General features: G+C 36.9%; 1 long non-coding RNA gene across 1 annotated transcript; it reads right to left on the bottom strand.

The window, feature by feature from the left end:
• Positions 1–26,930: 26,930 nt before the first annotated feature.
• On the bottom strand, positions 26,931–45,251 carry LOC107202266. Its single transcript, XR_004496489.1, has 3 exons — positions 43,828–45,251; positions 30,000–30,138; positions 26,931–29,387 (listed from the first exon to the last, which is right to left on the bottom strand). It is a non-coding gene; the product is annotated as an uncharacterized LOC107202266 (long non-coding RNA).
• Between the last annotated feature and the right edge of the window lie 26,838 nt (positions 45,252–72,089).

Genomic DNA, 72,089 nt, shown 5'->3' with positions numbered 1-72,089 from the left:
AACCCACTACACCTTAAAACCTCAAATACTAAATTCCTTATATGCAGTACTGGAGAAACTTAAAACAAATAGGAGGTAGCACTACAGACCATTAGAAAAATTTGTATTAGATACCTGAATCCTGCTGGAAAGACATTTGAAATACTAGGCTTGGAATAGGTGGAAAAAGAATATTCCTCCCTATCCATTGTGGAAGTGGAATATGCTTTTCTCTCTTAAGAATCTGAAAGATGGGATTTGGAAGAATAAAACCGTTCATAACTGTGATTAAAAACACTTCTCATATGCTGCACTAGAATTATACAGCATATAACTGATAGCACATTTCTTACACAGAGGTAAAAGCACTGAAGGTTATATAGGACGCCTTTTAATAGATGAATGGGAGAATTTAAACGCTACAAACATGTTATTAAATACTATTGACTGCTCCAATCTTTGAGTCTTTCATACTACAAGCTACAGAACAAGCCAAACCATATTTGTGTCCCTTGCTTGTCCCATCTGGATCCTAGAGAAATCATTCAAAGATGCAAAAAGGAAAACACATCTGTCTGGCCAAGAAATTGAGTGCCCTGAACAGAGGCACAATGTGCTTCCCAAAACGTAACAATTTTAAGGTTTCTAAGATTTTAAGATTTTCTGTACACTAGTTTGCATTTCATAAAGCAAACTAATGTACAGAGAAAATTCTGCAAAGTTTCAGCCTCCAGATGTATTTTCAACCACACTGAATCAATCTCTGCTGGCACCACTTTAATGAATCCTAACTAAGCAATGCTCTGGGGCTTTGTTTCACAGCTGAAGATACTGGTGCTTTGTTCACCTCATCTGTGTGAGGTTTCAGTTGAGTACAGCACACTGCAAACAAAACGTTTGGATAAATCTTTGAGGAGACTAATTTTTTTATGATTTTCATCATAGACCTGTCATTTAGGTTTTTTTTCACAATCTTTCTCACAGATTGCAAAAGATAAATAGAAGAAATCGGCTAAATGTTTATTTATAGAACTAGAGTGGGATTATTTTTATCTCAGTAAGCGCATCATAAGCTCAGAAGAAAAGCATCCACTTTTAAATTGGATAGTACTGAGGAAATAAGTTTCAGGAAGCATGAAGATACCAAAGAACAAAGATTTTTTTTAAAGGTTGATTTTTTTAATTTTTAAAAAGAGTAGCAAGTGGGAGGGAAAAAATAAAAATCACAGAAGCAAACTTTATAAATAGTAGTTTCACTGAGTCAGTTTTCATATAGAAAAATGCAGATTTTTTTTGTGAAAAAAATAAAATTTAAGTAGAGTGGTAACAAGTAAGGGCCGAGCAGCAATACAGTAAGAGGTAAATTGGTTTACCTGTGATAAGCATAACCCTAAGAAGGAAACAAACACAAGCAATCTTCCATTACCATAACATTTTCCATGCTTGCTCATGTAGTGATGGCTATCCAGAAAAGAGGGTGACATTATACTACAACTGTTCTGCTTTGACATCTAGCTATGGCTAGATGGCTCCAGGCAACTATTGGCCTTTTAATGACCCAAGATTGACAGGTGTTTTCAGTCAGTGTTTATTCATAATTTTAAATTAGATAAATTTATATACATAATCTGTTTCTTGCTGTTGAATATCCAGCATATGAAATTTAAGTCATAATTCTTAGCTGTAACCATCCACAGAAATGAATTTCAAAGGAAAAATGAACATGGTGAGAACTAATTATCACTTACAGTGATTTGAACATGACTGGATATTTTTCTCATTTCATTTGTTTGATTTTCTGTTGTCATCACTAGATAAACTTTAGCCACAGCGCAAGACAAAGCTCATGATCCAAAAATAAATTTCACAAGCTTTGACATGCTTTTCAAAGTGAAATGTACACACCTGATGAAAAATATTCATACTGACAAGTGAATAGTTGACACTGAGGAAAATACATCTAGGTATCTTGAAGGATCATCTTGAAGAAATGCACAAATTTGTTGTGACAGAAAAGAATGTGTCTCAGAATGCTGAACAAATTGAGGGAGATTTAGTGTCTTTTCAAAATACATGCAGATATAGGTGTGTGAGAAACTTGCCCAATGTTTGCTGCTGTGGTAGACAGCACAGTTTTAGCCAGTTTTGTCAGATACTTCCAGTCACAGTGAAAAAGGGAAAAGCAAAAATAAGACAAATTTAATGAAACAGCTCTACACATAAAGCACAACAAAATCTCAGAGGAGGCAAGGTTGAAGATAATGTTTAAAAAGCAGAAAATTATTCAATCTCTTGTGGCAGAAAAGGAAGAAGTTCAAAGAAATGAAACAGTGGAACTGAAAAGGTGATATCAATGAGTAAGATGCCAGGAGTGCATAAACAACGTAAGTGATTATGGGACAAAGTTTATTATATGAGATCAGAAAAAATGATCATGATTCTGGAAAGATATTATATACTCTTTCTTGAGAGGTTAGAAATTATAAGATAAAAATTGTCAGCACTGATGCAGGCTTTAAATGATCAATCATCTAGACTTGGCAACCTGGATTTGCTGAAATTTCTTAAAAAGTGTTTTTCAGAAAAAGTTACATTGATACATTCAGGAAGGAGGTCTAGAGTGGGGGATGCTATTGCACTGGAAATATAGTGCCTGAGAAAAATGTACTCAAATACCTTCAAAATTAAAGCAGAGGAATGGGAAATATATGCTAGATAATGATCTAAACTCCAAGGGTGCACTGAAACTACTCATTATTGTCTACAAGCTAAAGTAGTCTGTGCTTTTACAGACAGAGACAAGGTTAGTGCAGCTGGAGGGAAAAAGAAAGTAGTGTCAGTGAGCAGCAGTAATGAATGAAGGAATAGAAGAGACAGTTTGACACCATAAATATTACTTTGCAACAACATTGGCTGTTAGAAACACTATTAGAAAGGAAAAGTAAATGCAACATGTTTTTTTCAAAGACATGTCACTGCAGTTTTGACCTTCAAGCTGTGTTGTTTGTCACTTGGCGCAATTTCTCTTTAAAAATAAATTGAAGGACTGGCCATTGTATAATTCAATATTTCCGTAATTTAGCAGCTCTTGTCTCCAAAGTAATATTATTTTCTCATAATATGCACACAAACACACATATAAAAGCAAAAACACATACAGATGACATGTAATTTTGTGATAATCTTTGTATCACAACAGCCATTGTCAAGACTCATTAGCACAGGTTACTATAATTACTTGATTATCCTGTTAAATTTTTGAAGAATTTTTGACACTTTTTTATGAGTGTTCCAAGCCATTAACTATTTCTGTTTTCAGCACAGAAGTCTTAACTCTTCATTCATCTGTACTGCTTGTAATATTTGTTAATTCTTTTTTTTGTGGCTAAAAATCAGAATGTACAACTAAAAAAAAGAAGGTGAACAAGAGATGAATGCATTGAAATAAGTATTTTGAGATGAATGTATAACCTGAGTCAATCATAAACATTTCTTCACAGAAGTGTGATTCTAGTATTGAAACACAATGTATTAATTTCAACAGAAGTGGAATTAGGGAAAGTTACATTGTAGAGTTGCAAAAAGAATTTCTGAACAAAACTAGATTAGAAAGGTTAAAATAGCCAGTAGTATGACAAAGCATTGAGGATTAAGAAGTTATCTGATGAAGTACAGGGAAACAAAAGGGAACAGCTAAATCCATTTTTGGCTTAATGTGGACAAAGAACAGGAATTTGAACCTTATATGTCCAAAATTATTATTCCAGGAACTGGATATATTGTGTTATGGTTAGGTTTCCCCCACAGAAATAAAAGCACTACAATTAATTCAAGAAGGAAAAAAGTATTTCATTCCAGGGCATACAAAATATTTTGCACCATTTGTCAGATCACACAGCTTGTTTACTACAGTTTTGTGGTTGTTGTTGACTGAAGTCTACCCACCTTATTGGCATTTTCCCTTGTCTCAAATGAAAGGTATGTGGTCCATTTGTATTAGCTTACATTTGGTCTTCCAAACAAACAAAGCAAAACAGTCCATGAAACCATTTTATTATAAATTCAAATAAAATTAAACTTTGCCACCACATATCAAGCAAGGATGTTGATAAGGACTCTAGGCTGTCATCCTGATGTTCAAATTCCAAAAGCTGTACTTCTTAGGAAACTCCTGTTGCTCTTGTAATTTTCTTGGTTTCTCAAATGCTTATTTGTTTGGATAAACACACAATCAGATGCTCAGCTTCTATCAAAAGATGAAAAGTCATCCATGCCTCCAAAATAATTTAAGTTTAATATTATTCAGGAGTTCCATTTTTTTTTTTCATTTTAGCAGAAGAACTAGGAGTTAGAATTTGTCTCTGACATACTTTTAGAAATATTCATTGTGAGGCAGAAAATGGAATCAGGGGTTTTGGTCCACAGATGCTACACCTACACCAGCAGGGTGTGCAGCCTGCCAAAAGTGACTTTGAATGTATTCAGGTTTTGTGTTGCACAGGCTTTGAAATTATGAATTATGAATGCCCAAAGATGTAAAGCACATCATCATTTTATGACACTAAAATCACTAGAATTTCTAGTTGTGACAATATGTTAATACTTCTAAAAATCTTGAATAGTGTTCATGCTTATTCTTTTTTTTCAAGGATGCTCTTTAAGTATGTAGGTGTATATATAGTGTGGCATAGACATACCATCAAAATGCATCTATAAATGTATAACAATGGTAAGAGAAATGCCTCAAATGCTCTTCTTATTTAGTCTGGGGAAGAAAAGCTTTAAGATGTGAATCTTGCCTTATGGAGGGGAACAGCTGCTGTGAAAGTTTCCCTACAGATTGTACCACTTAACTAAAGAAATCACAGTAAAAGATGGGGTTAGTTATACAGCATGGAAATAACACAATGATAAAAAATCACAACACATACACACACACAAGCATATTGTGTTTAAGTATTGAGAACTCTACAGCTCTTTCTTTCTGCAGATTAATAGAATGGGAAAAAAAAGTGGTGTGGTCTTTATTCCTTTTTGAGACATTTTTTTTTTGATTTAGCACAGCTCCAAAAATATTGGAAAAATGGATTAATCTGGAAGTAGGTGATATTTAAAGTCCAGCCTAAACCATTCTGTGATTGGGAAAACTTAAATATTCCAGTATGCCATACCAATATGTCAGTTATGTTTTTTCCAGTGACAAACCATATACACGAGGTATAATGCAACTTTTCAAAGTACTGTGAACACGACTAGGTATGATATGCTTGTGTTTAAACTGGGAATCATCAAATTTTGGTTATATTCCTATGCCACTAGCTTCCTGCTAGACCTAGGAGAACTCTATTAACCTTTAATTGACTCTGTCACACAGTCTGAGAAATCAGTACAATATATTTGGCTCTCTTTATAATGCACTTTGACATCAGTAAAAGAAAAAAAGCTGGGCAGGTGCAAGACTGCTCTGTGTCACAGAAGTATCACAAATGCACACAGCTCCAGGGACACACAAGGGAAGATACGTGCCTGCTCTGTTTACTTCAGCTAAGCATTTTTCAAAACATTTGCCAATTTCTAATTATGTACTCAGATGAAATATGGCTGGGAGGAACCTCATAGGGTTATTCAGTCAAACTGTTCTGCTCCAAGTCAGGATCAGCTGACATTTTAGTTTGTGGCTTTCTGTCTTTATTTTTTTTTTTTTCCCCAGTAGACACAGAGAATTTATTACCTTTCAATTTTTTGGCAGAATGATCAAAAAAGGAACCAGCACCAAACAACTTTTTGTTAATGATCTTTTGTAATTATTAAAATTATTATGTTGCTGAAAAAGATGACAGGTCATTTTTCTCATGTGTCTTGCATCAACTGTTTCATGTCTTGTAAACTTCTTCAGAAAGATGTTTAATTTACATAAATAATGAAATAGTCCTGATATAGGTAAAATGTTCTTTCCTGTTGCTTCAAATTATCTTCAAACTTAATTTTTTTCTGTTAACAATAGGCAATGTTACCGTGAACTCATACAGTAAATGTAAATTAGTTTCTTTAATTAATTCTTAATTAATTTATTTATCTCATTGTCTCTTTTTTTTTTCTAATTTTGTATATATTGGTTTATTATAAAAAAACAAAGCATTATATCTTGGCATATTTTTTCAAGTACTTAGATGTGTTATGGTGTTGTCTCATTCCTTTAGACTACTTAGCTTTTCTACTGTCCTTTGTACAAAAAAACACCAATATTTTTATGCACAGAACAACAATGGTATTTATTTAAGATTAGTTAAGTGTTTCTAAACTCAGTGATTAATCAAGCACTATATATTAAAAAGATGAATCTGTCCTGAACTTTCATAGTCTGATTTACTATTTATTTGACATCCTGTTCTTTCTGTGACTTGATGCTGAATGGTTTTCCTGGAGAAAGGGGTGAAAATAAGAGTGAACAGTCACTTTATTACATACTCTGACTTTTTAAATTACTTTTAGTAATTTATATTATGACTAAATATTAAATTATAATGTCTAGGAAATCAAACTGAAATTTTATTAATCAGTTCTCTGCAGTCTGCTGTTTCTAGAGAACATTAAATGAAGGTGTCTGCTAAGAACAGTAGCACAGGTGAAACATCTGTTGTAGATTAAAGTAACCTTTATGAAATTCATAATAATTTTCAAATATATGCCTATAAAAAAACACAGCTAGGTCAGTATTTGTGTTCTTTTAAGTGAACCAGTACAAATCTCAAACTATTGGAACAGATTTCACAAATACAACAAAAAATAATTTGTCTCATGGAAAAACTAAAGCACTTACTAAACAGTGCACACCATGACATTATCTCAAAGTATTACTTAAAAATTAAATCATTTTGCTGCACACCGACATTGGTTAAATATTAATAAATTTTCATCACATGAAGGAAATCTGAAGGAAATGCTCTAATATGATTCATATGCAGAATTCAGAAATAAAATCAATTATCTCAGGGGATTCCATCTCTAACTGTTAGGCTATCCTCACACTATAAATATTTCTGCTTCATATGCAGAAAAATTATGCAACAATTAACATTCCAAACAAGTATTACAGCTAACTAAAGTAAAGACAAATTACAGGAAAGATTATTCTGTTCTTATAACTGTATATAATGCTATTTCTGTAAAAGTGCAATGCAAAAAAAAAAAAAAATTAAAACCAAAACAAAACCAAAAAAGAACCAAGAAAACTAAACTGGACTGTATTATTATTTCCACTTTAATTAGGCAAAAAAACCCATAATTCCATGAAAGACTACCACAGATAATGACTTTTTTCTAAGCATTTTCAGGGGGTGTCCTGATGTCTTCTCTTAATATTGACTACTTAATGGATACTTTGCATGTTGTAGCAGAAGACTGAATGACCTAATCAGAATTATTTCACTAGATTTCTTTCCATGGATCGGAAAATGTAGAGTTTGGGCAAATTGTTATTACTATGAGCAGACTGTTAACTGGGTAAGTATTGTTTACATAAACAGAAATTTTACAACTGTCTGTTCAACGAGCTGAAAAGAAGCACTAAGCTATTGAAGAAAAGTTATGTGCTGACATTAGTAACTGCAGGAACTTGCTTTTGAAACTTTCCCTCATAATATGTAACCTGAAAGAATCTTGAAGATCTAGGGATTAATTCTGCTGAAGTCCATTACAGCTCTAGCTGTGCAAAATTAATGAACAAGTAAAAGAGTGCCACTAGCATTTTTTTGTTCTTTCATCTCTTTATTGGTCAATTGTTCACATTCAGGAGGAACCCCAAGCATTTCACTCTTTAATTTAGTTAGTATCTCCATCAAATATTCTAGGCTTTGCTGGCAACCTCAGATTTCCTGTGACCACCTGCTCTTTACCGTTCAGGCAAAGTGTTCACCAACAGGAGACATGTCCTAAGATTGTTATGAATGATAGAACCATGTCCCAAATCCAAAAAAATGAAAAATCCCGGCTAGTCATCAGAAACTATTCGATCCAAGAAAGCACTCTGGTCTCTCCAGTCCAGTTACTGACACCTGGGCAGATGCACTCACCAGCCTATGGTCCCATGCCTGTTGCTGGCACTCAGACTCCTTCACACAGGCACCCTTTAAACACATTTCTGCATCCCATAATGTGTCCTATGCTCCAGCATTGATTCACTGTGATGGGTGTCACATGTGGACTCATTGCAATGAGTCAGTGCTGGAGCACCTTTTGGATTGGGTGGGGTGACTGCCTAGGTATATAGAACACTTTATGGATCCAGGAGAAGAGCATTTGGGGATTGCTCATGACTCATAATGGGATGTTTAGGGAAGAACCAAAAGTGTTGAAGTAAATCCTGAGTAGGAACAAGATTGGGAAAACATAAGGATAAGGAGATAAAAAAGGCTAGTTGTATGTAAATATCTAGGTGCTCAAAATAATTTGTCAGGCCATGCCCCTCATTTGCTCAGCACAAATTTTATCCATTTTTCCTGTGGGAGGGATTCCCTCTTCTGTGTACATGTGGAAAAGGGTCTGAATGCCAGCAAGCGTTGTGGGACCACAGGTCAGAGGGTGCATTGGCCTGGGTTCCAGCAAGTTGCCAGGAGAGACCAAACTGAGTGAAACCCAAGTGCCAGTCCTGGTGTGGGACTTGAGCCAGAGGCCCCAGTGTCTGCAGTGCAGCACCTGGACTTACCCTTGGTGTCTACTTGTAGACAAGTAGACCCTTACTTGTCTAGGGTGTGATCCCTAGAAAAAGTTCAGTCAGATGAGCCAGCATCTGGTGACTTCAGGCATCTGGAGGGAAGAGGTGTCTCCACCAGTGAGACCCCAGGAGGAAATGGGACTTTCCCAGACTTTAGGAAACCAGAGGAGTGCCAGCAGTTTCTAGAGAGACCATAGACCTGCTGGTGTGTGTGTCTGTAAGGGTGAGAATCTGGGGAACCTTGACTACAGGGTATCAAGGGAGTCCCAGGCAGCTCTGGGTGTTTGAGTGTTATGTGTGTATTGAGTGAGATGGTCTGCACCAGCAACTGGAGAGGGGGTGTAGTGTCAGGGGCTAGTATGGGGCTAGTATGTCCAGGTGCTAGAAACCAGGGAGACTGAGATCCAGGCACAGCTACTGGACAAACTGAGTGTCCTAGCCCAGCTTCTGAGGAAGGTCCATGTTAGACATACATAGGTACATGTTTATATTAATGTGCATAAATATATTTTCACTAGCAGACCTCCACTCTCCTCAGCTAGAGATGTGGGCAGAATAAGGCTGTTTCTGCTGTGTGTGTTTGTGGGAGTGCTCTGTGTGCCTGTGCTCTGTGTGGACAGCTGTGTGTGTGTGTATGTGGGATATACATGTGCTGTGTGTGTGCCTGCTGGGGCCACAACCTCAGTTTGCTGCTGGATGCATCTACAGCATGGAGCAGTAAATGCCTCAGCAGCCTCTTGGTCTGTTGGACCCAGCATGATGTATTTTTCTGTAACAATAACTTTTTTGAAAATTGATTTTTTCTTTTTTTTGGTATATTCTCCATGGTGTCTTATTCACTATACATTACTCAATGCTACCTTTTAGATCTTGTTTTCTAGAACTCCAATCTGCATCTGGGACTGCTTTAATTTAAAATTCCTCGCTTTAGCTGACATACATTTTGAAGGTGACCTGTCCAGACAGTACTCTACCTGTTGCCCCACTAATGAGTAAACAGGTTTAACACATCTTGCACACTTACATTCTAGTATATATATATATAGTATGTATATATACATACCTTGAATATGATGTTTGTTTTCTTTCATGACAGGATGATTTTACAGATTCAAGTTCAGTTTATGACCCATTCTAATCCCTGAAAAGTCAGGGAATTAATTTCTTCACAACCATTTGTTTATCTTCCCACTTACGCTGTTAATTATATCTGTCTAAATGTAGTTCCTTGCACTTGTCTCTGTTGAACTGCATCTGGTTTTTTTTCCAGACCATTTCTTCAATTTGTCAAGATCATTTTTGATTCTCATCCTATCCTTCAGTATGCCTACAGTCCCTCCCAGCTATGTGTTGCCTGGAAATTTAATCATATGCTCTTGATTCCATCATCCCTGTTGTTAATGAAAAAAAACGAATGAAGCTCCACTCTGTACATCTTTTCATTCTGGCAGTGAACCACAAATAATTCTCTGGGCACAGTTTTCCAAACATTGTTTAAGGCCTCTGTAGAAGAGTCAACAAAAATCGACTTATTTACCTGGATTATTAAAAAAATAAAAAAAAAAAAAAAAAAAAAAAAAAAAAAAAAAAAAAAAAAAAAAAAAAAAAAAAAAAAAAAAAAGAAGGAAAAGAAGAAGTTATCACATATAAAAAAGCATCCTAAATTCCCTGGGCCTCTGATCTCATGATGTAAAAAAATTAGGTGAGTTGGACCAGATTTATTTTTTTTCAAGCTCAGATTAATTAATCAATTATCTTTCAGAATCATGATGTAGTTTATTAACAATTTTTTCTTTGTCAGCATAAATCTATATCTCTCTCCTACACACCCCTCTTCCTCACAAGTTCTATGGCCACTACTGCACTGCTTTTCCTTGCACTTCAGGGCAGAATATATGTCAAATGGACATATATTGCTAAAGGTATAAGGATATAATAGCATAACTTCTTATCTATATAGAAGTTTCCATAAGTTTTGAAGGTGTCTAAGCTCTTAACACAGAGAAAATAGACCCCCCAGTTTGATTTAATTACGCATACAAGTGTCTAATATCATTTGTGGTCAAGCAGTGTCTCCAAGACAGTCACGGGGGATATGATACCAGATCAGTGTGAGCCCCATGTCCTCATTAGCTAGCCTGAAGATCACAAGTGGTACTAGAGGTACCTTTGAGCAACCAAAATGCATTTTGTATTCCATTGACCACAGTGGGAATTTAGGATTAGCAATATATGTTGCAGGGTATTCTTACTCTGATTCAAGTTCCCTGTTTCGATAGGATGTTTGGCATGTGTCCATGAGGGTATTTTAATCCAGTACCTGGCATTCCTTTAAGCACCTATATAACAAAACTGAATTTAAGGGTTCTAATTTCAAATTGATATGCAGTCATAGATCCTTCTTGAGATGACAATGAATTGCCCTGAGATGTTTGCAGAATTGCTGAGTTATGTAAATCATCACTAGTATGAATTTCCTACTGATGCCTAGATTCAGTTCAAACATGTGGTCTTTGCTCAGACTAAACACTGTCCTCTGCTTCTAAGATACTTCTCTGTGTGCTGACTGACCTCCAGTTGCTTCTCCAGAAGGATTTGTGTCATAACTGCTCCATGAAGATATCACAGATATCCTAAAGTTCATCAAAAAACATTACATTCTATATTTCAGTAAGGGAGACAGTTCTCATATTCTCATATTCTGCCTTCATTGGCATTGACCACTCTAATCAGCTCAAGCTAACCTTTTGAGCCAGACAGAATTAAAAAAAAGATGCATTAAACATTTCATCCTCCTTGGTGTCACTTGTTTACAATCCACTCTCCCCAGTGAACAACAGACCAACAATTTCTCACTAATCCCTCTACAAAGTTCACTACAATTTTTGATGACTCAGAGCATTTGCATCTTGTTTTCTGTCTTAGCCTTTCCAACCCACATCTCTTTATGCTTGTGCTACTTTTTTATAAACCTAATGGAAACTTGCAACTTGCTTCTACTTTCTATAAGATTTCTGCTTAGGTTTGAGTTTAGTGAAGAACTCAAGACTTAGTCACATTGCTCTCTTACCTGCTCTTCCTTCCCTTCTTCCATATTCGGATAGTTAGTATTTTGCATACATATTATTATTGTTCCTTAATCCTTTTATCCTTAAAAACTCATTTATCAAGACAATTTTATTTAATGCTTTCTTTTACAGATTTGTAAAACATGGCTTTTTCAAATATCTTTCTTTCTTTAAATCAGGTCAAACTGAATCAACTAATTTGAAGCAGTTTTAACAATTTAATGTATTATTTTAAATACTTCTCACTCACTTCATTCATGCAATGGTACAGACCTTATCCATACTAGAGTGAAAATTGAAATGGTTTTGCTGAGTTGTCTCTCTGTAAGGCAGTACTCCCACATTCTATTCATGAAGTCTGAGGAAGAAAAGGCCTTTGCACATGCATAGGATTATAGTATCATAGAATAACAGAATTGTTAAAGTTGGAAAAGACCTCTAAGATCATCAAGTGAAACCATCAACCTGGCACCACCATGTTCACCACCAAACCATGTCCTCAAGTACCATATCAACATGCTTTTTTGAGCTCTCCAGGGATGGTGACTCTACCACTCTCCTGGGCAAAGAGAAGCAATGTTCATTATGTAGATGTGGGCTGAGACATTAAATACAAACTCTTCTAACAAGTAATACTCTCCAATGATTGAAAGCCAGAACTACTTCAGTAAACAGGAAACAAATATTGTATCGTATGATTGATCTCATGATAATTCAAGAGGGCTTCGTCTGTCTCAGTAAAAAGATGGATACTGTGGGTTATTGAATTGAATCACACTAATCAACAGTTATGTCATCAAAATATTTTAAAAGTGTCTAAGGGGACCTGGCAGATAGCAAACCGTAACTGGCTTCATTGTTTGCAGTCCAAGACTATTTTATTTGCCTAAATTCTACAACAAAATGAATTATCTTTGCATGTTTCTTTTCAGTCATATCTTCCTCTTTCAGGAAGTTAATCTGGGGTTCAATATGGGGTTCTAAACACCCCAGTTATGTTAACATCGACATGCACGCAATCTCCCAGCTCTTACTGCAGCCAGCTGAGATATAGGGCTTAAATTATTCTCTAAAGGCAGGTCTGTTATCTTAGAGATTATCATATCTTAGAGATATGGTGGACTATGCTGCCTGGCATTCATGTGTCATGACAATAAGATCTTTTGTCGATAACCTTTTGTAGGCGTGTTTTCTTAACTGCCAACACACACAGATACTGGCATCCTTTTGGTCATTCCAAGTGGCAATATTTAGCCAACTGAGCTGAGGCCCTACTGGCTGTAACTTGGATAAAGAACAGCTCAAGCAATTATATGAAATAAGTGCAATTTTGATGTCAAAAAAGAGCATTATGATTTTTCCACAAGACAGCTTATTCCCATTTCTATACAAACCAGTTCTTTGAAACCAAACAAGCAGTTTCAAGTTCAAGAGAAAAATTATTAAGTTTATTCTTTCTACATCACTTTTAGAATACCTTAGACTTGATATAAGTTTTACTTAAGAAGCCACAAATTTTCTCTTCCAGATTTTTTAAGCTCTACTGCTTTCCAAGACTTCTCAGATCTGTTGCAACATTGATTTGTTCAACATAGCCCCTTTTCATATACAATATTTTCCTGTTATCTTCTTTTAAAATGAACTACTAAATAACACAGCATCCTACAGCTTCCCATCAAGCAAATGTGTTTCAGTGGCAAGTGGTCAAGCTGAATTAAATGCATCTCTACACTCAATGAATTGCAAGTCTTTTGGGATCACATTTTAAGAGGTTCTGTTATTTGGCAGTTCATAGAAATGCATGAAGTAACTTTATTTGAACACAACTTCAGTACTGGATAATAGAATGCATTTTAGCAGAGTTGCAAATGTGCCCCCATGTATAACAAAACATCTTCTCAATGCATTGGGAAGAATGACAATTTATTTTCTGTATGTGCATGTTTATATTTAGTAATTAGCCAGAAAATGTAAGAAGCCAATAGTTCATTTGCAAGGTTTGTTGTCCGGTTGCTCATAAAATCAAAACATTTTTATTTCTCATTCTTAACACTGAAAAATCTCTGTTGGCTTTTCAGCCAGTATGTCATTTTTGCCTTTTGAGGTTTCATGCTTAGAATGATTGCATAATATGAGATTATATACATTTTAGGTCTTCATGTGCTACATATCCTTCCTGATATTTGTTCTCCCAGTTTTATGCTTCAATACAGGCATAACCTTTCACTAACTGTGTTGGTTTTTTTCTGAATATCTTCTACCAGTTCTTCACTTAGACACAAAGCACAGTCACTGATTTTTCCTTTATAATTTTTGTTGTTTCATCTTCTATTGCAAGAATGTTCCATGAATCCATTTCCATAAGAGAAATATCTCAAACTGCATGGCAACTAGATAATACTGAAATTTTGATGAACAGGCCTGGAAATCTGTAAATTAGTGAGCTTTACTGAAATGACCCACTTTATTTGCTAACCATTCCTATTATTAATAGGAATCCATATGAATGTAGTCTAATTTAGTCTCTGGCTATATTTGTGACTCCCCCCATTCTTAAATCAACTTGGAAGATTTAAAATGCATCTTCATAGCAAAAATGCCTCCCAAATATATCTCATGAATACTTATTTTCAGTTTTGGTGCCAGGCCTGCAATAATCAAGGACATTTGATAGTGATGATGGACATTTTAAAACAATACATATTTAGGAATACTTTAATTCTTATGAATAGATCTGTTTGACTGGTTGATGGAGCCAAGATTCAAAAATTATCATTTGGGGAGAGCTATTGTTTTTCTGACAAAAAATAACAGATTTGTAATCTTAAACCCACAAAATCGTATCTTCCCATTGTTCTCTGTTAAGACAAGGCTTCAGCAACCTCTCCTCATTCCTCCCTTACCTGAGAGCCTTTCTCCATTATCACCTGCTCTCTCACATACCCAAATACTGAAAACTACGATTCTCCCTTTTGTCTCCTGCCTACACTTCCACCAGCAAGAATCACTCTCTCTACTTTGCAGAGTTTACCTATCAGATTCTCTCCAGAAATGCCTCAAGGCAATCACCAATCCCCACTCTCTGAATGCTCCTGATACCTTACTGCAGCACACAGTCAGGTGAAAGAAACTGAAAGGAAGCTGAAAGCACCTGAAGTACAATTCAGGCACCCACATACAAGCTGCAGTCTCTAGGACCCATTCCTAAACCTTTAGGAAGTCTGGGGTATCTGCAAGGGATTTCTGTATATGAGGTGTGACCTGCAGGAGACATCTTCTGAAAAAGACATCTTCTGAAGGCTAGAAAGAATTTTATATTGAAAAAAGTGCTCCTAAAGGTCTATATTTAAGCAATGAAACCTCCTTCTGCTTTACAATATGTTTTTACCTAGGCATCAACTAATCTCAGCCACGCATACCTAAATTCTTATCTACTTCCCTCAGGATATCCTCTGTGACTCCACAGTCCTCTTCCAATCCCCCTCGACAGTTGCTCACATTTTCAGTAGCAAGTAAAGCCTAGAAGAGGTTTTAACTTATTATTACTCATTTTGTTGCCAAACAGAACATTGTAAGTAGATGAAACAGATTATGTAGAAAAGAGAAGTAGGTGGCAAAACAATTATCAATGTTAAGGAAAGAAATGGAAGCTCAAATTTGTCATTTATAGAACCAGCACCAGATAATAGTGATCTCTTGAAATTCCCAACTTGCTACATTTAAAATATATGTAGCTATGTTGTCCATAATGCTACAAAATGCCTGAGATCTCTTAGAACACAGGGAAGTTTTCCTTTGCACAAACATTCAGAGTCTGCCTGATCCTAGAGCAGCTCAGTACACCAAAACATATGGTAATTCTGGATAACATGATTCAGTGTCACACCAACAGTACTTAAGATAAAGCTCCAGGCTAAGTAACCTAGTTCCACACTGAAAGACGGATAATTTTTTTTGTGTGTGTGTTAACCAGTGAGTAGTATGTAATCTCAGGCAGGCAATGCCTCTGTAACAGATACTGTGCTGGTACACTAGAAGTGGCAGAATATGTTCTGTTTATGCTACTGGCCTAGATGTCTCAAATGATTGATTTTTTTTTTAATTTTTTTTTTACTGTAGTACTTGTGTGATTTCCAATAAGTGATCTGCTGATTTTTCTGTCACTGATCTTTATATATAAAATGATGGAGTAGTTATTCATAGCTATAATTATCTCTAATTATAGAAAATGCTTGTCTTCCTTACGCCCTATAACAGTACTTTCTGTATTTCCTACAAATGTATGAAATCTCTAGAACAAATACTGCTTCATTGTTACCTAAGTACAATTCAGGGAAGAATGAGGAGTGCAGACAGAGGGGGATTGTGGCCAATCCATGAACGCTGCTCTCCAATACTTTTGTTGTTCACGATTTTCCCACTCTGCAGTGTGGGGTTCCACAGGCCACAGTCCCTTCAGCAGATACACACATGCTGCAGGGGGTGGGCTGGAGCTGGAAATCATCTGTGTGGGTAAGTACTAAAAGAAATGTGGCCCATGGAGGGACCAAGTTGCAGAGGGGGAAAAGCATAAAAAGAAGCAGTATTGGAGACGACCTGTTGTGGGCTGCCTACAATCCTCTATTTCCTCTCCTTCTGCACTGCTTGGGGTGGAAGGAAGTGGTAGAGTCATCAATGAAATATTGAAGTTGAGCCAGGGAAAAGGCATGGTTAAGGGAGAGTGGTCTACGCTTTTTTCTTACCATCCAGCTCTATTTTAATTGACAATAAATTAGATCAGTTTTCTCAAGCTGAGTTTGTTTTGGCCCATGTTGGTACTTGATAAGTGATGTTCTGTTGTTATCTGAAGTCACAATATACTGCATCCTATTTTTTCTTGCTTACTTATTCTGTCCTGTTGAGAAGGGAAAGTAAGAGTTGGTGGATGGGGATCTGACAGCCAGCCAAAGTCAACTCACTGTAAGAAAAAAAATAAAATTTAAAAAAAACAATTCTCTTGTATAGAAAATTTCTAAGTATTAATAGCAACACATTTAAACTTTTTTACACACACTTCCTGGAGTTTACCTCTCCTGTTGTTTGGGGTTTTCCAAATTACCCTTCACTTCTCTCTGGGGTGGTAATATTGATGCCTTGGGGTAGGGAACAATGAGTCATCAGTGTCCCTTGCCCTTCACCATGGATGACTATGATGCTTGTGGGTTTTTTTCCCCTTTCCAGGATCTTGTTCAATATTTTCTAATCTGCTTTTATACCTCAGTCTTTCCTGATTGGTCAGCAAGTTCCCATTATACTTAAATATGCAAGATATGATGCAAACTATTTCGTATTTGTTCTCTTTGCTGCTCCTCAAACTGTTTTTGTCTAGTTCCAGGTGTGAACTTCTCTGACTGATCATTAGTCAATTTATAAGGATGGGGTTATTTATGACCAGTACCAAGTCTATGAGCCATGTATTAGCATCCCATGCCTGTACTCCCTTATGTTGTACCCTATTTTTCCACTTCTCTGGGCCCCTGCTAAGAGGCATATATTTCTCCACATTACATTACGAAATTACAGTCATAAATTCTTAAATTTATACAGAATAACTGCTTGTTACTGTTATCTCTACAGAAACTATGGTGTGTCACACAGAGATAAGCAAAACTGCTTAGACATAGACTCCTGATCACAAGAGAAGTTGCTGCAACAGCAAAACCAGGTGAAATAAAACCTCTAGACAGGTCAAGACAAGCTCAGAGTGAGCCTCACAAGCCTCAGTCCTGAGGTCCTTAGAGTCAAGATGAAGCACGTGGCTTAACTGCACTCACAATCTCTCTACTATCTGTCCTCCAGCAGTGCAGGGACATGGGGAACAGGGCTTCATGGTGGGTTCATCAGAAATCTCTGCTGCTCCTTCCTTTGCAGGGGGACAACTCATCACACTCTTCTCCTGCTCCAGTGTGAGGACCTTCCTACAGGAGACAGTCTTCCACAACTTCTACAACATGGCTCCTTCCCACAGGCAGCAACTCTTCACAGATTGCTCCGGCATGGGATACAGTATTTCAGGAGCAGGTTGCTCCAGCATGAGTCCCCAGCGGGGTCACAAATCCTGCCAGAAAACGTTCTCCAGCATGGGCTTCCCATGGGGTCGCAGCCTCCTTCAGATATCCACCCGTTCTGGCCTGCAGCCCTCCAGGTTTCTCTCTGCTCCACCATGGTCCTCCACAGGCTGCAGGGACACAGCTGCCTCACCAAGGTCTGCACTACTGCCTGCAGGGGAATCTCAGCACCTGGATTCCTCAACACCTCAACACCTCCTGCCCCTTCTTCTGCACTGACCTTGGGAGAGTTGTTGCTTTTGCATATTGTCACTCTTCTCCTTTGACTTCTGCTGGTGTAGCAGCAGGGTTGTTTCCCCTTCTTGACTACATCATCCCAGAAGTGCTGTCAGCATCGCTGATGGGCTTGGCCTTGGCCAGCAGCAGGTTCATCTTGGAGCTGGCTGGCATTGACTCTGTTGGACATGGGGAAAGCTTCTAGCAGCTTCTCACAGAGCCAGCCCTGTTGCCTCTTCACTATCAAAATCATGTGAAAAAGGGCACAACAAACATATCAGAGCTGCACAACTGAAACTTTTGTCCTTATATCAATGGATCTTTGCCAGATAATGGATATTTATCAGTTTGGTATATGTGATGACTGATTAGTCCAAAAATCCCATGCAACTCTAAAATGGAACATAATTATTTCTCAGAAAATAAACTCTTATTTTTTTGTTCCAGAGAAGCTTTATCTAGGGTTGTTGGCTTTTGATTGATTGTTCAGGTATTTGTACAAACCAATAAAATGACTATGCTTTTTATCTCATTAATGAGAAAGGACACAAGCGGAGAAAATAAAGTTTTTATTACCAAATGAATAGCACAGCAGGGTATGACTTGATAAATAGAACATTTCATTTTACCTCATGGGCCTTACTATCGCAGTCCGCATCTCCTGAGTAATTTAATGAACTCTGATGGTTGAACCAGTGCCAGTTTTAATACTCAACATTTTAATCAGCTAGGAAAATAAGTTATAACTGAAAACCACTTGAATAGCACTTCAGTGTGTAAAGGAATATCTTGCAGAGAATGGTGCTTGTTAGCCTGGATGAATCAGAGAAATTGCTACCTCTGCTGGATGTAACTAGTTGGACATTGGGGGTTACTATTATTTCCCCTCCACCGGGCATTTGAATTTTGTTCTTTATAATCAAATCAGGTGTACTCTTCAGGTGTCATCCTCCATCTGTATTATTTTCCCATTATTTTTACTAAATGTTGACTTTATTGCTGACATCCAGTGTAGGCCTGGAATTGGACATTTCCAGTTCCCACTGTGAACCCAGCTGCTGGATGGAGGCACTATGGAGAAGGTGGGGCAGGACATGTGTGGCTGAGGTTGATAGATCTCTTCCTAATTATGAGAAGTGGAAATAGCTACAGAACTAAGATACTGAAAGTCAGTGGACTTCCAGAAAATTTAACAGTAGATTCTGGCTTTCTGTTCTTGTCCATTCATTCCGCCCAATAATGGAAATTGTCATCAAAGTGGCCTAGAGCCTATTTAATTTCACATAAGCATTTTACAAAGGACTGCCCTACTTTTCCCCTTCCTTGTTTTAGGGAATAATATGAAAGGAAAAAAAAAAGAATAAAAAAAGGAAAAAAAGAATGAACAGTGAAATGTTCTTTTTCTCTTTCCAAGCAGGAAATGAACAGAATCCATTTACACAGCTATTTTGTACTTTATGTCTTAGTCACTGCAAAAAAAGAGGAGGAACGAGTATGAAAAGTGGAAGAGAGTTTTCGTTCAAATGAAGTTAAAGGGATTATGGTAAATGTATCTATATTTGTAATGGGAAATTTGTAGGTCCACATTTGCTATTTAATGATTCCTGTAGCAATTGGGATCAAGTTTTCCCTGACAGAAAGAAAGAATGCTTGTCAGGTATTCATGCACTTGCTGTTAATTTTGACACATCTCACATTTGAATCCTAAATATTTGCATTGAATAAATATTATTCACTCAATAATTGTTGTGATTTGTTTCACAGCTACTTTTTATAATTACTTCTTATGCAGTGCAAAATTGTTGTAATTGCATGTTCAGACACCTTTCTGACACCGGTAATGCCATATTACATGTAATTCCTTTGTAAAAGACTATACAACCTTAGTAACTAATTCTAGAGACGTACTAAAAGAAGTTTAAAATGCATGTCGTATTCACAATAGGTGTTTCAAAACCACCCTTTTTGTGTAACATTGAAACTTCCACACCCATAGTAATTGTACTGTACTATTGTGCTGGCATCATCCATTGTATATCTGTTCTGAATTTTCTCCTCCAGTGCTTCCTCCTACCCTATTATTTGTCACTTTATTTAATTTCTATGTTTGATACAGTGTCTATTGTTCTAATGGAAGGTTTCTAATAGCCTTCAGTGGGTGTTGGATTGCACTTTGGGCCTTTGTGTCTGAACAAAAATATATATGACAAGTTCATCTGTAAATCAGTTATTTAAGAGAAAAATATTTTAAAACCTAAAATTAAAATACTTGTATTAGATGCATTAATGATCTTACACTCCTTATTCAGTAACTAATATATTAGTCAAGAAAATAGTCTATTTTTTGAGTGTTTGTTTTGTAATTTTCAATAAAATTTGAAGTTTATTTATTTATTTGTTTGTTTTTCAGAGCTTTTAGGGATATATTTAGTAGGAATTCTACAGCTGATTTAACTGTACTAAAATGCTTAGCTTAAAAATCAGTCAGTTTCTTCAGTATATTGTGTTATAGAGATGATACCATTTCTCCTCATGGTCTCGTGTTTAATACCCCAGAAACAATTATTAGCTCATGTACATTATAGGTTACCCAATATTCCCAGATTTTCTCTTGAAAATCTCTTGTTTAGCTAAAGTATATGTCTTGGAAAATTCCATTTTGATAGAGAGACAGCCCACCACTTTGAAAAGTTCTCCTTAATTTTAGTCTAAGTTAAAGAAACACCTACATGCTTTTTTGTTGTTTTATGTCTTTCTCAAGGACATGAAAAAAATGTTTGTTTTGCACCTGTATCTTATATTTTTGTAAAGATACTGACCATTGGCATTAACTTTGTCCTGGGTAGGCAGCAGGAATGCATACCAGGAATATATGAAATACTCCAGAATAAGCTTCTTTGTGATCAAACGCAGAAACAAAACCACACATGTGATTGTTTTGTTAATCATTAACAGAATTCCTAAACTTCTTGCTAATATGGTCATTTTTTTAAATTTCACCAAATCTGCTTAACAAAATTTATTTTCTTCAAAACCCTATTGACTCAATTTAGCACAACCCAAATCCCAGTGTAATTTGGTTTGATGTAGTTTATTTATTTGCTTTAAGCTATTATCTAGAATATTAGGCTGTATTTGAGCTGATCATCTGGTTACTCCTTTCTTGGTACTTACTCAATAATTAGGAGCTTTCCAGTACTGTAGATGCATTTTTTTAAGAGGTATTAAAACCTGATCTTGACAGACAGATGTTCCTGTAAATTACCAGGACTTGTCAATGTATAACTGAAATGCCTTTTTTCCCAAGCAAATAGCTGTCTTGAAAGTGCATCATTATGTCTTAGATATTATAAGCAAGCAAACCAATAATACATAATTGCCTTCTTGTGATTCCCCATTCTGCTTTAATTATATCACTCTTGCTGTATTTTTATATTTTATTGTAAACATTTTTTTACTGGAAATAAATTTTATTCATTGAGTGAGTGTCTAACTTAAAGCTTAACTGAAGAACACAAATTTTACCACAATATAAATAATAAATAATTACAAAGCAGGTAAAAAAAAAGTAGAACTCAATTTCAAGAGGTTCTTGTAATATGAATTGTAGGTATCTATGTCCCCAAACATTTAAATGTCTTTTGTGATACTGTTCATGTATCACTCATGGCAGAGATCTGGATATCATTATTTTATTTCTAATACATCTATTAAAGACAATCATTAAAGAAATATGAAGCACTATATAAAAGAATTTTCCAAATATATTCAAAAAAATTTGGTGTGTTTCAAGAAATTATAGTTTCCAAAGGTATCTCTGAGGTAGATATCTCCTGATAGTGTATCTAGTGAGATCACAAAAAAAAAAAAAAATTATGGAGGGAGGGAGGGTAATCTTATTTAAAAAAAAAAATACATGTTTTGCTCCAAAATTTTACAAACCTGGCAGAGAAAAATGCAGGTAAATAAAATTTTCTGAAGTGAAAAATCATTGTGATAAGCACTATAAGGGATTTTTCCTGAGAGGGAAAGCATGGAAGACAAATCAACAGAGAGTATTGTAAAATTCCTTGCCGATTCTTTGTCTGATATAATTTGTAAGTTGTTTACTAAAATATTAAACCTTTTTATCTTTGAAAATTAAAGACAACCAAATTAGATTCTGGCACATAGACTTGTAGAAGAATTAGATAGCTTTGTTATTGTAATGAGGTCAGAAATAATATTTCTTGGGTTTTGTGAATTGCTAATTTAATTCTTGAGAGCAATTTACATTCAAGGACACTCTGCAGTACCATTTTTAGTGAAAACAATCAATATTTTATTACTTTTCTTTAAAATATTGCTTACAAAATATGCAGCTAGTTGGCTTGCAAACAACTCTCACTGAGGTTTCCTACCAGCTGTCAGGCACTGGTGAGGGAAGTTGATCAGTAACCTGAAAACAGGTGAAAACACCATAATGTTCCCGTAAGAATTTATCATTAAGCCTAATATTGAAAGCTTTTTTGTCTATAAAACTGCTAAACAAGTAAAACATCAGCCAGTCATTGAAACATGTTATCTGCATTATTTCTTCTATAATATAAGCAGTGTTCACTTGGCTATCAAGATTTTGAAATTAACGTACATCCACTTGTCTCACCATAACTATAAACAGACATGTGATTGGGAAGGTTTTCAAAGTAATATAGAAATAGGAGATGTCTTCTTCAAATGCATTCAACTGGAAAATTTCTTGGCTGTCTCCTCCCAAAAACCTGAGCTAGTAACCATCATGAAAATATGACCTAAGATACTCAAAATATTCATCCAGAATGACAAAATGAATGCTACCTTTTGCAGCTAAAGTCTAAGTAAGATATTCTAGACTGTGTTTAATGGCACAAAACACTTGAGTTAGACAACTTAATGAGACTTTTCAGACGCTAAATCCTCAGAAATTACTGAGAATGAGAATGATCAATAAACAACCATTATGCTCTCTCTCTCTCATAAATAACTGAAGTCAGAAAAGCCTAATTTGGTGGAAGACAATAGAAAATATGATACCGTAAACACAAAAATACTTCAAGCAAATAAGAGTTGCTTTATAGTAAGGCATGGAGTTTTAACTTTTATGGGTATAGACCAGCTGGTGATCACATTTTTTTTTAATAAAAGGTTTAATGAAATATCAGATCCATGAAACACAAGTGAGAAAGTCACTTTAAGCTCCTTATTTTACTGGCAATAGTCTTAGTCGCTAAATTACGTCTCCCAGGCAGAGACTTAGTTGTGTAAATACCTAGCAACAAGTGCTTAGCAGGCACTGATGCATCTGAAACATTTCAGGTGTTTAGTTCCCAAAGGGAATAGAGGGTGTAAATCAAGTTCTGCAGGAAGATCACTGCTCTGAAGGGGTGGTAGCTGGGAGTCAGGCAGGATAAAGTTAGGGCTTAGACACCTCTGTGTTTTCTCAAATATTTTGCTTGTTCCTATTTAAAAAATTCAGATGATGATTTCCCAGCTTAGATTATCAGCTAATGTAAAACTTCTGCAATTCAGTATGGTTTTACAGTCTCTGTGGTTTTGTTCTTTTCCTATATTCTTACATTTAACTTTTTCAGAATAAGTTTTAACCTGTTGTCTGCTCTAGACTGGAATGTATTCAAAAGACTATAAGCAATTGAAAAGACCTTTCATAACAGCTGAAAGAGCCAAATAAACTCTGGAAAATATAGCTACTCCTTTGCCATATTAACTTCTGCACTTTGTAGGGTGAATTTTTACTTCCTGGTCTAAGCATATTTTCACATTGTTATGTGTCTCTGTGTCACAGCCTCATTCTGGTGAAATGTACTTCAACCTTTTCCTTCAGGCATGCAGGTTGTAATATTCTCTTTGACCTCAGATTTTAGTTAGAGAACAGTGTACATAACGAGGTCAGCTGGGATACTTTCAGTGATTTCACCTTTGTTTCCTCAAAAGACTTTTGGTATGCTGTAGCACAGCTCTTCTTTCTCTTATTTTGTTTTCTTCTGCTGTCTCCCTATAAAGTGAAACTTCATTTAAATCAAAATGTTCAGACAAGTTCTCACACAGATACCCTAAGCAGCATGTGGTATTTATCTAAATTATACAGGACAATGCCTCATTTTTAATGTTTTCTAAATGCTTTTTTTCCATAATGCCACCCCAGTAACTCTACATATATTGCCTAATAAAATGTCTTTAGTGACCACCTTTAACTTATCCAATATGCTATCTTTCTACAGCTATAAGAATTATCTTGAGTTTGTGCATTTTTTTTTTCTGAACCACAAATTGTGTATGAAGAATGGAAGGTATAAATCAAAAGGAAAAAAAAAAAGAAAAACAAAAAAACAACAAACAAAACATGATCTGTGTTGGTTTTGGCTGGGATGGAGCTCATTTTCTTTATATCAGAGTGTAAGGTGCTGCATTCTGGATATGTGCTGGAAACCGTGTTGATAACACAGGGATGTTTTATCTATTGCTGAGCAGTGTTCTCAAAGCATCAAGGCCTTTTCTTGCTACACCCCACCAGTGAGGAGGTTATGTTCTGTTTATAAAGCTGGAGGAAGAAAAGTAAGAGGAGCAAATTCAGAGTGATGGCAAGTAACTGTGCATGTATAATAAAATCCTGCTTTCCTGAAAAATGGCTAAACTCCTGCTTTCCAGTGAGAAGTCTCAATGTAATTTATTTTCTTGTTATGCTTAAGTGCACAGTTTTTGCTTTCCTTCTGAAATTTTCTTCATCTTGATTCATGAGTTTTCTCTTTTTTTCCCCTTCTGAATCCTTCCCCCATCACACTGTGTGGGAGTGAGCAAGTAGCCATGTGGGGCTTAGTTGCCTTCCAAAGTTAACCCACAACATGACTTTCAGAAGATGGAGTGGGGTTCAAGCAATGCCAGTACTTTTGATTTATCTATCAAGAGCTTTTACCAGAGTTTTATAAGGAGTGAGAATAGGGAGTAAACAGTTTCAGAACAACTCTCTGATTGATTTACTTTTACATGTCATAGTGCCAGTGGGTGAGGGAAAAAACACCTTAAAGGGAAAAATCCAGAAGAAATCTGCCCATTTCTGGAAGGGAAAAAAAGCCTCCTTTATTTAATGTTTGAGGAAAAATCCAGAAAGTTTCAGAATCAAAAATTAAATTACAGTTAATCTCCATTGCCCCTTTCACAGAAATACACCATGACTTTCCCCTAAGAAGTTTTATGGAAGCAGTATGAATGATCTCATAAAGTTATCACAGTAATTTCCAGACTGTTGAATACTTCAAGGCTTCAATACTTGAAGGCTTCAAGGACCTTGGAGCCTTGGAGGACCTTCAAGTTCCTGGACCATAGGCCAAATGGCTTATACTGGAGCATTTCTTCTTCTCCTGTAACTTTTTAATTAGGAAAAGAGACTCCCACCTGCCTACAACTTCCCTTCAGGTAACTGTAGAGAACAATACCCCTGACCCTCCTTTTCTCCAGGCTATTTCCCAGTTCTCTCAGCCACATCCCACAGGACTTGCACTCTGAACCCTTTCCCAGCTTTGTTTTTCCCTGGACTTGTTCCAGCACCTCAACATCTTTCTGGAAGTGAGGGGCCCAGAACTGGACAGAAGAGGTGTAAACTCACCAGTGCCAGGCACAGAAGGACAATCACCACCCTGGTCCTGCTGGCTACACTATTGCTGATACAGGCCAGGATGCCATTGGTCTTCTTGGGCACTCTGCTTATGGTAATTTTTGTTCTTATGCTTTTTCAGTTCAAATTGTTTGAAACAGCATGAAAAGTGTGTTCCAGTCCACCAGAGTTATGTTTTTATAGCATAATAAAATGTACATGCTGGATGCTCCAGCAGGTGTTACAGGGGTAGTATAGCAGCACTAGAGGGAAGGAACAAAGGAACAAACTAGCTCAGGCGAGTGCTAGTTTTTCTTTATTTTTTTTTCCCTTTTATCTCTTTTTTATTTTTTTTTTAAGACCAAATTCAGAAATATCACTAGTTCTTGTCTGTCAGAAAGCTAATTGTAATGATTTGTATGACAGCTGGGAGCAAGCTGACAATTAAGCAGGATGGACAGACAAGTGTTCAGTGCCTGAGTTTGCTGCTTGGTGAATGTAACTGTCACTCTAGACATATACCATCTATCTCTAGATGATCTCTATACCAATCTACCTCTATCAAAATCAGCCATGTGGCACCTGCCACCTCAATGGAACATACCTGCAGGGGAAGTATGCAGGCATCATTTCAAAAGTACATTTCCTATATAAATACTTTTTTCATAAATTCTGAAACTTCAAGAATGTTGTAATTTAGTCTATACACACTGTACCTGTCATTCTTCAATAGATTTGTACCTATTGATGTAAGATATGTCCAACTTAATCATCTGGAACTGCTGGTGCCAAGGTGCACTTTGTTGCCATGTGATTTCTGAAATGCAGAAACCTTTCCATATGGCCATCACTTGGCAACTTGCTTTGAAGTCCTTCCCATTAACCCTGAGGACAACAGGGCTGGGAAATGTTTTAGAAGTTTCATCTTTTATTCAGGTGGCTATCAGTGACAGCTTTAAATAGAAAAAATGTTCCCATGAAAGCTTTTTCATTCAAGAGCTCAATATTTTTTGTTCTTCCCTTAACAAAAAATGCACTTTGCAAGCCGTAGGCTATGTTTCTTTATGCTATAGCACCCCTGGGCTACACAGCCAGTGTAGCAAATTTATGCCACATGTGTAAGCAAACACGAGGATCTTCATTCTAACATTGTAAGAAGAATTTTTCACTCAGAATGGCAAGCTTGATTAAAACGTGCACTATGACTGCTTGTCATTGTTAGCTACTCATCTGTCATCAACTTTCATGCAAAAAGATGGAGAATCAGAGAAACAGACTTAAGCAGATTTGATCATAAAGACTTTTAATGAAAGCACATTCATCTGTAGCAAGCTTTAAGTGGTAAGGAAACAGCTCAGTTTCATTAAAGCAAAATTCAAATGCTTCTCTGTGATGGTGAATGTGTAATAAATGAAATTTCCACATGCCAGAAGGACAGAACATATTTTTTAAAATTTGTTAATAATTATTCAACAGTGATCTTTAAAGTATTAAATTAAACAACCCTACAAATGCAGGGTTTCCTCAGGGAAGGTTTTCTCTACTTAGTATAGAAATTTTGTTGTATATTTTTTTGAAATATGGGCATGATCACATGACAATGTGGTTGTATTTCCATGGCTTAACAAACTACTGCCTAGAAACTGAGACAGTAGACCACATTCTTGATCTTAATCAGTGGCAATTACAAGTCATATTTATTGGCCTCCATTGTATTTCATTACATAATGTAAAAGAAGTCTTGAGATTTTAAATGCACATGCAACAAAATGAAGAAAAAGAGAAGGTTTATACTGTGAAAGAGGTATAGGCATTTACTGGGCTAAGATGAATAGCCAGCTGAAAAATCCACATTTTACATCTAACAATAGCTTTTGTTTATTTAACCTGTTAAAAATATTTAATCAACATGTCTTTTGAAAGCTTGACAAATTAGTGTGTTCTATTATTAAGTTTCACATGTGAAAGTGGGTCTATACTTTGAAAAGGATTTATTTTACTTCTATGAGTAGTACATAATATTTTTAATAGGGTTATATATCTTCAGGAATATAGAAGAATTAGAATGGCAAAAAATACAACTCAACAAAACAATATAATATAATGCGTGATAATGGTGAAAAAAATATGTTTCTCATGCTTAAGCTTTAAAAATATTTTGTGGTAACATACACAAAAAACTATGAAAAAAGCATGAAAGCATATCTTGATTTCATTTTTAACTGAAACCAGGGAAAACCCCTGCCTACCAGCTTCGAACATCTACTCAAAGAGATATGATTTTGTCCAGTAAATAGCGAATAATTACCAGAATTTTAAAAGGCAATATCTAAGGCAAATATGTAGTTGTATATATAATTTATGAAAATACTTTATCTGACATTTAGGTATATCTTAGTACAATGATTGCAGAACATGGGAAGTAAGTAATCATTTCTCATGGAGGTTTTTCTATCAGGATCACTAAAACTTTAAACACAATTTCAAATATCTTCACTTTGCAGGAAATATTCTCAACTATTTTAATGAAAAGGGACTTAGCCATAAAGATTTTACAGCACTTACTGGCTTATGATGTCTGTGACTTGCATGGGAATCGTATATTTTATTTTTACTTTAAAATTGCCATTGATCAACAGCATTTTCAACATACTGTGGCACATTCAATCAAAAGTCAGAGACAAGAATAAGGAGAAGCAATAGGGCATATGTATTCTGAAGGAAAAGCTATCTATATAAAAGGAAGCTCTTATCAAACAAGGAGGCTAAGGCCCTACTGTACTTGCACTAGCCCTTTGAGCTTCTGACATACATCTTCAAAACACATTCCTTTCTCTTCAAATGGCGTTAGCATGTAGGCTTCATTTTTCCATCAGTTGCATTAGAATATATCACCCTTTTTTTATCCCTTCAACACAGCTTTTAAATCATTCCTTTAACATGGACTTTTTAATATCATTTTCTAGACAGCTCAGAATTAGCTTCCTTCTGTACCACTGTCTTCTCTTTTTTTAAAGTAATTTTTCTAAAAAGGGCTATCCTGTACCTTCCTTAGTATTTTGATATCATGCTTGTTTTCCAGTCATTCTCTTGAGCTATTTAACAATTTGTCTGCCTGAAATTTTGAAAGTTCCCCTGTGTCAAAAGCAAGTTTTCAAAACATGCTTTGAGAGCAGTTTCTATGGTATGTGCAGGATCTCCACTGTGCTCCATGGTGGACCCTCTGCAGCCGAGTGGTGACTGCTTTTCAGAACTTAAGGAGAATTTGTAAAGTCAGCCTATGCAACCTCATTTCTGTCACTTTGTACTGTATTAGGGACCTGAAAGTGGCAAAATGAAAGCAGTAATTAGTATTATAACTTGCAGCATCTAGATCACTGGGGCTTTGGCAGAACTTTTAGTTTCTTATGAAGCTTATGGAATTCCTGTGGCAAGGTTTTCACCAAAGAAAGGGAGATAGCATCTTATCTGAAACTCAATAGCTTGAAGACCACTCTGTTTTTTTATCAATTGTGGCAACTAGGAATATTACCTGGAAATTACCTGAAATTACCTGGAATTACCTGAAAACCATTTCCAGGTCCATCAAAGACAAGAAAATCTTCAGGAGTGTCAGGACTACACTAAGAGAAAATCATCCTTTATCAACTTGTTGAACTTCCACAATGAAATATGGCCTGGAAGACAAGGGAAGAGTAGTGAATATTGTCTGCCTGGACTTCAGGAAATCCTTTAGCACAATCTCCAATAAGACCCTTATATACAAGATGTTGCTGTATGGACTGGATAAGAGACAGAGAGGTGAGCTATTAACTGCTAGAATAGACAAGCTCAGAGTGTGGTGATCAGTGACAGAAAGTGTCATGGGAGTCCAGTTAATAGCAGTGTACCTCTGGGGTCAATACCAGCTCAATTTTTTTTTCAAAATCTTAATTATCTGTGAGAGGGAGTAGAGTGTACCCTCAGCAGTTCTGAAGATGACACAAAAATGGGAGGGCTGGATGATATGCCAGAGGGTTCTGTTGCCATCCAGAGGAATCTCAACAGGTTGGAGAAATGGGATGACAGGAACCTCATAAATCTCGACAAGAAAAAGCACAAAATCCTGCACCCAGGGTTGAGCAATTTCCTGCCACCCAGTTGGAATTCAGCCTTCCAGAAAAAGACCCAGGGATACTGGCAGACACCAATTTGAATGTGAGCCAGCACTGTGTCCTTGCAGCAAAGAAGGTTATCCTGGTCTGCATGAGGCAAAGCATTGGCAGCAGGTACAGGGAGGTGATTCTTACCCTCTGTTAATTGGTGAGGCCTCTCTTGGAGTGCTGCAACCAGGTCCAGGCTCTTCAGTATGAGACCAAACAAGATGAGACCAAGGCACTGGAGCCTCTCACCTGTGCCAAAAGACTGAGAGAGCTGGCACTGTTCAGCCTAGGGAGAGAAGGTTCAGAGGGATTTTATCAGTGTATATGAACAACTAGAGAGGGTGCAAAGGGGATGGAGCCAGGCTTTTCTCAGTGGTGCCCAGTGGTAGGACCAGAGACAATAGGTACAAACTGGAATACAGGAGCTGATGTCTGAACATGGGGGAATCGCTGTGAGGGTAGCTGAGGAATAGCACAGGTTGCAGGGAGACTGTGCAGTATCTGTCCTTGGAGATATTCAAAAGGCATGGTTCCGGGCAACTAGTCGTGGCCCCACTAGATCAGTCTGGGTAGTTGGACCAGATGACTTCCAGAGGTACTTCCAACCCCAAACCCCAATTTTTAATTTTGTGATAATTCCTTCCTCACTCATTCTACCTATTCATGTAAGGATCTCACACATCTGAGACCCAAGCCTGGACACAAACTTGGATCAAGACAGCTGGTAGAATACTTGGTGGCTTTTCAAATAACTCTTTGTAGATGCTTTTTCACAGAAAAAAAAATAAATCTTTTTCACTAGACATCTGTCATTTAGTAAGTTAAAGAAGCACATACTCTTTCTCAAATGCCTCGCCAGGTCCTAACAATGGACAACCCTTTTGTCTATAAAGATGCTCTTGTCAGGACACATCTGTATCTCCCTGCCAAGTACACAGTAGTCTAGTGGCTCACCTGAGCTTCTCCAAACAATTCCTCTTTAACCTATCTATCAAAAAAGTCAGATTACTCTTAATGGGGGCATAGCCATTTCCTCTTAGGAAAATAATCCATCTTCTCACATTTACTCAAATTATAGCTTCACCATAAATCAGAACAATTAAGACACTTGTTTTCTTTTTTGTTATTTAAAGCAGATGGATTTTTGCTATAATGATTTGCAACACAGATTTTTTGTTTTTATTTTTAATTTCTTTTCTGTTCATTGGTATTCCTGCTGGGTGTTCCTTCATCCCACAGGACTTCTGAAAACAATACAGCAAAAAGGTACCATGTGCAGTCCCACAGGGCACTAGAGATTACAATGAATTCCTGCTTTATACTTCAACATCGGAAGCCAGTTTTATACTAGTAAAAACCCATTAGATGATTTTCCACTTTTGGAATCATGAAGACATTCTCAACAGTCACAATTTGGATCCATCATTAGGATAAAGAAATGTTTACAGCTGGCCATGGCAATGTATTACTGTCATTACATCTAAAATTTCTAGTACCTCTCAGACTGTACCTTTCCTTGCAAATATTCTGGGAGTTGAGCCTCACAACATCCTCATAAATCATGCAAATATCTCATTTGAAAGATGAACAACCTTAGGCACAAAGCTCTCAAATGATTTGCCCAAAGTCAAACAACAAGTTAGTACCAGAGAATAAAACCTAGGAATATTGATTCTCAATTCTGTATTCTAGCCACTAAACTCACTCTTTCATTTTGATGCACCCAAACTCAAACACACTAAGACTGTTGACCTGATTAAATTTGAAAACACTCATGGTAGATTTATGTTCTTCTTTATGCATAACTTTGTTCCTTCTGTTTGCATAGAAAACATTTACTACTTTTCTGTTTATTAGCAATGCATTTATGTCCTACTATGCCACTTTGCAGAACATTAATGTTACATAAAAGTTTTTACCAGTAGGGTCCTGTTGTGAAACATGTTCCATTCAGCATGAGAACACCAGTGTGTTCAATATTTTAAAGCAAATAAATTAGCCACAGATATAGTTTAGTTTTTGAGGGCCATTTTCTCACCACACAGATACCCCCATATTTAATGCTTCTGTTGTTTGCTGTGGGAAGAACCATTCCACACTTGTCTCAGTAGTGGTACCATATCACTGTGAATATTCAGATAGTTATTATTTTGGAGGCATTTATTTTCTTCCTAGACATTGAAAATTATGTTTTTTGTCTTCCAACAATAAAATAGCAAGTTTATTCTTCCCAGTCGTTATTGGTGCTTGAGCCAAGAGGTTTTAGGATCAAAGTCACCAGAGGCAACCTATTGGAGAGCATTAGCAAATTCCAAGTTTATAGACATAGCTAAATAGAGAGACAGTATCACCATTTTTCTACAGCGCTGATGCTTAGGAATAGTTTGAACAAGATTTTTTTGAGACCTTACCTATTTTCCCTTGCTAAGCAGCTAATACACAATCTGGCTGGTCCACAGTATGCATGTCTGAGTTAGCAGTGATCTATTTTCTACAGTGTCTCACCACTAGAAGCAGCTAGGTTTCGCATCAGCTACAGCAGGAGGAATTGGCTGCTCTGAAAAGCAGTAGAGATCATACTAGTAACTAAATCACACATTTTTGGTGATTTTCAAATCAGAGCATGAGTGGCTCAGTCCTGTCTGGTTTCTAACTTCTCACAACAGCTGTTGCATAGTAATAAATTAAATGTGTCACTTTTTCCACACTAAAAATCTTAAGAATTTGCTGGTTATAAAACAATATACTGTGAACTAGAGTAATATGTGTGGCAAGTTTTTCTAAAGTTCTTCATTATATTTCTTTTCATTTTGTTTCCATTTACTCTATTCCCACATGAATGAAAGGCAGGGAATAAGAAAGTAACCAACTGCAAAATGAAAGGCTTTTTTTAGGCAGAATTAATACTTTCTTTAACTTCCTTTTACTGAGTCTTTCATGTAAATGCTAACTAGTTTGCTCTTTCCTTGTTTTTACCATAAAACAGAAGCACACATTTGATACCTCCACAGTAGTTTTAATTGCTTCTCTCCTTCTATCATCTACTTCTTTGTTTCCAGGCATTTTTGACTTATCACTCATGACCTCAGGAGATTATTGTTCTTTCTTAATTTCAAGGATACTTTTATCACAGAAAACATGCTGGTGAGCATGATTCCTGTATTTAGGAAACTGTGGTCTTTAAACTTTTAATTTACCACCCATTTCACAGCTAAACTATCTTCCCCAAACTGCAAAGCTTTTACATTCCTCATTGTTAGAACTCAAGAAGAAAAAATATTTCTTTTTTCCTTTTTTTTAAAAAAATTGACCTGTGATTAACTCTGATTTGGCAGGAGAACCTGTTATGTTTTCATTGGTCCAGTGTGTAAATCTTTCTGCCTTTCAGACAGGCAGCAGGGCCATTGATATGTTTAGGGACAAATCCTGAGGAAGCAGGTGTTACAATCATGTATGTCAGCAGATGCAATCTCTGTTTCATTAACGTTCCCAACTACAGAAGAATTTCACCAAAGGGAACCTGTGGAATTTACAGAGTGGTGCATAATTTTAGTTTGCCACTGATTATTCCTTATGTGTGTAAGCTCATCATATGAAGTCTGGATAAGGGATTGTGAGGTGTGGGCCACAGAAACCAGAACCATTATCCCTTAAGCACTATTGAAAGAGATTCACAGAAATTTTGCAAGATTGGCAAACCTTCAATTGTCTTTAAACTCTCTTCCTAACATAGTTAAGGGAGGGTCTGTAGTTTTGTTTAAGGTTGTTATTTTGTCTATTATTTCTGTAAAATGCTATTTCATTAGGTTAGAAATAAAATATGAAATGTTCTGAGTAAGATGACCTAGTGTAAACTGCTGTTATTGCCCAGTGCACCATAAAAATGTCTGGCATTTTCTCCTTTCTTTGCAGGGTGTGGAGAATATTGAAACCTAAACCTCTGAAACCAAGGAAATAAAACCTGAAGGAAAACACAGAATCAGTTGGGTTGGAAGGGACCTCAGTGGATCATGTGGTCCAACCTCCTTGCTCAAGCAGGGTGACCCTAGGGCACATGGCACAGGATTGTGTCCAGATGAGGAAGGAAACCCCACAATCTCTCTGGGAAATCTGTTTCAGTGCTCCATCACTCCCACAGTAAAGAAGTTCTTCCTCATATTCAGGTTGAACTCCCTGTGCATCAGATTCTGCCCATCACCTTTGGTTCTGTTATTTAGCACCACCAAGAGCCTGGAAATAGCCTTATGACACCCCTTAGATATTTATGCTCTTTAATGAGTTAATGTGAATGGAGAAAGCTGGAATATAAACAGTGTATTTTCTGCAAAACAGCCAGAAGAGATCATTCTCACCCATAAATACATCTTCTTGCTAAACCTCACTAAGATAGGTCAGATTCTCTTGACCCAGGGTTAGCTGCCACCAATGACTGCTGTTTGCAGTGCCTACCCACAAGGGTTTTAAGTCAGATGACAAACAGGCTTAAAGATTCCAGGACTATTTTATGGTGTTGTCAGAGTAAGCAATCACACTAGGCTTTTTTACTGTAACAACTATAAGACTTTTAACTCTTCCTTAACATTTCCCAGAGCAGCTCTCAGTTTTCCTAGCATATCTCCACAGCATAGGGAATGCTATGATCTCCCAGAGGAATACCATAGTCTAATGATCAAAGAAGGGAAAAATCAGAGGAAAATGTTAGAAAACATATGAAGAGTATGAAAATAATTTTAGAAGTATAAAGTATTTAAAAGATTCCACATTACTGTCATTTCTAATTTTTGCTTTGTTGAAAAGCCATATTTCTATAATCTGCCACAGGGAGTCATTAGGACATCACTGGAAGATCTCTGCCTACTCACTTCCTCAGTGATAAATGTAATGGCTCTCTCTCATTGTTCTTCTCTAAAGTTATCTCTACAAGTTTGCTGACATATTCCACAGGAAAAGAACCGATTTCCAAATAATGCTGGAAAAAAACAGTATTACAGGAAGAACGGTGCTAATCAACACATAGACACATACTAAATAAATTTAAAAGTTCCAACCCAATTTATTTTCTTACTGAAGAGATCACAAAAAATTAATGCAACAGAAAAAAATGTCAAAGATTTAATTGTAGAATTGCTATTACATCTGGTATAATTACTACTTTTATCTATGAAACATTCAAATAAGGCTCAAAGCCTAAACTGATTATATTTCCTACATTCTGTGAGACTAAAATGGACTGACTAAAGATTTTAAACTTCTAAGTAACTAACTATTAAAGTCCTATCTCATGCTAACAACAGTAGTTATTTGAAGACTTGACAGAGGCACCTATTTTTGACATTTTACAGAACTGGAAGGTAGAAGAGAATCTATGTGATAGAGTGAATGTAAAATTAAAGTAAGTATCCTAATATAGTATAAATATAATTTTTATTAATGTTTTTCATATATCTGGGGAATAATAAAACCAGATAATTTTCCTGATAGCTTTCCACCTATCTGTTCCATTTCCCTGTTTCTTTATTGGCAGTGGTATTCCTGCACCCTGATCCTCTGATGCTCTCCTTAGCTGGTCAGAGGGTTAGACCTAATTTCTGATTCAGTCATCTGCCAGTTAGGTGCAACCCGAGTTGGAATGGTGTCTGAACTCAAGTATTGGTACCCAGACTTATCTGATGCATGTCCTGTTGGAAGCTGTGCTCTTGGGCAGAATGGAAGGTCCCTGGAACAGAGTTCACAGTGGAGGCATTCTACTCTCCCTGAGGAGCAGCAAAAGTTTTTCACAGTTTTTAAAAGCAAAATCAATCCATTTTACAAGACAAATGCAGAGAAACACACATCCCATGAAAATATTTTTTGTAGAAAACTCTTCATCAATTTACTGTGGGGGTTTTTCTAAGAGAACTTCCATTTTTCCTTGTTATGACTCTATTATAAAAATGCAGACTTTAAAAAAAAAACAACTTTAAAAATATAGGGTTTATGATATTTTATTGGTTACAATGGGCTTATCAAGAAGATTTGTATAAAAAATAAATTATGAAGCTAGAAAGCCTGCATGGAGAATTAAGCCTATTTGAAGCATTCTGGACAATAGCCCTTTGAAAAGCTCATCTTAAAAGGAGTCTGTTGCTAGGATACTATGGCTGCTGTCATCAGTGTAATGTGGTGATATATATATAAATATATTTAAAATACATATATATACACATATATAAATTTCTCTTTCAAATGAGAGATCTTGACTAATGAGCAGTACATACTATAAGCAACATTATCAAACCTACAATGTATATTAAAAATTGAATAGAAAATTGGATTGCATGCTGAAAAGACAAAGTGGAGCTAGTCTTCAAAGTGAAGCCCATCAAAGAATGTCACAAGAAACAGCCACAATGCTTGTTAGCTGCTTGAATAGAAGAACACAGACACATGGCTCAGAAGCGAGCTGAGAACAGAAGCCAGAGAGACTAAAGGAAAAGACTGAACAGATGTTGCTGCTGAGGGGAGTGAAGTGGGTAGACATTTCATTCCACTGGAATCAAAGACAACTAAAACCATAAGGACCAAAAATGACCATAAATGGGTGCTGAATTTGTCTTGTGATTGGGAATGGCTAGTTAGTTGAAATGATCAAAATAGAGGATCAAAGGGGTATATGAAAACTATGCAGATATGAAGTCAAATTAGGTTTATGGGCAAAATTATGACTCTGTTAAGACAGCACAACATCTCCTCAACCAGAAGAGGCCATTAGTCTTCAATATGTTTTCATGTCAAAGTGTCCAAGGCTCTCCAGGCTGTTCAGGTATCTCTGCTACCTATTTCAGTGCAATTTCGCCTCTGAGTGTCTGGGCCTGCAGACAGAGCAGAACAGTTCACAAAGAAAATCAGCTTGCGTGACAAACTTTGTACTCTGCCTGAGGAAGAGTGCAAAGGTATTCTCTCCTAATTAAAATATGAATGCTGTCATCTGATAAATCTTCCTTGTGAGAAATAAAAAGCTCGCTAATTAAATGTGCAATTTCTTGACATTTAAACAGGTCAATTCTCTTTTCCATGTGTCTGATCATTTATTTGAGGTGCTACTTTCAGGCATGTTTATTATAATAACCAAAATTAATAACCAGCATAACAGACCCTTCTAAAACAAAAGGATAAGTAATGTAGTTTTGTCCTCTTGCTTAACTGATTTTAATATAGAAAATATTTATAATTAAATAGAGGATAGAGATTTAATTTTTATTAAGTCCTCATCATCTTTCCGGGCTTCCTGTGTATGTCTTTTTTCATGTCTGTCTTTCATAAGGTTATGTCTTTATTTGGCTTTAATGAATAAAATGTTATTGCATAAAACCCAAAGAACATGTTAAGACAGCCCAGCTTTAATTTAGGGATATAATTTCTGAAAAGCGTGCTATTGTAGATATGTTTCTTGTTCTGGTATGGATAGACTGGAAGACCTGTGGGCACAGACTTTTATTTTTAAGAGCTTATGTGAATTCCACAAGTGTAATAACTGAAAACATATCTTGATTTTTAGTGCAATAGCGAGAATATGATAATCATATTTTAAGTGTAGGTTTCAACAAGTCAGTCTAAAATTAAATTTTCTCTTTCACAGAAAATTCAAATATTCTTGAAATTTCATTTAATCTGAATGGGATAGAAGAGTTTAAGTTTTCCAATATTCTTCAAATCAAAATTTTAAAAGCATTCTCTTTTGAAAAAACCAAACTCATTCCCCGTGAATTTACCAAGCTATTAATCACAAAATCAGAGTATAAGCTGAGTTGGAAGAGACCCACAAAGATCAAGCCCAACACCTGGCTCTGCACAGGACCATCCCCAAGTTACACCATGTGCCTGAGAGCATTGTCCAAACACTTCTTGAATTCAGGCAGATTTGATGCCATGACTATTTTCCTGGGAAGCCTGTTCCAGTGCCCAGCCACCCTCTGGGAAAAGAACTTTTCCTGATATCCAACCCAAACACAACTTCAGGCCATTCCCTCAGGTCCTGTCACTGATAATCACAGAGAAGAGATCAGTGCCAGCCCTTGGTTTTCCCCTCACAAGGAAGCTGTAACTGCAATGAGGTCTCCCCTGTGTCTTAATGAAATATAAACTCCTTATTTCATAAAGTCATTTAGATGTATGAAAAAGTTATATGAGTTACAGATTTAAATGTTTTGAAGTAGGGAATGGCCTTTCTCACCAGATATCTAAAGACAACCTGGCATTTATTACCATCTGCTCTATTCTTCAGCAGTATGAAGTTCATTTATGTCATCCTTCTGATAAAAAAAAAAAAAAAAAAACATTTATGTCATCCTTCTGATAAAAAAAAAAAAAAAAAAATATATATGCCCTTCATTGCTTTGACTTTCATGGCTTGGATATTTATTTTTTTTTTTTTCCCATAAGTGAGATCTCTGCCAGGGGCTGACCTGTTATCTTTATGCTGCAATTCATGAAGAGATTACAATAGTCAGTTGTTTGTTACCCTATTGCAGGGACACAGCGTAGGCAACATTGCTATTATGTACCATTGCAGTTCTCAGACCAGGATGGTAATTGTAATTAGAGACTGTTTGAGTTCATATAGCAGGATATTAACTGAAACAGTAAGAAGCAGATATCCTTCCTGCTTAGGACAGAGGGCTAGGGCAATAACCTCATACGCTGCAGCAGTGGGAAATGGCAAAATATGTTACAGCTCTCAGAAATTATAATTTTCTGTGTGTAGCTAAGGTCAACAGTAGACTATAGTATAATGAGGAATGAATTACTCAGAATAAAAGTAGTTTTTTATCTTTTTTTTTTGGGGGGGTCATACTTATTTTAATGTGTGATAGGAGACTGAACACTTTAGCACCTGTGATATATTTTATCTTTTTATCTTTTTTGTCTTAAAACATCCAAACCCTGAGTATTCTGCTTTAAATCCTTGAATTTATCTTAAACTTTTAGGGTTTGGAAAGGTCTTAATTTTATAGGTCTTTCTCCATAAATTGGGGACTCCAGAAAGATTTAGTAACAGCCTAAAGCAGATATTCAAATTGTGCAGAACAAACCCAGTAGGTAAATAAGCCCTGAATTGCACTTTACTCCCTTTTCAACTAGTCTTCAGTGAGAATACAGGCAACTGAATTGACAAATTCAACTGCCAAAACAACACTTAGTGGCATTTATGATTTACTAAATTGTCTGCATACAAATTATATATATGCCACATGACAAAGGTAAAGACCTAATTTAGGTACCATTATTGAATTGAATCCTTCCCCTATTGTTAAATGTTATAAAAATCTATCTTAAAAAGACAAAACAGTTGATGAAACACACTTACTAAAGCCACTTGTGATTTCCTAAGATCTCCAAAATATCTGCATCAGACTGTCATGTGTGCACAGGCCCTACAAAAGACCAACTCAAATTTTGGGCCTGTAGCTGAAAAGCTCAAAAGAAATATCTTGCAAAGAAGTCTTAAAAAAAAACAAACTTAAAGAAGTCTTAAATAATTTTGAACCATCCTAAACCACCTCAGATGATACTGTTTCTATACTACCACATTAAAAAAATACAAATATTGGTAGAAGGAGAAATGGAAACTGTGTGTTTATTACGTTGCAATTATTAAAATATTAAATTTACTCTAATTGGTTTCAAGAAGATGCAAGCCTGGAAGAACTGAAGATTCGGCAAAGAATTATTTCTTCTTGGATACCATGTGTAGTTTCAAATTTCCCATTTTGTTCTATTTATTTTAGAATAAGGATTTATTGAAGTCTCAGCTTTGATAGATTGCAAGTGTTCCCTATGTTATACACTGAAAATCATGACAACGTTTTGTGTATCTTTACATGAAAATTAATCTCTTTAAAAATCCATAAAGGGCAAAATACGTTGCTAATCTTTATATATCAATTAGCTTTCTTTTATCTCTACAAAATATTATTTTGAACAGGGTAAAAAATAATGGTTTATATATATCTCAAAGTTTTATTCTGCATTCTGGGTCACTCATTCCAGTATTTAATTTAATTTGTTAATGATAAATATTGTTATCTGAAACTTCTCATCACTGAAGAAGAATTACTGGGAAAGGAAGAGGCCTAGAACCTGGCTGAAACACGTGGGTTATTATTAACTAAGAAGAAATTGACCTAAATCTGTTAATATGCTATGGGATGCACAGGAGTGCATTCTTCCTGGACTTGGTTGGCCACACTGCTGCCATGGAGCACAATCAGTTGACAGGTAATAAAGAGAAACGTGGTCTTTAAGATAACTATGATTCAGCACACTGACTATTTGAAAAATAAATTGGATACAGAACTGACATGATTGTAATATGCATTGGTCATTTGTTGGAGTATGAAAAGGAACTGTATTAAAACCTAAGGTAAAAATAAAAATAGTGTGAAAATTAGACCCATTGAATAGTTTGAGTTGGAAGGGGCCTTTTAAAGGTAATCAAGTCTTTTTTTATCACTAAGTTCTCTCTTTTAATCTTGATTTGTAATTGTCAAATGTTTAAGATTGGGAACAATTAATTTTGTAGGATTAATTTTGAGCCAGGCATTGGTAATAAATAATTTGCTTTTGTGAAAATTAAAAATACACAAACTACATAAACAGATCTCCCTAAGTGCATTGTTTTTACTTATAAGTTATGGTCTTTTTTCGCCCTGTCACACTTCTTACTTTCTCTATAGATCAGCCAGGGCATAGTAATAATGAAAGCACATTTCAGTCACGATTTGTAATACAAAACATTGCTGACACCTCTGGACCATGCTACATTGAGTGGAAGAGCACATCCAGAGTCGTATGAAACAGACACACTGCACACAAATACTTCAAGGAAGTTAGCTCAGGCTCTTCAGTGGTGAAGTGACATTCATCTGTGGCACCTCAAAAAAAGGGATTCAAATACCTTATTCCCAGAAAAACAGCTACTGACCCTGTTTATTTCTCATTGAATAAAACAATGAAAAATTAACTGAAAGTAATTTAACAATGTGAACAAGATCACACTACCAGCCATCAGGTAATGCCAGACATTGCTTACTAACCAATGTCCCAATTTAAATGTCACACTCACCAGAATGCTGATATACAAAAAATAATAGTTATTTACAAGCTGGGCTGTTTGTGCACTAGGAAGGAGGACAGGAGTTGAGCCATGTAAATGAAAGTATACACAGCTGCAGTGTTTCCCATCTCCCAGATGAAAAGAAGTCAGGCAGTGCTGTGCCAGGACTATGATTCCACTAACAGATATCTATTTTTTATGAGACTAAACCCCTTTTCCATTTACTGATTTATTATCAGTATTCCAGCACTGCTGACACTCACATGCTCTGCTATACAATAAACAAGATCCTAGAGCAGTGTTTAGAGGGAGCATCCAACATACAAAAAAACACTGTATTTTTGGATAATCCCTGAGCTTTCTAGCTGGAGGGTTGGAAGGTGCTGGGGCAAGGGGATTCCATCCCTCAAAGGAATGCATGGCTGCACAGCACCTCCTCCAGTGGGCTGCAGAGCTCATCTTGGTGCCAGCCTTGCTGCTGCTGCTGCACTGAGAAAAGGGGGAAGCATGACTCAGAGAGGTTTTGCCTAGCTACAAAATTCAGTGGAGGATGGACCCCCCACAGTCAGAGTTGCCCCTCTGTGCACCTGTTCTCTAAGTGTGTGTGCATGAACACACGGATTCATACAGGCTGGGAAACTGTTCAAAACCGTAAAACACCTTTATGAGGGCTGATGCAATATGCAGATTTGCCAGTGGATAAAAGATTTAAAAATAAAACATGTTTGGCAAGTTCAAGTTCCTGCTTGCCAATTTGGAAAGGAGAAGAGTGATCAGGGTAAAATAATTAAACATTTTTAGCCTTCCTTTTAGCCATGTTATTGTCTTCATTTTATTGCTCAGTGTTAAGCTAGCCTAAATATTGCTTCAAAGCATGAGCTCTGAGGTCCTGCCTCCTTGCACTCACACTCAGGGTTCTCAGCCACAGTCTCTAGTCACCAATTGTGAGTAATCACAGACTGGCACAACAACCACTAAACACAACAGAGCACAAATCTGGTTAGCAGAAAAGACTGCACTTTATAGCCTTTAGCTCAGCAATAAGATGTTTTTGAGATTCCTCCTTGTACAGTGCATTGTAATGGGTTGTGTGATTAACAAGCACCACTGCCAATGGAGTCAGACACCAGAGCAAAACATTCCCCTGCTCTTGCCAAGCAACAAATTTAGGGCCCAATTCAGTTTGAGTACAGCCAGTTTCCTTGCTACAGAAGCTGGCCATGATTTTTACTGAAATAAGCCCTTTGCTTTTAGAATGCAGATGAGCATTCAAGACAACCTAATTAAAAACATCAATGATTTTTTTTTCCATTGCTGTTTGCTTCTGCTTGACATGATTTAATGTCAGATAGCTCTGAGCATCAGAGCTTTTCTAGATGTATGTCTACAGCAAAGGATTCTTCATCCATCCCAGAAACAGTGTACCTTCTGCTAGATGACTTTTTTTTTTTTAATTCCAGAAATGTAAATCACTTCTTCCAAGATGATGTTCCTTTCTTATAAAGCTACTACTTTCTCAAATATTCATGCCGGCTTCCCAGCATAGTAATAAAATCACCTCTTAGCCTCTACAAAATACTTTTATAGGCAGTTTGTTTGGGCATCATTAGCCTGGCACAAAAATACTCTGCAAGCAAAATATGGGTAACTCAGAGGTATAAAGCAATTCTTTATTGGCCAGTACACATAAAAGACAGCTGGTATTTTAGTGAACTGTGAGGTTAAGCATGATTGTGCCCACACTCCAGTACAGCAGCTGGACAGCATTCACCAGGCAGGCAGGTGTTGCTGAGGAGTGAGGGCTTGGTGGCCTCAGCTCCCAAGAGCCACCATGGAGCCAAAGCTGCTCCTCCCTCTTCCTCCATCAGCACTGATGGATCAACCCCAACCTGGCAGCTCCTGACTGTCCCTGACTACACCAGCCTCCACCTACCTTCGTTTCTTTTCCTTAAGGTATTAGCATTTCACATAGATGTTTTCTCTGCTGAGTCCTTGGTCTCCTAGCAATCACAAATCAGCAGTCCTACCACTCTCTGTAATTTTTTACTTTTCTTATCCCTGTACAGACGGTCTCACAGCTCTGGCTCAGCAGTCTGAGTCAAGGTTACACAGCTGGAGTGTATCAAAGCTGGACCCCCTACACAAGCAGCTAAAACCCCAGCAGTGGGGGACTAGAGAGAGGGTAACAGTGTGCCATGGCATCATATGTGATTCTTTCTTGAACACTTTTATCCCCCTCATACATCATCCCTGATTACTTCCCTGATTCTTATGACTCCAGCTCCTGTTTTTCTCCCCCAGTATGGAATTCTGGAAGAACAATTATAACTACTAGCTTCCTTTGATTAGTCTTTAGTTTTGTGATACTTGCTATCCAGAGTTGCCACCAACTATTGTGTGTTTGCTGTCCACTATCAATTTACAATCTACTATTCATAGAAACAATGTTGGGCAGAAGTATCTCACAGTAAGGTTACAATACCCTGTCAGTAGGGAAAAGATATAATTCTGGACTTTTCCCCCTATGAATGAGCAGAAGTTTAACCAGGGAAATATGTTTTCTTCTCCTTTAATACCCTTCACAGCAAAACTCAAGAGGAACACCCATAAAGGACACCATATGCTTGAGAATATACCATCATATACTTTGTGAGCCCTGTAGTTGCTTCTGCCCTTTAGCCATTAAAACAGCAGTGTTTCTAGGGAGCCAGATCATGTTTATCACAGTACATAAATCCTGTGTGTCCAAACTGATCATGAAGTGCAGCAGTCATTTCTCTGGGGCTTCCTGAAACTTTCAGCAAGTCATCAAATTCCTCTTTCCTGGGCAGGGAAAAGAAAAAAAAAAATCATTTAAACACAAATGATATATTTACTTACATGATAAATGGGGATCTGTGCTTGAGTCTAGTTGTAGGATAACTTCCAAACCGTGTCGTGTAGTCAGCCAAGATATAACATATATTCAGACAGGGCAATATTGATCTGAAGTGGTTCACTGTGAATCCAGAAAATTATGGCTTACTTCCAGCTTTTCAAACATAGAACTACATAGGAAAAATATAACTTCTATTCAGATGCTTAATTCGAGTCTAAAATTTTTCTGGACAGAAACTATCAAAATCAAACAACGGATTTACTGTTCTTTCTCAATTACACAATATTGTCTCTGTGCAGTCACTTTACAGAATGCAAAAAGAGCAGAAAAGACATATACAATGGAAACATTAAACTGAATTTATGCCAAAAATGAATGCATAGTGCATAAACATCAATCCTGATCTGACTGTTTTGCTCATCTAAGCAGAACAAAGCAGTCAGTAGCACCTTTCAGGAACAATATCCATTGAATAATATAGCACACAGCTATCCCTAGGGTCTAATCTGAAGGTAATCTCCACCTGACTTAAAACACAAAATCCACATTTTTGTATCCATTACTTTGGACCCACCCTAGAGTGATCCACGATCTGCTTTTCAAAGTCCTTTTTAGGACTGAAGCTTCTTTTTCTGTCCCCACTTGCTCCAAACATAAGCAAAACAGAAAGAAATAAAAGTTTGTAGAAGGCTAGAAATGATGGACCAAGAAATTGCAGAATCACCATTTCTGGATTTTCTGTAGCTACAACGTTCAGTATATGGATGAACCTCATATACAGCATGAGGGGCCAATAGACACCACTGTGTTGCATTTGGAAATTACACGTACTGCTGAATTTGGGATACAGCCACCTGCTGGGGACTAGACTAAGGTAGGTTTTTGTACCCAAGATCAGCAATTATAGGCTTAAACGTAAATTTATGATTAAAACTAACATTCAATATAAATGTAACCAGACCCACACAGCTAATACTAGTTATATGAATTCCCTAAATATCAGCTGATTGCTTAGTCATTGATCAGTGCAGAAAGATGAACCACAAGTTCCTCTCTATTCATTAAGTGTGCTCCCAAGAAAACTATTTACCATTGTATGGCATCCTCAGGCACTGAAGTAAAAACTGGTCTTTGAAAAATACCTAAACATTTTTGAGATGGATGGCAAATATTAACCCACAGCCCAGAACTCTGAAAATTCACCTTGAGCTCCAAGCTGCATTAAATAGTTAATTATTTCAGATATGCAGAGGAAGCAAGTTCTTGTTTAGAACTGCTCTTTAAAATTAAGAGATTAAAAAAGTAGTTTTGCGTCACTTGGTTTTGCATATTATTTGTGTGTATTAAAGTCAGTTAGTTCCAACTCTAGATATAATTTCAAATACTGATTTCATCATTTCAAAACAAAACATTAAAAATATTCACACTTAATTTTGTTCTTAAATTAAGAGTTTGACATTTTGTTGTTAGAATTAAACAGAAATAAGAGAATTCTCAGTGGTTTTAAACATTTATTCTGCCAAAATATTCCATACATGTATGTATTCTAGGCTAATATATGACAATGAAATAAATCAAAATTGGAACAGTACTGGTTTATTATTTCACTGCCATGTGAAGAGCTGATGAAATTGAACTGTTGTGTACCGTGACATTTTGCCTACATAATGCAATAACCGCTTTATGGAAAATAAGTTGAAAATCTCATTACTTGACCAAGATTTATGATGGAACTTGTAAATGTATTTGCTTTCAATAAATCTGGCAGAGATTGACCACCATCCTTGTTAACATTTTGATAGACATCCTATTTTAATGGCACCTAATTACAAAACAGCCAGTGCAATACAGTACTAAGATCAAAATTCAGTCTAGAATAGTAATAACTGCCAGATTTAACTCATACATTTCTTTTATGGAGATCAGAAATAGCCCTTCTCTTTTCTGACATGCATATTAGAACAGCTACTCAAAAAAGATCTGAACATTTTCTGAGAAATTATAAAATCCATCTCATCGGTTTTTCTGAACTATTCCTAAAGCGTCTACTTCCATTATGTCAGTGTGAAGAGCTCCCCTGCCTGTCTCCAGAGGAAATCATATGCTTCCTGCTACTGGGTGATGCAGATCTGTGTGGTCTGCAAGGGAGCCATTCCTGGAACAGGCAAAAATAAGCTCCAGTGAAATATTACCTGTAATGTAAGATATTGCACTCATTGTATATTCTGGAGATCAACCTATTTGAGTTCATTTCCTCAAAATCCTTTTCCTCATTTTGTTTCAAAGTACGAAGTTGTTGTTGGAGCATACCCTCATTTCTCTTCGTGGTTATTCTCTCTGTTACTGGGATTGCTGCACAAAGATCAAAGCCACGAAATTGCCTTTAGAATTTAACCATTTTCCTAGAAAATTCTCAGTTTTATCAATACTGAGGATGCAGACATAGGCAAAATTCCAAACTGGTAAACCAGATAATACACATTGCATTACAAATTTATTTTGGCAAGTGTCCAACAAAGCAGTGTTAAGAGAAAGTTAAATATATTTTAGGGTTGTACAAAAGGTTTTTTAAAAAACAGCCTATAAAATGCACTTCAGTGGCACATGTTTAAAATCCCTTATGCATCAGTTCACGGGGGAAACAGATCTCCTCAGTAACTGACAAGTGTTTCTGCAAGGGGAAGTTTAATTCAGATGTTTCAATTTCTTCATTCAAATGCAACAGTCATGCCTACCATGGCTCACATAGACTGAGTGATTCAGGAGTCACACAGGTGAATACAGAAGTAATAATACATGAGAAGTTTTAAAATGCAAAAAATAAAATATAAACACACACAGTCATTTTTGACTGAACAATTTATTTATTATGAAATCTATTAAAAATTAAAAAAAAAAAGCCTACCATATCTTCTACTGTTTAGGGGCAGAAATTCATCTGTGCCCCATCAAGTTCTACTGGACTCTCTTATCTTTTCATCTTAGTTAAACTATCCAATCTCATGAACAGACATTTTTATGCAAGTTTAAATCTCGTTTCACCAGGACAGATTCAGATTGGTAACTGAACCATGATTAATCACTTATCTAATTACACTGCATAACCTAGTGCATAGATGAAGCCTCAGTGTTTTGGGGACTTTGTTCTCATCCTTCACAAGTTACTTTTCTGCCTCCTTACTGACATCTGTTTTCCACAGTCTCAGGTTCAGAAAAAATATTCCTCATTATTTTGTGGTGGGTTGACCTTCGCTAGTTGCCAGGCACCCACCAAGCTACTCTATCACTTTTCCTCCTTAACAGAAGGACAATAAACTACACATGGCCTGAGATAAGGGAGATCACTTACCAATTGCCACAGGAAAAACTGACTGGACTTGGGAAAATAAATTTAATTTATTTCCAAACAGAGTAAATTAATAAGAAATAAGAACAAATTTTTAAAAAAACAAATTCCCCCACCTTTCCTGTCTGCCCAGGCTCAACTTCACTCCCAACTCTTTTATCTCCTGCACCTCAAGTGGTGCAGGGGGATGGGGAAAAGGGTCACTTGCAGTTGGTTACAACACTCCATCTATGCTCTTCCTTCCCCCTCGCACTCTTCCCTTGTTCCATCATAAGGGCTCATCCATTGGAGACAGTCCTCCATGAACTTCTCCAGCATAAGTCCTTTCCACAGGCTGACTGGTCCAGCATGGGTCGTGCTGTGGAGTGCTGTCCTTCCTCCCAGGGCCCCAGGTCTGACAGCAAGCCTGTTCCTGTGGGAGCTCTCTCCATGGGCTACACTTCCCATCAGGAATTCAAGCATAAGCCTTCACAACTCACAGCTGCTTTTGAGGGCTATTCACCTGTGCTGATGTGGGGGTGTCTACAGGCAGCAGGTGGCTATTTGCTCCACCGTGGATATCCATGGGATGCAAGGAAAAACCTGTCACAGCACTCTCTGCGGGCTGTAGGAGAATCTCTGGTTGTATGCCTGGCTATCTCCTCCCCCTCTTTCTGCACTGACCTTGGGGCCTACAGAGTTGTTTCTCTTACATATTCTCACTGCTCTATCCAGGCTTCTGATGGACAGCATTTTTCTCTTAAATAAGCTACCAGAAAGGTGTTCCCACTGCTCCTGATGAGCTCAGCTTTACCTAGGGATGAGCCTGTCTCAGAGCCTGTTGGATCTCTCTCTGACATATGGGCAGCTCCTGAAGTCTCCTCACAAAGGCTGCTCACACAGCCCCCAGCTACCAAAACTTTGCTACATAGATCCAATTTTTTTTTTTCAGTTTGTTTCACCTTACATAATAAGGCTGTAGAATGAAAAAAAACCCAAAAACAAACCAAAACCAAAACAAACCTTTAGAAATGTCCAAAATGCACATATTTATTGATGCCAATACCAGACAGTGCTATTTCTTTCACGCAGGCTGAATACCAGACAGTGCCATTCCTTTCATGCAGCCTGACTACTAGTAAAAATGGTTATTTAATTTCACTCTTTGCTGTGAAAAGTCACACCTAGTTCATTACTTAAAATTGATTTGTTTGCAATTCAAACTAACATTTTTTTCATTAGTCACTGTGCTTAACCATACTGACCTATTCAATGTGACTTCTGACAGCAAAAAAAGTTCACAGATTCCTCTGCAAGCAACTTCCCACCTTGAGGGATCTGAAGCCCTGCTGTAGCTGCCCTCCACACTGTAGGTGAGATTCATCTCACTTAACCTCAGCTGACTAGTCTAGTCCTGGACAGAGAGGAGATTTCAAGCAGGGATTTATCTATCTTAGATGCCATGGGCTTTAGATACCTCTCCTTATCTTATGAAATAGTGTAGGAGAATAAAATTACTGAGATTAAATCTATACTGTGGATGGGGAAAAGCATTCCTCAGTGGTAAGTGAACACTAGCAAATCAGTGGTCCTTACAACAAATGAATTTAAATCTCTCAAAAAATAGAATATTACAAATGTATAGACTTTCATATGTTATCATAACAGACTTCACGTCAATGTCGTACAGTGAAGGCAAAAATATTTTTAGCACATAGGTAAAATTTGCAAGTATCAGTCTACTTACACAGTATTTTAGCAGATACATACAGCACACAGTCTGTGAAATACACAGGGACAGGACTGCCCAGAAGTTACTGTTGACTATAAAAAAATGGGCTTTTTCAGTCAACATTTTTACACTGCAGAAGTTTAAACATAAACCAGTAGGACTGCAGGACTGTAGGATGCTGGATGTCCATTTTGTGTTTTTCAGACATGCTAGACCTAATGTCAGCATGGATATACTGTGTGTTTGATCACTAAAACCCCTTAAGAGTATTAGACATAATTTCACAATTCATCTAATCTGTGCTAGAGTTTAATGTAAAGCCTGTTATGTTCAAAACATCCATCTTTTTGCAGTGCTTTGCACATTAGGATGAATTTTAAAGTTACCACTTCCATCTAACCTGCAGTATAAGAAAGTCATAATGTGAAAGTGCACAGGTCCTTTACAAAGTGTTTATACTAGAATATATTAACTTTTAGGAAAGACAGAAGCCTACTTTTTGACACTTTACCCTTATTATGTCCACAGACACTACAAAGATTTCCTTGGCATTCTGCTTTTACCATTTAGGTTAAAGTTTAAAGACTAAAATCAACAAAACTAATTAGATAGCTGAATGAGCAGAAGTTATGTGCTAAAGGGGTACTCATATTTAAATATCTTGCAGATGAGACTGTGCCCACAAATACAACAGAAAAAAATTTCCCTGGTTCTCTGAAGCTTAGAGTTGTTTTCAAAAATGCAATTTTTATTCTTCCTTTGAGATAATCCACCTGCCTACTGAGAGGGGTACTAACTATCTCAAAACAGTCCCATTCTCCTTAGCCCTCATTATCATTTCCCATCTTCTTCTCTGTAGAATTAAACCAGCTAAAACAACTCACAGAACAAAATACTGTGGAGGCAAACTGCTTCTAATGCTTTTAATGTCGCTCCCCGTGCTTGCCACTTTGCTGTGAAAGCCAGCATGGTAGATGCTCCTGAAGCTGCCTGATGGCATGTCTCTGCAGGGCTTGAACTCTTTCAGTATAGAACCAGTCTCATGTAAGACTCTCACAAGTTATTTATGAAAAAAGTAGACTTTTCAAACATAGAGCATTCTCTTCTTTTCAAGAAAACAACAGAAAACTGAGGACTTTTTAGCTGAGGCACCATCAGTACCCCATGAGAGGCTGTAATGCTGGGTAATTCATCCAGCACTAAGAGTAGGGAAAGGTGTTCTTGAAAGTTTTAGCAAAAAAAAGAGAAAGTGATCAGTGCAGAAATGCTCGTGTCCATTTTTAATGGTTTTCCCAGAATCTTTTTTTTTTTTAAATTTACGTAAAAAAGGAATTTAAATAAACTTATTTTTCATGCAGCTAATCTTCAGTTAAAAAAAATAAAAGTGATCACGACAATTTTGAAAATATTTTGTTTGTAAGTAAGTTAATACTGGAATTCCTCGGTCTATTTAAACTTGTCATCTTCAATTGTTCATAGTGACAGATTTCCTAATGCTCACCAGGCACTCACGCATTTTATGTTTGTTGGAGTGTGCATCTTGTAATGTTCACAGCTTCACTGATTCAATCATTCCTATTTTTGCTGCTGATTCGGAAAGACTCACAGTATGAGGGAGAACAACAGGAGTGAATTGGTGATGCTGATTTCATCCAAGCATTTTTTCAGGATTCATAAATATACAGAAGGCTTAATCTCACCATTTTGTTGAAAGTGATTTAATTTTCATCATTCTCTTGTCTTGTATAAGTTGGTTTTTTTAATTATTATTGTGGAGCTTTGATTCAAAAACAAAGAGAAAAGAAATAAAAAGAATGCATTGTCTAAGCTCTAGATAAGCATCTGCTCAAGCTGTTCAACTTTGTCTAAATAGTTCCATACCTATATTTTGCAGAGACTTCAAAGACACCATTTGCCTCACTCATTCAGTGAATACATAATCCCTTCTATGAAGTGAAACAATCTCATCCAAAAAACACAAGCTTCCAAACAGCATGAGAACTAAGTAACCATTGAGTGACTAACCCAAATTTCTAGTCCAGAGTTTTTCAGTCCTTTCCAGTTTGCTTACCTGCATAAATTTCCCAAAGGAGATGTGGATCCTTTCAGAAATGTCACATGTTTGTAGACCTCTGCAGCATATGGGAAGTTGGCTTTTTATTTGCTGGGTCTTTTTTTTTCTGAAAAACCACAGGGGTCTACAGAGCAAAGGCTGAAAATCACTGTTCTGGTCTAAATCAGGCATAGCAGAGATGTGAGTTTGCACTTTGCCATTTACACTCCAGGGCCTTCCTCATCAAATGTTCACACAGGAGATGGCTTATGAGTACAAGATTGTGAACCAAATGCTGAATGGGCAGGGAGGAAACTGTGGTTTAAACATCAAACAGGAGACAAGCTCCTTGCACTTTTATTTTCCTAAAAGATTTCCAAAGGCTGTAATTTTATATGATTCATGATAGGAAAATTTTAACACATTGATGGAATCCTATTTTTCATTCAGATCTAGTTACAACCTTGTCACACAATTTGATTTGTTGAGAACTTAGAAACTGAGATCTCCAGGGACAAGAAGTATATGGACCACATTGTGGTCACAATGTAATTCAAAATATTTCTGAAATTTCTTAGAACTCTATTTAAAAACTTATTTATTTATTCTACTAACAGAATTTGGGTTTTGGGGAAAGGGACAGAAATACAGATCAGGTCAGGAGCTGCATATAAAAGTGAAGGTGACTTTAAAAAATAATGCAACTAAATAAAGACATCCAAGCCTCATCAGTACATTTTATCAGTGCATTATTGAGGTCCTGACTTTAGATTAAAACTAATTGAGACTTTTGCACTTAAGATGCTTATACGTATCCTTCTTTCAGCTCAAAGCTCAAAGATCATGCAACTTCTTTCTTTATTGCTATACATACACATATGTGCTGTATTTTGGAATGGAGCTATGAAGAAAATATTTTGCTGTTATCAACATGAATCTGAAAGGAGACTATAGTGACAGCTGTGGCTGTATTACCTATCGAGGGGGCTCTCTGAAGTCTTTATTTTTCACCACTGCTCATTTGGTCCTTTCAGAATTCATGTGAAATATAAGATTATAGAGCTGTCTAACATGCACTCTCAAATCATGGAAGGTACTTTTATCTAAGTGCCTAATACAAGAGTAAGTTTCTTTCATACACAAGAAACAGCACTAACATGGCCTACTAATTGTAAAAAATTGATTTCTATTTTCAATAGAAATAAACCTGATCAAGAGGTCATATAGCTGAAAGCCCCAAATATGCTCACAGTACCAGAACAATAAACCAACAAATGGTTAATAAATAATGCTATTAATGTACAATGGAATGTCAAATGATCATAATGCAATACCTGTCACATGCACAATGCAGTGTAAATATACATACTAAATCAATAATTTTAAAATTAAAACCATTAGAATTAGTTCTCTTATTTAAGAAAGTTTAAGTGAAAGGGCAAAAATATATCTTAAATTAAACTAATGTGTTTATAAAGTAAACAGTATTTCCAGGAAGCTCAAATAATTAATTTTTTCCTCTGTATTCTTTCAGAGCATAAATCATTAGGAGAGTTAAATGTAAAACAGCCTTTAAGGGAGCAGGACTCCAGTCAATGAGTTAAAGAGGTAAGTAGCTTGCAAACAGGAGAGCAGTTAAAAGTAAAGATTCATCAGGGATCTTACCTAATGAAGACAGAAAAGACCTTGGAGTACCTGGGGTAGCTGCTATTTGAGGTTTTCAAGGACAGGCTAGTTAGTGTCAGCATTTGTCAACAATGACTGAGGTACAAAGTATTCTGCGTTCTGTATGAAGCTTGCATTAGTTTGTCTCACACAGCCCCTTCCAGACCCCTTTTTGTAGGAATGCATGAATTTGGGTAGGAAAATGACCTAAGAGCCTTCATGTCATAAAAAATGCAGAAAACTGTGTTTGTTCTGCATCTGTTCCTGCACTGAACAAAGTATTGGAGCACTTAAGAGTGCTCATTTCTCACCCACATCCCAGCAGATCTCAAGAGAAAAGATCAGGAAACATGCAGCTCTCTGATCCCAGATCCCCACCAACGTACAGTATAGGAATGAGTTTCTAGATTCAAGTTATGGGTTGCACTTGAGTGGGTATGCAAAGGTAGCATCACAGGTTGGAAAGTACCTCCTCTGGGGTGATCCTCACACAAGATATTGCCCCTGGCATTCTCTGTCCCTGGTAGAGGGAGGCAGGAGATAGAAGTAAGCTACATTACCCACTACTTGGATCTTTCCTATGAATGAATATAAACTCCATTTCTTAATGTTTATTTTAATTTATATTTACTTTAGAACTACGTCCCCATTTCTAGCCTCATTTTCCCCAGGTATCTGAATATTTATGAAGCTATATAAACAAGAATATGTGGAGATTGAATATTTTTTTATACAAATGCAGTGGTAGAACTGACAGAATATTTGTACTTTTCAGTGACTGATGTTGAAAATTGAAAATATAATTTTCCCAGAAGGCCCATGTAGCTCCTGAAAAACCTGTCAGTTTTATACTTTACATTTGAGGGAAAAAAAAAAAAAAAAAAAGAGAAAGAAAGAGAGAAAGAGAGAAAAGCGAGATGCAGGGGAAAAATGCACTATGTACTTTGTGAGGTTGCAGTTAGTACTTGCCCTTTCCCAAGCACTTCTCCTGCTGCTGTTTGAGAAGCAGAGCCTGCACTGTGTAACAAGTCACAGTGAACACAGTTACAACAATCGCCATCAGTGTCAGGCTTTTTACGATGACAGCTCACGCATCCTCTCATGCCATCCTTGTTAGGAATAATCCGGTGGTACAGCACTGCATGCAACAGCTACGTGCATGGCAACAACACTGCGACTTCATTTCTTTTTTCCTTTCTGTCAAGACATTAAATATCTACAGCTTCCCTGCAACTTACCTTCCAGTTCTCTATACTCTTCTAGGTAAAGAGTTCTGCTGCCATTTAATTCTCAGTTGCTGCTGGCAGAAATTAGAGGACACAAATCATGCTCACTCTTCAGCTGCTAATTCAGTGCCAGTTCAATGCTAACGACAGGGTAAGTTCTCCTGTAGTTAGGACGCAGGAATTTTTGCACTGTGCTACCACTTAGGCTTTTCCTAATAACTGTGCTGAAAATTTGGCATGGGATTTGTTCATGCAGATGCAGCCACAGAGACCTTGCTTTTGTGCTTCATTATTGCTATTTTCCTTAATTCAAAAATGATTCATTTTAGATGGAACATAAATGTTTTTTTCTTTGACTCTGGAAACAATGAGATGACAATCCAAGACTAATCACATTTTCAGTAACAATAACTGAAATGGTTTACTCAGCATGCATACATTTTAAAAGACAGTTTCGTAACTGCATTTTACTAGAGGGCAGTAAAACCTTCTGCTTCGCTGAGCAAATCCTGTGTCCAAATCTTCATTTACATCCCTGTGTGGGCTGTTACACTGCAAACTTGGATCTGAGTGCATTTTCCTCCCACCTTCTTCTTGCAGCCATTAAAGTTTATTTGAAGAACAACGCTAGATCTACATTAAGCTAGAAGCACTATTGCCACTTGTGGGCATCTTCTGTTTTCTTGCAGTCTTAGTTAATCTATGTACATGAATGCATTTATTTTTTTCTTTTGGTGGATTGTTTGTGGATTTTTTTGCTTCTGGGATTCTTTGTATTGAAACGCCATTCAAACAAGTTAAATTTATTTATGAAAGAAAAAATATCTGTGAGCCTGCTCTAAATAGTGCTCTTAATATCATATATTATGGACAGGCATCAGTTCTTTTATTCTGCACCATATGATGTAGCTAAAGAGACAAGGAAGTCCCTTTTCACACAGTCATCTTACTTCTATTTGCATTTTGGTTCTAAACTGCTGTGCAGTTGTATTCAAATACAGATTTTCTGATTAAGTGACTTGTAATATGCTCCCCACATGAATGAGACATCCTCAGTTATACAATGACAATCTCCCATTGTTAGGGTATTTTTTTTCCCATTACGCAATGCCAATGCTGAAATTCCAATGTAGCTATATTAATTAGCAGAAAAACAAACCAGTTTTATTATCAAGAAAGATGCATTTTGGAAGCAGTTGGTTATTTAGCAACAGCTTCAGGTATTAAAACTTCTTCTCCTAACAAGCAGAAAAAACCAAAAAGTATACTGCTTACTACAGTACATTAGATCAGCATGCTTTGTGTAAAGGATTTTAACAGTCAAGAGATGTGACTGTGTTTAAGATTCCTTTTTCCAGTCACTAGTTCATTGTCAGCAGCAGCTACAGAGCAGCTTTATGTGCATTCAGAGACAGCCAGGAAATTAGTTCTGCATGACTGACTCAGCACTGTAGCACTGAGAACCACTCTCACCCATTTCCTTAAACAATTGTTTATTTCTTGAGTGAAAACAATATTAAATATCACAATTCTAGACAAAAAATCTCAGATGCTTTATTTGCATTAAAGGTAAAAAGTATTAGCACTAGTAAAGTGAAGTCCTAGCTTATTTCTGGCATTACAAGACTTTTCATGCAATTATTATTGAAAGTTCAGAATGATTCCTGGTATCTTGTTTAGTGTTTTCTTTGATGCTAAATGGATCTGAGAAGCAAAATGCCAGCAAACTAAAATCAAATGAAAGTAAAAGTGACTTATCAAAGTGAGAAATATAAAATTAAATAAAATCTTTGAATCAAAAAGATCTATTAGACTTTTCATGACATAAAAACAAGTCAGATCTTTTTAAGACTTATATGTATTGAGAATTCAGATGATTCAAGATAAAGCAAAGACTTAGGGTTCAGATGATAGACAGTCAGTTGTTCTGAGTTGCCTTTTGCCCAAGCTGTTTGGGATTCCACAACCCTGGGCATTTAGACACCTGCCCAAAGAAAAGCACTGAAATCCCCAAGCAGGAGTTTGGCAAATTTGAACAGGCCTTGGGAAGGCATTTTGCTGCCTCCAAATGCAATAGGAAACAGACTGGTCTCTAAGAAAATACTGAGAGCAGAGTGAATCCAACATATTGCATCTACACAGATGAATTTATGAAGACACATGATGTACCCAGCATTTATAGTATTGAAGCCTTCCCTGAAAATACGAACCATAACCTTGAGCACTACCAGGGCTCATGCATTTCTTTCAAAACACATCAAGAAAAAACCTCTCATTTCCCACTTCCAGGAAGTAGAGGCTTGCAAAGTTTATGAAATTCCAGAGCTAAGTAGCATCTGAGTGTTTTCTCACCCACACTATTTTGGACTTAGGCAATACATTCTCTCTAAGGCCTGCTGAAAGGGAGTGAACCCTTTTATTGGATCCTAATAATTTCTGCTTTCTTTCTAGTTATGAAGTTAATCTGAAAATACTGTCTGTCAGTGTTTAGCGTTGCTCTTGTCTTAAAACGGAGAGCTCTTCAACCAGAGGTTTGCGCTCTATCATAAGTTTCCACAATATGTTAGTGGATAGGGCTAAAGGACCACTAAAAGCAGTGTGTTTTCCAGTAAATCTCACAATTGCTAACACAGTTTGGCTTCAGCCACATGCAGAATATTTTTCAATTTTTTTCTTGGCTAAAGCAAAAACTCAGCTCTTATTTATGGATTTATCTATTCAGTGGGGTACATTTGTTTCCTGTAGCAACGTGCACTGTTTATTATTAGAGAATGAAAGAATATTGCTTTCTGTTGTGATAATTTTGCATTTTCTTTGATGTCTGATAAGAGATTTTTTTTCTTATTAACCTCTGGGACAGCAAGACAATTTCATGCTGCCAGTAAAATACTGACAAGACTGGGCTCAGAGTTTCCTTTTTTTGTATCCTGTTTAAAAAACATAAAAGCAAAATAAAATACATCTCTGATCCATAAATATAGATTTCATGAAACATAGAAAACATTTCATATTGGTTAGATGCAGGGAAGAAAGATAATGGCACATTAGTTTGTTTTTTTAATACATTTTCCTAGTATAAGTGGCTGAGTAACTTCAGTTTTCAGTCTTGAATAGGTTAGTAAGGAATTCCCAAGTGATAGAATAAGAGTGCTATGTGAAGAATAAAGAAATGTGTTAATGTAAGAAAGATGTGTTATGTGACAGGAGTGAAGATACCAGTTTGAAATTTATATCGTTCTGTCCAACCCAAAACGTCTCCTCTGAAATGTGTCTGCAATGTTCCTTCGCTCATCAAGGACGACAGGGCATTACAACCAATGTGACCACCCTCACAGTAGTTGCAGGTAAATGTACCTATCCAGGAACATGTCAATAAAAAGACAGATGGAGTAATAAAAACTTTGTCAGATCATCATATTAAAGCTAGAACCTGTGGGCCATGCATGGTTCATTAAGATCATGCATGTTATATCATTCCCCTGATGCTGATATCCTTTGAAAACTTAAGAAAACCCAAAAAACCTGACATAAAATACAGCTGATTGTGAACAGTAATGCATACATCTCAGAGCCCTTATTTCAATTTGGAAGAAAAACAGGAGTTGTTCATGGGTTTTATCACCAATCAGTAAGACACCATGTTTAAATAAATTAAATTCTTAACTAAGCATCCCAGTGTGAAATCAAATTAATGACTCAGTAATGTGCTCTGAAGGAAGAAAGGTCAACAGTATCCTCAGTTGATTTAGGAAGAACATTGCCAGCAATCCTTTATCCCTGCTCAGCACCTCACTCACATCTGGAGTAATGGGTCCAACTCTGGAGTTCCCAGCAAAAGAGAGACAAGTACACAATAAAGCAAATCTAGTGAAGGGTCGTGGAGATGATCAAGGATTGGAACACCTGATGTATGAGTGGATACTCAAGGAGATGGGACTGTTCAGCCTTCAGAAGAGAAGTCTTAAGGGGGATCTCATCAAATAAATACCTGATAAGGAAGAAGTGAAGATGAGAGAACCAGAATCTTTTCTGTGGTACCCAGTGACAGAACAGAAATGTGTTAATGTAAGAAAGGACACTGGGCACAAGCTGAAATACAAGAAATTAATCTTATTATTTAATCTTATTATTTTTTTTTCTTTTTTAGAAGATGATTGAATTCTATAATAGGTTTCCCAGAGAGGTTGTGGTGTCTCCATCCTTGGAGATATTCAGAACAACTGAATACATACAGAATCCTGCTCTAGCTGACCCTGGCTGTAAGTGGACTAGGTGACTGACCTGTTATTTGATGAGGATGGTCACCTCACAAGTAGGGACACAGACAAGGCAGAAGTGTTTAATGGTTTCTTCCCTTCACTCTTCATCACCAGTGATGGGCTGTGGGAGTCCAAGAGACCTGAGCTGCGGAACCATGGCTGTGAGAATGATAAAATCCCAGTCCATTCAATCTTGAACTTTTTCAGGAACTACTACTCTAGGTGTATCTCTATAAGTCCATTATGCCCAGTGGGATTCATCTCAGAAGACTCAAAGCTCTGGCTTATGTCATTGCAAGACTTCTCTCAATGATTTTTGAACAGTTTTGGGAATCTGAAAAAGTCCTAGTTGAGGGAATTGCCTAAAGTTGTGTCATGGAAGGTTTAGGCTAAATGTCAGGAAAAGGTTCTACACCCAGAGGCTGGGCACCGAAAAGACTCCCTGGAGAAATAGTCATGGTATCAAATCTTCCTGAGTTCAAGAAGCTCTTGGACAATACTTAATCACATGGTGTGATTCTTGGGGCTGTCCTCAGCAGACCCAGGAGCTGGACTGGATATCCTTTCCAACTCAGGATATTCCATGATTCTGTGATCTCCAGAGATGCTGCAGGACTCATTGGAGAAAGGCTTTTTGTCAGGAAGTGTTGCAATAAGATAAAGGATAATGGCTCTGAACCAAAACAGGGTAGATTCAGACTAGATAGAAGGAAGAATTTCTTATGAGGAGGGTGGTGCAACATTGGAACAAGTTGATCACAGAGGTGGTAGATTCCTCATCCCTAGAATATCCAAAGTTAGGTTTGGATGGGGATCTGAGCAGCCTGGTGTAGTTGAAAATGTCCCTGCTCATTGCAAAATCATTGGACTGGATGGCCTTTTTCTTTCCAAACCACACTATTTTACAATTTTGTGATTCTATGATTCTGTGATTATGTGAAGAGGGAACCTCAGTTTAGGGTTGTACCCAAAATTCATCAATTTAAAAGTTACTAACTAATACAAACACAGATGCAAATTATATAACATATGACTGATGTCACTGAAGCACTAATTTTACTAACTCAAGGAGCTGGTCATCCATACAGGAATTACAGGAATTTATTATCTGGCTGATATTTAAACGTTAGTCTTCCTGCTTTAAATTATATTAACAGAATAATTAATTAAATATATTATTTTAAATTCATGTAAATACAGAATGATTATACTTTCTAGTTCTATTTAGTTCTGAAATGATGTTGCAAAATTCAGTGACCTGAGGTTGAATTTGTATATACCATTATATAAAAGTGTAGTAATTCGTAGCATTATTCTTAATGCTTAAAAGCATTATTTAAATATCAGTACCTATTTTGCAGCATGCAGAAGATGCAAGTTGTCTCTTCCTATTCAGAAATAGGAAGTTTTCTAAAGGCATACAGAATAAAAGCTCAGGCAGAGGAAGGAATCCCTTTAGGATGCTTGGCCTAGAGGGGGTGAGCAAGAGAAGCCTTTCCAAAAGCAAGAAGAAAAGCAAAGAGCTATACAAGTTAGCAGAACTACACATATTTATCCAGTTCATCCAGTTATGCAGGAAGGGGTGATACAGTGCAGTAACCTGATTTGAAGCCTCAATCTGTAAGAATAGAAGCCTACACATAGGTATACAGGTATTTGACAGTATGAAAATTTATGGGAAGATAACAAGTTTCTCAAAGACTAACATTTGGACCGCTTATTTCTGGGGGTGCAGGGGTATAATTGATATCTAAGGATCCAAACCTCAGGCTTACCACCTATCACAAGAATAACTACTGCAGAAGTCATTAGTCAAGCAACAATAGTGGATCAAATAGGAGGAAATAGGATTTGTAGTATCTCAGAGTGTGGGAAGCTGAATGAATTCAAGTCCAGGAAAAAACCCCAAGCAGCTTAACTACACTGAAAATAATGGTAGACAATGATCCTGAAATGTTTTTGAAACATAAAATGCTTTGGGTTGCAAGGGATCTCTCTAAGTCATTTTGTCTACATGCTTCTTAAAGCAGGATCATGAACAAAGTTAGGTCAGGCAGTTCAGGGCCCTGTCGAGTCAAGCTTTGAATATCTCCAAGGATGGAGTTCTCACAGCCTCTCTGTGAAAACTGCTCTAATGCTTAATCACCCTCACTATGATTTTTGACTTTTTTTCTTTACATATCCTGCTGGAAGGTCTTTTTCTGAAATTTGTGTCTGTTGCCTTCTTGTTCTTTCACTGTGAATGGTTGTCAGAAGTCTGGTTATGCCTTTTCTACAAACCCCTTTAACTTTCAGTAGACTGCAATTAGATTTCCTTGATCTTCTCTTCTCCAACCTGAAAAACTCCTACTGAGTTTTCTTCACCTCCTGCATCATATGCTCTGTTTCCTAATTATCTTCTTAACCAAATATTGGACTGTCTGAAGCTTGTCAATCTCTCTTTTATATAGGAAGGAACAATACTGGGCAGAGTATCATATATATGGCCTGAGAGTGTCAAAGTAAAAGGAATAATTGACTCACTGACTGTACTGCTGCTAACACAGTATGAAGTTAGCTTTCATTGGTGCAGGTGTTTTGTCCACCAGGGCCACACAATACTTTTCTGCAATGTATCTTCCTGGCTGACAGGCTGTAATCTTCCATGAGTTTATAATGTATCTGATAGCAGGACTTTTTGTCTTTCCTAAATTACTGAGTTTCTGTTGGACTCTGTCTCCAGCATGTCCAGCAGGTTTCTGTGAAAGGAAACCCTGCCGTCCAGTGTATCAAGCAGTCCTCCCATTCTGAGGTCTCACATCAACCTCATGATGAAATATTCTGTTCCCTAAGCAGACTGGATTAAGATGTTAAGTAGCATCAGCTTCAGTATTAGCCAAGAAACACCATTCACAATTGGTTGCCAGTTAGGTTTCAAACCATTAACATTAATGGTACAGCAAATTTTTCATATTTATAATTTGCCCATCTACTACATATCTCCCCAGCTTGGATACAACGATCCTACGAGCAACCTTGTCAAAGCCTGGACACTACTAAAGGAAATGTCATTCAATGATCTCCCTAGTGCAAGCCATCTCCTCAGAGAGGGCACAATCATTGGTACAGGAGTGTGCCCTTACTTTACCAATGCTAATTGTTCCAGACCATCTTCTTGACCTTTATGTGTCTCCAACTGGCTTCTAAGAAAATTTTCTTAATAATGTCCCAGGGACTGAGGGTAAAAGGAGGTAGCAAGGATTTCAGGCTCTTCTGTGTCCTTCACTAGTGAAAAACCACCCCATTCAACAGGGCAAAATTGTTCTTTGGTTCTCCTTTTGTTTCTGATGTAACTTTAAGAGCCTTTGGTGTTCTCCTTTATAACTTATTTTCCTTCCTAGCTCCATCTGTAACTCCATCTGAATTTTTATCTTTCAGTTCCATTTCAGCATGTTCAAAGCATCACTGTATATCCCTCCCTGGTACCCCAACCATAGTTCCATTTTCCATATTCCATTTTCCAGCTCCTGTGTACATAGGCAAGCATATCCTGTGGCTGACGATAATATTTCAAACTAGCCTTAGGACAGCAAGATCTCTGATTATAGATCTTCTTCATAGTAGTCATGAGAAGCATGATGTCTTGCCTATCTCTCACTTACTTGTGATTCTAGGTTGCTTTTGTAACAGAAGTCTCTGAAGAACTTCCCAACAAATGGAACAGAACACATAATTCTCTCTCAAAACACATTTACAGCTAGGCTGAAGAATCTAAATTTACCTGCCGTCACTGTAGAATTAAAAGAACAATCAGCTCTTTCTCCTGGCAATTCTGACATAATATCCTTTTCAACTTCGTAACAGATGTGCTTTAAACATAACACAGGAAAAGAAAACCAAAATTTCCCAGATGAAGTTTCATTTTCCTTCATCCTCACTGAGAAACAGCTGGAATGCAGTTAAAGTACACTCCTCTAGTTTTCTATACACACTCATTATGGTTAATGACCTAGTCAGTACAATTTTTAACTTCATTTCTACTTTACACATATCTAGCGATGCCTTCTTTTTCTCAGCATTTCTTCAAATAATTTCTGTCTGTTTCAGTTACAAAAAAATTCTTACATAGTCAAAGACATATCATTTTGGAAAAACAGTCCTGTTTAGTTCTCTTCTGATAAAAATTACTTCAAGAAATAATGATATTTCAATACAAGGAAGTGGAAGCTTATATATACAAGACAATTTAAAGAACCTGTTTTCTGAACATCATTAGTCTCACCTTGATACTGTTGTCAGAGAGCAGTGATTCAAAGGAGAAGGAACAGAATCATGAGGTGCATATTGAAATTGCGATGCTGGCCCAGACATAAGGCAGAGAGACCTTCAAGTTCATGATGTTTCCAACTTACAGATTTTTGAACAAACATGACCATTAATTCTATGGAATAAATTTTTTCTGATTCCCTTCCAGCTCCTTTGAGACAATTTATAGCTGCAGGGAGTACTGAAGGAAAAATCCAGTGAACTGTCCAAATGCATAATTGAAACTGCATAACCATAAGATTTTGTACAGCGTCACAATGGTGGTGAGATATTTTACCCCTTGGCTCTTAAGTGCTTTGCTGGCTTAGATTTCATAGAATGCAAATGTTGAAAAAATGGTAAATAGAGAGAATTTCAATTACTGTTATAGGAAGTTCAGTGTTTTGACAAGGATCCAGAGGCAGCAAACTGGATGTATATATAAGCAAAATCAAGAAAGTTCAGATTTAAATATCAGAAAGCTGATCTGGAAGTAATATAGAGGTCAAGAAAAGTCCTTTAATCTTATACCCAGAAAGACTTTATCCTAAAAGACCAAATAGGAAAGTGAGATGCAGTCAAACAATGAAAATGAATGAGGTACATTCTGTGAAAATGGAAGAACAGACTAATTAGAATTGAGTGTAATGATGTTTGACTTCCATACAGACTGGTTGTTCTCTGTCATAAACCAGCCAAGACTGAAATGAGCAAATAAAGCTGTTTTACTGTAGGAAGCATTGTGGGGTAGTGTAGATTAGAAAATCTGAAAATCACCATTAAATTTTAAAGTAATAATAATAATAATAATATTAATAATAAAAATCAACATAACATGAAAATTCAAAGTTAGAAATTAAGTCTTGTCATTTTTTTAAAAAATACACAAACAGGTAAGATTAGCTTCAAATTTGAGCATTCTAACCACATCAAGCATCCTGGTCCAACGAAACCATATGATTTATGTTTCATGAAAATTCAGTAGTCACATTCAAAATAGCCCAGAAGATCATCCCAAAGCTCATATGAAGATAAGGAATGGCATTATCTCCAATGATTCAATAAACTTGAAAAGTCTAGTTTAGCAGTTGGCAAATCTCAGCCAAAAAAATTATGGAGATTAGAATTATTTATTCAGAAGGAATTTGAAGGAAGCTAATAGATAAGTAGATATCTGTGATTCTTGTAAAAAGCCAAAGCAAAAAAGTAAAAAAAAGTAAAAAAAGGTAAAAAAAAATAAAAGTAGGTAGAGACCAAACTATTACGTATGGGATCCTTGTCTGTTATTCAAAAGGCAATCAATGAGTCAGAAAATAAGATTCAGAGACCAGATGTCTAAGTAAGTGTCTGAAACAATACAGAAACAAGGAATGGTTTAGATAAAGGAATGTGGAGTTAAAAGGAACGTCCATTAAAAGAAAGAATATAGACTATGAGATACTGATGAATTTTTGTATCAATTTACTGTCATCTGAGCATTTTAACCATACACACCCCACACAATTTTAAATTGTTTTTCTCACACACCAAAATTGCCTTTTTATGATAATACTGATGTATTACACAGGAGTATTGAATATAAACTTAAATTGAATGTTTTCCCTTGGAAAAATAACTAAACTTCTTATTCATTTTAGAGCATATCATGGTGCATTTTAATTTGGAAAGAAAATGGATAACACCAAATTACACTAATAACCAAAGTAGTGTTAATAATTTTGAAATGAAAAAGATAAGAGTTCATTGATTGTGAGTAATTAGTCTATAACAGCAGGTAGCATGAGATTTCATTTCACTGAAGAATTTCTATTTTTTGCCTTCAAAGGATTTAGTTTTTATGTTTAAATGAATTAAGAAAGAATCCTGAAGTGCCATAACATGTACACACATAATGTTATAGTAAACCTTTGCCCTTTCCCCCAATCTAGACTCCACTTCCTCTGTGACCTTGACTGCCTACAGCATTTAGCTTGTATGGTTTCCAGGGAAGTCAATTTATTCTTCCTGAAACACTTCAGGCTCACTCACACCCAGATATATTCTTGGACCTGAACTCTCAGATATGCAAGCCAAGAGTTGCCAAGATCACTTGATCACAAGATCACAAGATGGACGTGAGTACCTACAGTGGGTGGTGAGTTATGGCTTGATCTTGGACGGCTGCAGACCTCTACAATCTTCTCTGTCAGTCACTCCCCTCCTCAGCAGGAGAATGGGGTGGAAGTCAGGTGGAAAGCTCATGGGTTGAGATAAGGACAGGGAGAGAACTCATCAATTGCCATCACAGGCAAAACAGACTCAGCTCAGAGAAAACTAATTTAATTTATCGCCCATTACAAAAGGGTAGGATAGTGAGAAACAAAGACAAAAACTAAACCATCTTTCCCTCACCTGCCCCTCCTCCTCATTCTCTCACTTTGGCATCTGCTCTGTTGTTTCTTAATTTTTCTGTTCCTTTCTCTTCCCTCTGTGAAACTTTCATCTCTCCTAAACACCTTTCCCCCAAGGTGCCCCCACCTCAGCAGTGGGAGCTGGGTGTAACAAGCTATGTCCAACACAGGGAAGCCCTGGCTTCTCTTCACAGACACTGCACTGTCAGCAGTGGGACACCTGTCCCCTCTACAGATCCAGAATCAGGCCCAGCTAAAATGCACCTAGATTTTGCTCCAGGATTTCTGAGGTCCTAATGGAGAGCAGGGGCCTCCCAGCCCTTCTCTGTCTGACAATAGGATTTGCTCTTACGCTCAGCATTTACACTCAGGCAGTGGTCACACACTCCTCGCCAGATGTTTCTGCAGCACAAGACAGAGATACTATGTGAATCTGGCTGAGGAGGAGCTCATTTCCTCCACAGCAGCCCTCACAGTGCTGTGCTTTGCATTGGTAGCTAGAAGGGTGTTGATAACACACCAGTGTTTTGGCCACTGCTGAGAAGTGCTCCCTCAGCATCAGCACTGTCCAACATTCCTCTCATTCATCAGTGAGCTGGGCACTGGCAAGATGTTGGGAAGAGACACAACTAAGAGACCTAACCCAAATTGACTAAAGGGATATTCTATACCATAGGACATTGGCTTAGATATAAAAACCAAGAGAAGGAGGAGGAAAGGGAGGTAGGTATTCAGTATTTATGATGTCTGCCTTCTGGAGCAACTGCTACATGTGCTGAAGCCCTGCTTCCCAGGAAGTGGCTAAGCATGGCTTGCTGATGGGAAGTAGAAAATAAAAGTTTGGGATTTTTTTTCCTCTGCATGTGTATGTTCAACCTTTCACTTTTGCTTTAGCAAATTGTCTTGTCTCAACCTATGAGCTGTTTTCCATGTTATTTTCTCTCCCCTGTTGAGCTGAGAAGAGGGGAGGGAGTGGTTTCCTGGGCAGCTGTGTAGTGGGTTGGGGCTGGCTGAATACCAGGCACCCACCAAAGCCTCTCTATCACTCCCCTTTACAGCTGGACAAGGGAGAGAAAATATAATGAAAGGTTCATGAGCTGAGATGAGAACCAGGAGAGACCCCACAACAAACACTGTCACAGGCAAAACAGACTCAATTCAGGGATATTAATTGAATTTATTACTAACAAAATCAGAGCAGGACAATGAAAAGAAAAAGAAAATCTTAAAAACACTTTTCCCCCATACTTCTCATCTTCCCAGCTCTGTCTTCTCCCTCCCAACTGTGCAGGTAGACAGGGACAGGGGGTTACAGTCTGTTCATCACACATTTTTCCTCCCATGGTACTGGAAGAGGAGTACTTCCCCTACTCCACTCTGGTGTCCCTCCCACAGGAGAAAGTCCTGCAAAAACTCCTCAATCATGAGTCTATCCCACAGGCAACAGTTCTCTAAGAACTGCTGTAACTTGGGTCACTCTTCCATAGGGTGAAGACCTTCTGGCACAGCCTGGCCAGAGTGGGTCAATCACAGGGTCACAAGTTCTACCAAGAAACCTGGTCCAGCATGGGCTTCTCTGTCCATAGCTGTGCAGGTCCCTGCCAGTAGTCTGCTCCAGCATGGATTTCCCATGGGTTCACAGCCTCCTCTCAATCATTCACCTGCTCCAGCATGTGTCTCCCCTGTGGGATGCAGGTGGATCTCTGCATCCCCATAGCCCTCCATGGGCAGCAGGGGCACAGCTGCCTCACCATGGCCTGCACCACAGGATGCAGGGGAATCTCAGCTCTGGCACCTGGAGCATCTCCTGCCCCTCCTGCTGCACTGACTTTGCTGCCTGCAGAGCTGTTCCTCTCACAAATTCTCATCCTGCTTTTTTTCTGGCCACAATTACTGAAATCTGTGCAATAACTTTTTTTCTTCTTAAAAATATTATCACAGAGGCATTACTATCATCCTGATTAGCTCAGGCTTGGACAGAGCAGGATCTATCCTGGACTGGTCTGGAATTGGCTCTGCTAAGAATGAGAAGAACCTTCTGTCAGCTTCTCACAGAAGATGCCTCTGCAGTCCCCACACTTTGAAAACCTGTCCACACAAACCCAGTGCAACCCATCAAGGTCTACAACCAATGCACCAGTAAAGACTGTGTAGCTGTTTTGGAATTCTGTTAATTATCCAGTCACTTTGTGAGATATTTTGGCAAAATATATTTGTTTTTCCTAAGGCTTCCTACAGCACTACCTTTAGCCAGTTCACCTGTGATATTCTGAGCTCTGTAGACTGCTCTCTTTGGCTCCAGCACACACACCAATCTGCAGGAGCAGCAAAATTGACATGCTCTCTTGCCATCTATGGTTTAGTAGCTATGTTAGCAGGATTTAGGAAAATACAGAATATTTTCTGCTTCTAGATGATTAAGAAGAATTCATTCATGCTTACAGTAAGAACATGTCATTACTTCCCACATGGAAACTGGAACACTTGTAACATGAAAACTGAACCAAAGAGCAAGATCCCATTGTCATAACCACCACATGTGGTCAGTTACTGTAGAGAGGCATTTATTTGACACCCACTTCTATAAAATTCCTCAAATACTTTAATGCTGGGAGATTTCAAATGCCTCTTCCTGATCCTTGCTCCTTGCAGAACTTGCAAATGTAAATAACATTCTGCTGCATTCCTCTGTGTGGCAAGACAACACCTAATAGTTTCTTGGCTCATGTCAGCAACCCAAGTGATGCTGCATTTTTGCTACAAGTTGGACAGAAAAAACCTCTCCTTTAATGCAAGACCATTCCTCTTTCCATATCTTCAACAGTTGTAATGCTCTGTTGATATCTCATGCATTTGAGTCTGGAGTCGAAGCACATACACATTGGATATAAAGATTTTACACAGAGGCAGTTAGGAGGAAGAAAAAAATAAAACACAGGTTACAGGTGAATTACAAGGTTTTAAGAGATATATATCTGAGCATGACAACACTGTGCCAATAGTGAGGAAAATTACAGATGTACTACAGTGGCTGGAAAAGAAAATTAGCTTCCTCAGGATCTAATTTGAGTATACTTATTTGTTTTACCAGAGCCGTGTTATAAATATATTCTGAAGAGTGCCAATCACTTGTAAAGCAATCTCAGAATGATATGCATTCAATTACAGAGCAATGTCCTGGTGTGAAATCTGGAAGACTTTTTCTTAAGTCATTTTGAACTGGACTAGATAAATACCTCGACAGCACTTTGTAGAAAGAATCATATCCTGAGAAAAGCATTACCTTAATGACCCCACAGATGTTCTGATTTTATAATTTGTATGGCAGTCATCTGATAAGTGTACATAACTAGAGGGCTGTAACAAATACATGTACTTAACTTACTATATTTAGTAACAGCCTCTCAGACCTGCAAATATTAATTTCCTTATTCTTTTGTGCTTATAAAATGTTTTATGCTGTATTTCAAGGGCTGTATTGGCAAATAAACGATTTAGATCTAATCTACATTATTCCAGTGAGGATTTTTTTTTTTTTTTTACTAGCAGCAGCATTTAAACACTTACAGAACTGTTACACTTCAACCAGTGATGATGGTCCCTAAACCTTTACAGTAAAACTGAGAAACTCAGACCCATGGTTTGGGCAATCCAGGTACTGGGGCTATGTCTGCACTTAACAAAAAATTTGCTTCCTCCCTTTCCACAGCAACATGGCTGGCAGCTTCTTCAGACTTGCATATTTCTCTGTTGTTACAATAGCCACTGCTGGGTGAAGACCACTGCTTTTACAATTACCAAGCAGTGGTACACAGCAGGAGTAGGATGGAGTTTTGTAGGGGCAAACACCTGGGGCTGTGGATCTGGTATTGATAAAAAACATGTTTCAGAGATGATTGCTCTAAAACTGCTTTTTTCACATGAATCAGATACTTCTAAGCAGCCAAGGTGCCTGAGATAGGCATGCCAGGAGCCTAACCTGACACAGTCAGCTTAATTTCATCAGTTCTGCACAGGGTGCCTGCGCTGTGACACCAACATGTGCCTCTATGACACCAACAATATCACAGAACAGGAGCTAACTGCAAGATTGATCTCAAAAATGCTTCTCTGATCTTAACTAAAATCCAGATGGCAACATGTTCTATCAGAGATTCCTCACACAGTGTTTCAGGTTTCTTTTTGTTTTCTGTGACAATATAGAATATACAGTCACCGCTGGCTTCTGTATTTAGTTTCTTGAAAACATAATTGTTAAGGAACAAGATTCTTTGTACAAAAGAACATCTAAATTTACTTTGTTATAAGAGCTTTCTAGACTAAAAACATTTTATGAAAAAAGCAATAAAAAAGCAATATTAGATGAGGTCAGGTCATGCATATCTAAGTTTAGCACAAAAAAATTATTCATGATCCCTATGTCAAAATAATCCTCATTCTAACCTGCACTGCAAGTGCTACTGAAATTCAAAGACTGCAATAGTATTAACAACTGTTTGAGGGAAGCATTAACAAATGGATTCTGCCTCTAATACTCCTTCAAATACCTGTTGTGAAGGAGTTTTTTGTAAAATTGTGAAGTTGATCTGTAAGGGGAAAGGAGATGAGCCATACAATCTTAATAACATCTAACTACAATCCTAGGTTGGCAAGTGTTTCCAGGTGGAAATGAAGGGTAAGATGTGCCTCTGAAGTAATAAAATATTATGGAAAGTCACTTCAGTAAGTCAAAGGATAGATAATGAAAGCAAAGAAGAAAACAAAAGAGGGGAGGTTGGTTGGTTTGTTTATTTGTTTACATTCTATGTAAACAGAAAAGAAGGATTTTTCATATTCCTTTCACAGGAATTACCAGCTCAGTGTCTCCACATTTTTCAGATTTAAAATAAAAGCAATACGATTTCTTTGCCCAAATCAACAAATATAAATAAATATATGGAAAGTAAAAAGTGTCTTAAAATTCAACATATTAAGATACCTTTGACCTATTGGTATCCTATACTACTATACATGTGGATATGCATAGCTATTAAAATACACAATCAAGTAGTGAAGAATTCTAGAGCTTAATAACTGTAAGATGTGCCCATTTAAAAATGTTTTGGAGTTCAAAAGTTTCAAACCCTTTCCACTGTTCTCTAGACCTTCTCTTTCATATGTAATTCTGGTTCAGTTCTAAATCAATACAGGAATGACTTAGGGGAACAAGGCCTTTCTTTGTCTTTGGTAAAGCCCCCAGTAGACTTGTAATAAACACCTAATCCTCATCAGGGATGGTGTGAGATTGTGCCTTGCCTGCAAGATGCTGCATTATTCTGCTCTCTGGTTAATCACAACCCCTATGCTTCCTATGTCACACAATTAAAACACTTCACTAGGAATGAAAACCTCTAGTAGTCCAGCATAGAACTTTTATTTTCCATTATTAATTGTCAATTTTAGAGATAATGTTGAGATTCTAAATGTGCAATTTACTCAGTAGGGGCTGCAATATGTGCACAAATTCTGTATTTTTTTGTGGTTATTTGTCTGGCTTAGCCATTTAGCTTAAGGAATATGGTTAATTTTGAAAATGATTTAGTTAGCAGTGGGCTGAGAAGCTGTAAATATTTTGCCTACATATATTCTGTATATGAAAAAATTGCCAAAAAGGAAGTATAATATACAAGCATCTTTCTTTTTACATGTAGACGCAAGACTTCATTCTGAATGGCACAGTATTTTTAAATTGTTAACTGTAATTCCTTTCCATTCTTATAGGATAATGAAGAGTAATAAAAAAAGAGAGTTCTATGAATTATTTTAATTTATGCACATTTTAGAAACCAATTTGGTAAATGAGAAACAGCAAGGCATCTTTTTCAACATATTTTCCAACAACTCCAGGGCAAGTCTGATGCTGCTCATCCTTACCATTACAATTTAACACTTAGTCTCTCCAACTTTCTCCACATTTTACTGTTTTGTGTATGTACATAATCTAAGTAGGTCTTGCATTTCTTTCCCACTGATGCTATTAGTCATGGAAATGAACTTATCCATGACAATAACTCCATATTTTCAACCCTGTTACTATCATTCCAACTGCATCTGGGAGGAAATGTACTAAAAATTGCCACAGTTAATTTTTTTTTTTTTTTTCATTTACAACCCTTATTAGTGTTTATAGGTAGTTTTTAATAGGGGGTTTCTTTGGTACCAAAAATATGCAAAGTGTTTCCCAGTCAAGTAGCAACTGCTAGTACATCTCTCTGTGATGCATCACTATACACATTAAAATAACTTGGCAGAATTATGAAAGAATAGATATGAACACCTATGGACAACTCTTGTTTCTGTAAAATGCTTTTTAAATATATTTTTATGACATTTGTCTACCTGTTAAAATAATGAAGAATTATTAAGATTTTTTTTTAAAAAAAAAGTTAAGGGCTTTGTTCTTATTTGAGTAAATATTTAACATTAGGGTTTTTCTTAATCAAGCCAAACTTACAATTATAACTATGCAGATTAATGATAAAAGAGGACAACACAAACATGATACCTTCACAAAATGAATTATACAAGCTGCAGTTCATACCAGGTCATTTGAAAAATAAAATAGTTCTACAATTGCATTTGCAGCTTGTTCAAAATAGCATTAAAGGATTGTTAAATTGTATTCTTTACATATGCTCTCTTTCACTGTGGATTTACAGTGTGGGGGATGGAACTGCTGTGACTATACTCACATCTTAAATTCATTAAAGACTTGATAGAAATAAAATTACACACCACTGTGTAGACTATTATTATTTAGGGCTTTTGTTTGCTTTCATCTTCCAGTGAAGAGGTGATTTTCCAAGTATTACTACAAATGCCATATTATCCTGCATATCATTATTAATAGCATTTGGCTCAAGGTGTATGTCACAAGAGATCATATTACACATATTCACATATTACACTGGTTCAACTCACTTCAGAAATTATTTTTCTGTTTCAGCTCCTTGCAGAATGCATCATGTATTTTTCAACAACTTAGTAAAATCATCTGGATGCTATGATAAATGGATATCTGCAACAAAAGGTTAACAAATGTGAGGTCCTTTTCATAAATCTCCTGATTTCCATGACATGTAAAAACATGAAAAAATCAATGGGTCAGTGAAAAGGGTCCTTTTTGTGCCCATTTAGCCTAGACTGCCAATCACCAAAATTCTTTTCAGGGAACCAATGAACTTGCAAACCCTGTTTCTTTTAAAAAATCCAGCAATCATCCTGGATTTTTTTTCTGTGTATAATTTTCCTGCTTTTTGCAATATTGCACTAAAACTCCTTAAATGCTCAC

The sequence above is a fragment of the Parus major genome, chromosome 3 (assembly GCF_001522545.3).
Source record: "Parus major isolate Abel chromosome 3, Parus_major1.1, whole genome shotgun sequence".
NCBI lineage: Eukaryota > Metazoa > Chordata > Aves > Passeriformes > Paridae > Parus > Parus major.
The sequence above is the reverse complement of the archived record's forward strand: the minus strand, read 5'-3'. Positions and strand labels throughout refer to the sequence as shown.